The sequence below is a fragment of the Parambassis ranga genome, unplaced genomic scaffold (genome assembly GCF_900634625.1).
Source record: "Parambassis ranga unplaced genomic scaffold, fParRan2.1 scaffold_22_arrow_ctg1, whole genome shotgun sequence".
NCBI lineage: Eukaryota > Metazoa > Chordata > Actinopteri > Ambassidae > Parambassis > Parambassis ranga.
Genome location: NW_021144778.1, coordinates 732529 through 804617, shown reverse-complemented (window position 1 = coordinate 804617; position 72089 = coordinate 732529). Strand labels below are relative to the sequence as shown.

Below are 72089 nucleotides of genomic sequence, written 5' to 3'. Positions count from 1 at the left end.
CCTGGTTCCTCAGTGAGTCTGTGCTGTGTGTAGAAGCAGAGTGTGTGGAAGTGACAGCAGCTTCAACTTTGTGCTTTAAATGTTGATGATGTTTCACTTTCATTTGAATCACTGACTGTGATTTCAGGTCAGAACATGTTTTTGTCTTAGAAGCAGTGAAATGAAGAATGTGAAGCTGAATTTATGATCATGAACTTTGACATGTCCTCACAAATGAAACCCTTACATTAAGAAATGCATGATTCCATGTTGTTATGGCTCTGATATTAAAATGTAGTATTATAATAGGAGTTAATGGACCTAAGTGGAAAACACCATTTAAAACTGCTGCAATACAAACACTAATAACTCCAACTCAATATTTTGGATAAACTTTGACCTGACTGATATAAAATAATGCCTGAGCCTCCCAACTTGTAACATAACTTGTCTCTCTCCCCCCCTCCCTCCCTCTCTATCTCTCTCTCTCTCTCTCTCTCTCCTGTCTCTCCCTCCCTCTCTCTCTCTCCCTCCCTCTCTCTGTCTCCCTCTTGCTCTCTCCTCTCTCTCTCTCTCCCTCCCTCTCTCTCTCTCCCTCTTGCTCTCCTCCTCTCTCTCTCCCTCCCTCTCTTTCTCTCTCTCTTTCCTCTCCCTCTCTCTCTCTCCTGTCTCTCTCTCTCCCTCCCTCTCTCTCTCTCCTGTCTCTCCCTCCCTCTCTCTCTCTCCCTCTTGCTCTCCTCTCTCTCTCTCCCTCCCTCCCTCTCTTTCTCTCTCTCTTTCCTCTCCCTCTCTCTCTCTCCTGTCTCTCCCTCCCTTTCTCTCTCTCTCCTCTCTCTCTCCCTCCCTTTCTCTCTCTCCCTCTCTCTCTCTCCTGTCTCTCCCTCCCTCTCTCTCTCTCCCTCTTGCTCTCCTCTCTCTCTCTCCCTCCCTCTCTCTCTCTCTCCCTCTCCCTCCCTCTCCCTCTCTCCTGTCTCTCCCTCCCTCTCTCTCTCTCCTGTCTCTCCCTCCCTCTCTCTCTCTCTCTCCCTCCCTCTCCAGCCTCATCTCCTCCGTTATCAATTGTCAGGTTTCTTCTGTTTCTCTCTGCTCCTCCTACAACAAAATGACAACAGGCAGAATGACCGTTTGATATAATAACGATAATATTGCTCCTCACGTGAACTATACTTTATACTATACTACAGTAAACAGTCCAGAAACAACATTCAATCAAAACGTTTAGTTTACAGCGCCTCGTATCAACAGGACGTCATGTTTGTAAATATAAAACTCATTTTCTTAATGCTACTAGCATTTTAAAACTCTCCAACTACTGCTCTTTACTTACATTTAAATGTGAATTCTCGCTTGGTATATAAATATATATACACACACACACACTCGCGCTGGCTCCCTCTGGTGGACCATTTGTATATTACTACAGGTTTCATAGTTTTTTTTATGTTATTTATTTTATATGTTTTTTTTTCATACTTCTTGATACCACTTAGTATTTCGTGAGAATTACTTACTCTGATTACTCTTATTACTTACTCTATACTGGCCACTATTTACTTTGACAGCAAGCGAGAATATTTTTACTGACTAATAATTCAAAAGTAACATTTTCACAAAAATATTCTAGAAAGATAAATCACCTTTGAAATCAATCAAAAGACGATGTGGAAAAATTCTATATTTCTGCTGTAGACTGAACACAAGTTGAGTACCTTAGTCCTGACAAGTCTTTCCCAGTGTCCCTGCTGCTGTTTGACTAGTTTGAGAACGGGTTGGTTGGACTTCATTTCCCAGCAGCACTGTTCAGCAACAATATTCTGGTAAAGCTCCAGGTCGGCTCTGTACTGACGACCATTCACTCTGCCACTGCAGAACAAAAAGAGGGCATCAACACACTCCAAGTTTCCTCCATACCAGGTCACTTGTTTGCAATTCTGAAGCATTTAAGGCAATTTACGATTTCAATTTGCAAAAACACAAAAGGGAACATTAATATTCTACATTGTTTCATGATCATCTCTCAAACTCTATAATCTCCCCCTATATCCCTCCTCATTCTTTGTCAGGGTGAACCAATAAACCACTATAATTCCTTGGAAGCTTCCCACAGGTGAGCAACCACAAGGAATCATGTATACTGACAGTCAAGAAATGCACCAACAACCAAGTTACATATTTGCTGCTGATAGAAGGTCTTAGGAATCAGATGGGCAAGCTTTATTCTACTGTTATGTAATGTATACAATGAAAATCTGACACAAATGAGGGCGGGTATATTGAGTCTGTGCAAACAAAGAAGTTTGTTCCCTGACATGAATGAATGTAACTGCAGCAGAGTAAAGATATCTTTGCTAAATTAGTATAATGTTAGGCCAATCAAATTTCATGATAATGTAATCACAAATTAAATGTAGATTTCCTTTAAATCCAATTATGAGACAGCTGTATTATTCAGAAACAACAGAATACAGAACAATCACAGTAGCACCAAAGGAAAGTGACTGAATGAGATGCCCTTTACATTAAACTGTAACCCGGAACTGTGTGACACCGTTTGTTTGTCTAGTTTACAGACTGGCATGCCGAACATGTACCCACTACCACCAGTGTAAAATGCTCTGGACAGAAAGTTCCACTGAATGTTGGATGTGATGAAAGTGAGTGAGCAAACACTGGTGGTCTGGTCCTGACAGACCTGTAGATGACTCTGTCAGAGAAGAAATCACAGCGCTGACTTTCTGGGTTCACCAAGATCACTCTTGCAACTGCACAGTTGACCGTCTGATACCAACGTACATGGGGGTGGTAACTGAAATCCAACAACAAAACACTTAGAACAATGTAACTGTATTATTAAGACCACATATTGTACGACGTCTCGTGCCTTTTTGTTGAGTCGTCTCTTCTGTTAGAGCTGATGACCTGCTGTCTGTAGCTTCCATCTGCCCCTTCAGGTACACCTGTACACATGATTTATGGAGTGTCTCAGCTCATTCATAGTAGCCTATATAAAACATCTTTCTGTGTGCTAGTTTACACCATCTCTTGCCTCTTAGTGTCAATCTGCGATGTTTAGTAAACTGTGGATCTGTATAGAAGTTACAAAAATGCTTTTACCATTTCCAGAGGGGTTTAGAGAGGCAGCCAGGCTAATCACTGGATACACGTCTATCGCATCCCTCTTCCCGTGTATGATAGCCAGCGTTCAATTAAACATTTGTGACAGTGTGTATGTGACAACAACAACATCAAAATGGATATAAACCTTAAGTGGCTACAGAGCAGAATGAAAGGTATTACAGGAGCACAGAAACAAGAGAGCAGAGGCTGTGTGGTTCCCTTACGCTCTTTGCAACAACAACCACCTAATCAAAGGCAATAAGCTCTGACAACACCCAAACAAACTGGGAATAGGGTTATAGAATAATTATTGTATGTTTCCTCACTGTAACGCTGCTGTTAGTAATAACAGTTTCTTTGGCGGACCTTGAAGTTTCTATGCCCTATTACTCAACACTGTGCTCTGTTTGTACAAGGAGCCCTGACAATCAGGCATCTCTGCCACTCCCTACGTATTGATAATAATGCCGCACAAACTTAATCACAGTACTCATTTTGAATGTATACAAGACCTGAAAGAATACAAAGCTCAATCAAAATCAGCAGCACACCATGCCAAACACATACTGGTACTCACACTCAAAACTACACTGAATCTCTGAAACACATGCTTATCTAAAGACACCAACCTCTCCTTCTTAATTATTATTAATTAATATTATGATTAATTTTCTTCTTTTTAATGCGAAAGAAGAAAAGAATTCTAAGAAGAAGAAAAGAAGAAAACAAATCTGTCAGGGCACGGTTACATTTCCATTCAAACAATATAAAAAGCACTACTGTTTCCATTACAGCTGAAGGTTTACAAACCATGTACAGAATCATTGTATCATTTAAAATAACACAACATAACAGTTGTGGCTGTGTTAGTAACTTACTTTGTAGATGACTGGCTCAGAAAATACTGGGGTATCAACACACAGTATCTGTGAAGAGGACACAGAAAATCATCAACACATGCATTGTGTTTACTGTCAGTTGTTGTATATGCTGCTAACACAACCCAATGACTCCATGGGTATTAATAAAGTTAATGTGAACGCACGACACTTTGATCATGTTCAATTTCAAATGACATAAACCAAACAGGCTCTCACACACAAGGAGTTCAGCAGCTCTGGTGCTTTAACACATCTTCATTAAAGTGAACAGCCATGAAGAAAGGCCTCCATGTTCAGTGAAAGGCACTACAAACAGGTTTTATCCTGCTGACTGAGCTACATGCTGTCACTCATTTTGACATCCTACTCGCTATCTCTGGGCTCACAAACGGGAAGTTCTTAGATGACACTTTCTATGTCTCAGAGAAAACTCCTACCTGCTCTCGTACTGTAGAGTTCCTTCTGTTGAATGTGTCACTGTTTGTTTAGCATGTTCCTCCTGATGTTAGCTGTATGACTGCTGCAGCGACCGCTTGTTTTCTTTTAACGGCAGCCGGACACGGATGCGGCGGAGTGTTGTTGGACAGCAGCAGAAGACGCAGCGTAGACCCAGATTAATTAGTCACAGGTTCACTTGCTTCGATTTTCGCATCGATTGATCTAGACGCAAAGGCGTGAAATCAAATATTTGTAAAACTGTTTTATTAATATTTACAAATACACAAATACAGACATAAGACTTCTTACCATAATGTGTTTTTGAGATTGGAGGTTGAATCCTTGTAAGCCGATGTTACCCCACATGGTAAACAGAGTTTGCTCCATCAGCACGCTGTCTCCTTTCCTCCCTGTGGACGTGAACAGCTCCTCCAAGTGTGGCCGAGGAACATGAAGTCATTGCAGCAGCATCGAAACAAGGTCCTGAGCAGCATAACAACAGATAAAGTAAAAATAAAGACGATACAGAACAACCATTAGATATGCAGATATACATGTAAGTCTGTTCCGGTTGGCCAGCAGGTGGTGCAGAGGCACGGTTGGTTTGGTTGGAGTGACAGCTCCCATGCTGCACTTTTCTTCAGTGACACCGTAGTTGCTGAGAGAAGTTTATGCAGGGCGCCATATTGCTTTCAGAAGTTTGATTCCTCTGAAAGGTAAGCAGCACTTTATGATGTGGTTTATTTTATGTGAAGGTAGTGATTGTGCATGGCTCCTTGGGAGCTCACTGTAAAAATGGATATTTATGAGGCTGAGTTCTGTTTCTGACAATTACATTATTTGGTAGTTAACCCTTCATTGTAAGCATACCTATAATTGGCAGCAATTTTTGATTTAGTTTTTATTTTAGTCTTGTGACTAAAATGTCATTTGATTTTAGTCACATTTTAGTCATCAACATTTTTTAACTTTTAGTCTAGTTTTAGTCGACTAAAATTCTATGATATAGGCTATTTGTCATGAAATTAGTTTGACTGTGCAATAAAAACAGGCACAGCTTTAACTTGTGTTATTTGAAACAAACATCTCTTTATTTAATTGCCGTTACCTTTTCACAAAAGAACAAAAGCACCAGTGAACAGTGAGCTGCTCTCCCTGAACGTTCATACACTGTTCAGTCATGACCTTCTTCATGAACAGGCTCTCTCATATTCTAATAGGCTCACCCTTAACCCATCTGCAAACACGTGTTGCCAACAGCCAATAGAAAGGAGACACAACACAAAAACTAATCAAGTTTACTAACATGAATACAAACAACAAACCTAAAATAACATCCCTGAAGCACATACACCCAATACTAACCAGGTCTAAATGCATTCACTAGTTAACTAGTGCAACGTTTTGCCTTACTAGTGCGAGAAATAAAATATTTAATATCAAGAAATGAACTGAACTGGCTTTCCATACAACACTGTCATGAGGTCCACATTGTCCTGTAATGGAATCCAGAGTCTGAGAGTGTATGACTGGCAACAAATAACAATTTCACTTTGTAGATTAAAGCAACATGTGCTGACACCAGAATCAGTCCTGTCAGCTGATATGAACAGGACTTCCTCCTCCTCCTCCTCAGGTTCAGACAATATGAAGTCCTCTATAAAAACACATACATTCATTAAGTATGTGTTCTTTATGTGTATAGGACCACTGTCCTCTGTGGACTAGCAGATGTGAGCATGTGAGGAACTGGAACCACTTCTTCATCTGAACCATGGAGATGCCAATTTATAACACCTGAAACCACCTCCACTGTCTGCACACACAGGAAGTTCACCCTTAAAGAAGCATTCAGCGAATTTCTTATATGTTTGAATGTAGCCAATCAATGCTCTCTGTTTCAGTTAACCTGTCTGCACGGAATTAGTCCCTGAAATGACATGTAGAGCCCAGATAGCTCAGTCGGTAGAGCATCAGACTTTTAATCTGAGGGTCCAGGGTTCAAGTCCCTGTTTGGGCAGAAAGCTTTGTACTTTGTACATTCAGATGTTAACCCTTTAAACCCTAAAAGAAAAAAAAAATCACCTAAAAAGACAATAATAATGTGCATTATGCATGTTCTTGGTGTCTAGGAACATCCAGGGACCTCGGAAAATGCATTTCCAGTGTTTAAAATATTGTGTCTATTAGTATGCCTGAGTGAATTACAATAAACTAAATGAGAAATGTAACATTTCTATCCTCGCCTGAGTTTTTTTCCTGTTTGACAGAAGAAAACAGTATGCTAACAATGATTCTATGTACACAGATGCCATTGATCACATTCAGCTATCCCTTGGCTACAAATATACCAAATTTGATAGAATTTGAACAAAGAGCAAAGTCTTCACAAAGGTTTTAGTAAGGATATCACCAGGCGGACACTCTGGCACAATTTGGCACCACATTGCCAAATAGGTTACTTATCATTTCCAATGGGAAGTGGCTGAAAAATACAACTTACATCCATTTCACTAGTCTATTGCCATCTACTGGAGCTTTTGGGTATGAATTTTACCTTGTACTTCATCAACTTCTACCATTATGCACAGTGTAAAATCAAAAACATCAAAATGTATAATTTTGTCTCCAAATAGAGCAGTTTTTATTATCATAACTAATAACTAATGTAAAATAATGAAAGTCCAACCAAATGTAAAGTAAGAAAAATACAATAACAACAAGGAGAGGTGATGCCTCAGCGTTGAGCCCAGATGGGCCTGGGACCTCGCTGAAGAGGAAAGCCAGGTCCCAGGCCCATCTGGGCTCTTCCCTCTTATTGGCTATGAAAATAATAACACTTATTTTTATCTGTAATTGCATACATATTGAAACATACACATTATGTAAAAAATATGTAAAGACAGTATTGAATAGGATTGAATCATCCTTCATCTCTGCTCAGCTGTTCCCTTAGGGGTTGCCACAGTGAATCATCACCACTATCCTCTGCATCCTCCTCTCTCACCCCAACTACCACCCTGCTGTATACTATACTGTGTATATGTATATATATAATAAATCATTTTTATTAGCAACAAATAGTTTACACTTCAAAATAAATGTACAAAACTTACTCATAAACTGGGTCCATCTTTTCCAACATTCAACTGGCTGGCAACGGGGTCAAACAAATCCGGAAATCCCTGCCATTGAAATTCTGCTCCATGCCCCTCTCGACGCAGTAAGAAGAAGAGATAAGCTAGCTAACAACCTAAAAAAAACCTCTGACACTCACTGAAACTCACTGAAATTCACCAAAAGTCACTGAAGCACACTAAAGCAACTACAACCTCCACAAACACCTACGCGCACTAGCGTTAGTGTTGTTGCATCTAGTCTTTACGCAGGGATTTTATGTCAGCTGGGTATTGTAGTCCATTAGATTTTTTATACCATTCAATTCAGTAGCTTGTCCTCTTTCATTGGACTACAAACATGGCCGTGTCAGAATTTGAAGTAATAGTGCCTGCACGTTTTCAGCCCTTCAGCGGCCCATCGGGTTTAACCACTGCAGTACTGTTAACCTGCTAGCATCTTTGCTTATCTAAACACAGTTTTCATTTCTGTCCAATGCGAGACAATTACCAACCCCTATAAAGGAGAGGTTCTGCTTCTCAATTCAATTCAATTCAGTTTCCACTGACCACTTCCTGTTATGCAACAAATACACTTTATGATTCAATGTTGAGCTAATGCCACAGCCACAAAGTCAATCAAGGATTGTTTTTTGAAGACGTTTCGCCACTTCCCCAAGTGGCTTCTTCAGTTCTGCTACTTTTCTGGTTGGGAATCCGAGTTTTATGTGTTCAGGACCTCTGTGGGTGGATCTTGCAGGAGCTCACATGACTACGATCCCTATAGTTCAGGGTTCGGCAACCCAAAATGTTGAAAGAGCCATATTGGACCAAAAAAACAAAAAACAAATATGTCTGGAGCCACAAAAAATTAAAAGCCTTATATAAGCCTTATAATAAAGGCAACACATGCTGTATGTATCTATATTAGCTATATTAGCCTACTATCAAAATGACTAAGTTGGCTACAAATACATAACCTTCATGATTACATGTTTATTTTCCCTGCAGCACATCAGGGAATGAGGCACCACGTGACTGCTCTGTTGTACGACAACTCCATTACAATATGAATGAATTATGTTTCATTGCTTTGATGAAATTAAAGAAATGCAATGAAGAAATCAGATTTTTGATGTCATTTTTATTTTGAGGATTCGAAAAAACAACAACAAAATGGAACGTGCATAACGTGCCCCTTATCTGGGCAACAAACAGAGTGCAATAAAACGCAGCCTGCATTTATAAAAATAAAACAGCAGCCTTTTGAAAAGGTAAAGTATATAAAATCTAATTCATACAGTTTAAGTTTGATTTCTGTGCAAATACCAAGCAAGTCAGTGCAAGGGTAAAACGAAGCAGCATCCTCTTCTCTTTTGGCACGCAACCAACGCAGCTACCCTCGGACCTGAGCAACAAAACACAATAATATCCCCAAGTGTCATCCCACATATATACTGACGAAAATCAGAAATCACTTTATAGAAACAGCCACTTCGTTACTAAATATGTGCCTATGACAGGATTGTGTTCTTACCCGTTTAATGTGACGTCTGTTTTCGGACATCAATGGTCAGCTTCTCAACATCGGGCATGTAAGATGTAACTTTAATCTTGACGCAGGACTGCAAGCTCTCATCTGTGAGGCGGGTGCAATATTTTGATTTGATTGATTTTTGATTTGATGTAGTTCATGTTTGGAGATGCAATCCACTTCTACTCTGTTTGTTATTTGACAACTTCTCGCTACAGAGCAAACATTCAGGCAATCCTTCCGCATTGGCAATGAATGCAAATGATTCGGTCCTTTGGGATCCATGGCCCATCACACAGCCACCGGTTTGTTTACAACAGCCACCTGCCTGGCATCCCGCCCTGCTGATAGAAACGTGTATCGCAGGCTATGACGCAAATCTTCGTTGACAGAAATGTTGAAATTGAATATTTATTCTAAACATTTTTACAGCATTGGAAAACGTTAAGAATGTTTGTGTCATGTTTGTCCTCCTACAGAAACCATATTAAAACAAACAAATTTCCTTCCCCCATCTTTTTCCATTTTCAAACATTTTTGAAAAAGCTCCAGGGAGCCACTAGGACAGCGCTAAAGAGCTACATGCGGCTCTAGAGCCGCGGGTTACCGACCCCTGCTATAGTTGGTTAATGGCCAGTTAACGACCAGAAACTCTGGGATGAAGGGACAGGGTTGTGATCAGGTGAGAGCTGTTGCCTCACTAGTTGACGGCCCATCGTTAGAGTTTGAGTGGGAGTGAAGTCTGCTAGGAAGAGTTGTAAACAGGTGAGAGCTGATGCCTCAGCCCTCCCCCTCTGTTTAGAGAGGGTTTTTCCAATTTCACATAGACGCTTCTTTGACTCCTCTTTCATACCATCTGTCCTCCCTGTCTAGGATTTGGACATTATTATCCTCAAAGGAATGACCACTGTCTTTGAGGTGGAGGTGAACTGCTGAGTCTTGTCCTGAGGAGGTGGCTCTCCTGTGCTGTGCCATCCTTCTGTGTAGTGGTTGTTTGGTTTCACCAATATAGAGTGGCGAAACGACTAGAATGAAAAGCATTCCAGAATGAAAGAAAGCATTCCCAAATGAAAGGCAGAAATCTAGAATGAGAGGCAGCATTCTGGAATAGACATCCATCCACCCATTCCAGAATGATAGGCAGGATTCCGGAATGGTAGACAAAATTCTGGAATTAAACCCCTAAACCGACAGTGACCTGTGATGTCATCCGATTGGAGCCAGAGACTGACCCTCCTTAAGAGCAACAGTGGCAAGAAAAAACAGGAAGAACCCCTGAAAGTTTTGTCCAACGTCTCAGCTGTTACCTTTAATATTATCGTAACAGATGAAATCATTCAATTGGATTTTGTGGTCTGGGTTAGATCAGTCAGCGTTTTAAATGAAAACTTATTTCTCCTCCAGAGGAGGAACTGTCAGGAGTGGGATTTGAACCCACGCCTCCAGTGGAGACTGCGACCTGAACGCCAGCTGGCGAAGGATCGTCCGTACAATGTTGGAAAATGTTGGACACAAGAGCCAATCACAAGCCTTCAATTGCTGGAGGTGCGCCCAATAAGCTAGCGGATTTCTTCCCCACTGTCCAACATTTCCAACATTTGACCAATCACGGTGGACAAATGTTGGAGCAGAGAATCAGTATGGCGCATACCGGTCGTCATTCATTCTGCACTAGCTAGCGAGAAAAACAGTCAGTACGGTAATTAAACACTTGCTACAGCGCCGTGTGACACTATTTTACGTTTGTGTGTCATGTAAACTCTTGTACTGTGTTCACGTTTTTATAGATTTGTTGAGTTACGGTCGTTACACAAAGTGGATTTTGCTTTTGCCACTCGGTGCTTACTAATGTTATTTAAGGTGCAGTGTTTAAAACCTGAGAATCAAAGTATTTCCACCCACGTTTAAGCACTACCACATAAGTAATGTTTTTATTTAGATTTTATGGTGTATTGCCATATAGAAATGTCTTCCTGTAAATAAACATTGTCCCTTAATGCCTATTACCTATAGAGAAAGGCCGCTCAAGGCGACGGCATTCTTTGTAATATTTTATTTTATATTGTTGTGAGGACAGCGGGGGTCGGGTGATCTATTTTGCCAGCTGACATGCTGTGAGTGAAAGGAGACGAAGGACTGTCATCAGGGGAGGAGAGACGCCAAGGACAGCGGTGGCAGACAGGAGAAGGAAAACGGGAAAACGGGGAGAGTAAGAGGGACCCGTGATGCGAAAAAAAATACGGACAATAACCATTTTTTTATGGACAAGGATCGCCCAGGGAGAGAGAGGATCCCGCGTGGGGTTCACCAGGAGGAGTTTTTTGTTTGTTTGCCTGTTTGCCTGTTACTTTTTGATCGGGACTGAAGGGACATTTATTTGTAAATATGGGTCGGATTACAGCGTTATTTGGGATGTAAGAAAATATGATTTTGAGTTAATAAACCGGAAACAGTCTCATTCAAGTGTCTGTGGTCTGTATTATGCAACAAAGGTAAACACGGGAGAGTCCCTGCTTAATAGTAACACTCCGTTTACTTTAGGCAGACTGTTAAAACGTTTATCCATATGTCCATTTGTAAAAATGATGCCAAAAATGTAGCAGATGCAGATCAACACTAGCATTCCTGTGGTCGCCGGTTCGAATCCAAGCTGTGGTCCAAAGTAAAATCCTAAAAGTGTCAATTTGAGTTTCTGCATCCTGAAATACGTACATAAATTAGATATGTTTCCACAGCTTTCCTTTCTTTTTTCATTTTTCCCTTTTTCCCCTCTTTTTCCTCTTCTTTTCTCTTCTTTTCTTTTCCCCCCTTCTCCCCCCTTCTTCCCCATCTTAGACGGACGAATGTTCCCCAGCTTGAACGCAGCGCCTTGGACCGCTCGGCCATCCTGACATGAAAAGCGTGCTGTCCACAACAAGTTTGGAAAATCTCAAGGATGAACACTTAATAAACAATCTTAAATCTTCACTGACACTGATGTGGACAGACTCAGAGTGTGTCTGTCTATGCTATCTCAACAAGTCTTGAGCCAGAGATGAGATTTTTCATCTGGTCACCACATGATGAATCATTCTGACTATTGTAGTACCTTGAGATCTGCCTTTCCCAGGTGTTTTGTCCTTAAGGTGAAGCAGTCTCTGCCTCAGGGTGAAACTGGGTTTGAAATGTGCTGGGACGTTTTATCCTTTGCCTCCTCATTGCACACCAGTTGCTCTCGGTCCAGCGTTTTTAAAATGATAGTTTTTGGAAGTGTCAGATGGACTGTGCCAGGGTTTGGTCCTCAGACAGTCAATATAAATGGCAGCACTTTTTCATAGAGCCCGTTGTTAACACATCAGACTTGTTAAGTGTAAACGATGGAGGGGCATAAAGTGATCTTGGAGATGAAAAGAACCGTTGTTGGCAGGATTCGAACCTGCGTGGGGAAACCCCAATGGATTTCTAAGTCCATCGCCTTAACCACTCGGCCACAACAACCGGCAAAGGTAACGATGAAGAGTCTGACGACCCAGGTTGGTTCTGTCCATGAGTGCATGGTCTTGTCCAGTTTGTCCTGTCCAGTTTGGTGTTGGTGCTCCTTTACTTGTTTTCCATTTCATTCGCAGGTTTGATTGTTCACACCTGTGATCAGTCATCAGCCAATCCTGCTGCAGCTTCCATCTAGTATACTAAGTCTGTTCCGGTTGGCCAGCAGGTGGCGCAGAGGCACGGTTGGTTTGGTTGGAGTGACAGCTCACATGCTGCACTTTTCTTCAGTGACACCGTAGTTGCTGAGAGAAGTTTGTGCAGGGCGCCATATTGCTTTCAGAAGTTTTCTTCCTCTGAAAGGTAAGCAGCACTTTATGATGTGGTTTATTTTATGTGAAGGTAGTGATTGTGCATGGCTCCTTGGGAGCTCACTGTAAAAATGGATATTTATGAGGCTGAGTTCTGTTTCTGACAATTAAATTATTTGGTAGTTAAAACTTCATTGTAAGCATAACTATAAGTATGTGTAGTCATATCAGTGTTAATTTTGGCAGCAATTTTTGATTTAGTTTTTATTTTAGTCTTGTGACTAAAATGTTATTTGATTTTAGTCACATTTTAGTCATCAACATTTTTTAACTTTTAGTCTGGTTTTAGTCGACTAAAATTCTATGATATAGGCTATTTGTCATGAAATTAGTTTGATTGTGCAATAAAAACAGGCACAGCTTTAACTTGTCTTATTTGAAACAAACATCTCTTTATTTAATATTAATTTACTTAATATTTTGAAGTGTAAAAATGTTTCACCAAAGACGTTGAGTAGAGCCTGCTTATAGTTTTTAGAGTGTATATCAGTTCACTGTGCAGCGTAGTGCTCATGAACAGTGAGCTGCTGACACACACTGACATGTGGAGTTTAGGGAAAACATTGGCCCACTGACCTCTGGACACAGCTGGACACAACCCACAATCCCTGGCTTAGGAGGCCAGTGCCTTATCCATTAGGCCACTGGGGCTGATATGTGTCTCTTCTATGTCCTCCCCTTCCTGGGTGATTCACAGTGTGAGGGGGTGTGGGGGGTCTCTGTCAATCAGAGGTACTGTAACACCGTTGTGATTCGGGAGAAGTAAGAAGAACATTGAACTGCTGTCTGTCTCACTCCGCCCTTACTTCGTTTGCCCCGTGAATTTCAACAATTATTTTTTATGCTTGTTATATTCCTTGGGGACTTTAATCACTGCAATCTGAGCAAGACACTCACAATACACACACACACAATATTTCACTTTGACTTTTTAATACATCTGCAAACATGTCAACAACTGTGTGTTTCTGTCAGTATGGGGAGCTGTGTGGACATTAATGAGGAAAAACGAACTTCAATGATTTTAGCAAATCGCTGCAATATAACATTTAAGGGGGTCTGAATACTTCCTGCACCCACTGCACATTTTTCCATCCATGAGATCGCACGTTTCTCCCTCGTCAACCCTCCTGAACTGCTCAACTTCTTCTACATAATAGCTGTCAAGGAAACAATAGCTTAGCATTATACAGTGAGATTGTGTGGATGTGTTATGTTTTTTTGTCATTGTTAAAAATGACTCTAATTTGTATCACATATTTTGTGTGAAACCATATACCTGCCATTACCAAGAGTCAAGGATGCAGATATGAAGGAGAGCATCAAGTTCTCTCACTATCAGATCATCAATGGGAACCTTGTCCTCCCATAAACTTTAAAAAAAAAACAATGTCATATATAAATATTTTTATATAAATATTTTTTAATTTCACTGCATCAAATTGTTTTTTAAATAACTTCAGACGTAATTAGACATTGAACATTTTTTTTTCTTCTTTTGAAATATTTTTTAACATTTTAAGGCAATCACTGCAGATGACATCATGACGCATTTTGCAGACATGGGTCCCACATTTGGCACACTGGCTCCACACACGTCTGCGCTGGAAGCACAAAGTGCACTGCTTGCGGCTTTTAGATGGCCCTGGCCCTTCTTTTTCTTCCTCTTCTTCTTCTTCTTCTTTTCCTTCTTCCTTCTTCCTGAAGGACCAGGTTTTCTGGCTGTTCCATGCAGGATCGACAGCCACAAAGAGTACAAAAGCATTGAAGCAAGACATGTCCAGCATGTGATATAAAATGCACATTGGCCCTCTCGGTGTCTTGCGCCGGCACGAGTATGTACCACACATCTGAAAAAGAAATGCTCAGATGGTTTGAATACATTTACACACAACCTTCTTATTATGAAAAAGAGTTTTGTACTGAGGAGGACCACTTTTTTGGGACGTCTTGGCTGCAAAAATGACCCTCCCTGTTGTTTCATCCCAGAGGCTCTTCATGGACTCGTGTCTGGACCGGTACATGCCGCCCAGGATCAGCAGCCCCAGGAATTCACGCAGCTCCTCAAGATCCACATCTCTCCATTGTGGCACTGAATGCCTTCAATGCTTTTGCTTTTGAAAGGTCCACAGCTGCGTGGTAGCGCTGCAGTGTCTCTCTGAGTCTTTCTTTGTGTCTTTGCTTCTTTTTAACGTCCCGGGCAGGAGCAGGTGAGTGATCGCAGTTCCGCAGACGTCACAGGTTGAGGAAAAAAAGGGCAATCGGGCAGTTCAACACAAATTTTAGAATTCAAACTTAAATGTTTCTAATCCATCACCAGAACACTGTGAAACACACTGATGACAATTATTTTACACCAACTACTGACTGTTGACTACTATGACTACTGTTAGATTAGGACACCAGTATTACCGTCCAAACAAAAGGTTCGCTGGAGTCAAAGTCCAGAGTGCTAATTATTACACCATGGAACCTGCTTCTCATGGATCTTCTTCTCCTCCTCTACACGGCCGACTGTCAGCAGTTTGACATTGGTAAAGATATGAACAAAGATTTCTTCCAATTGTGTCAACAAAGATTGAACACTTTGCATATCACTGTCCTCCATGTCTAGATAAGGCTTGCTGTCTAGCAGCTGGGAGAAATGTCTTTCTGTGGCTGTGGCATTAGCTCAACATTGAATCATAAAGTGTATTTGTTGCATAACAGGAAGTGGTCTTGTATTAGGGTGTGACCCTCCTGAGAAGCAGAACCTCTCCTTTATAGGGGCTGTCTTGATAACTGCCTCTCATTTCCACCTGTTGTCTGTTCCATTTGCACAACAGCAGCTGAAACTGATCCACAATCAGTGTTGATCCTAACTGGACAGGCTGCTGCTGCTATTTTCTGAAAATGAAACTTTAATGTGATGTTAATGATTAATGATTGTTTAATGTAGTGTAGTGGTTATCATATATCAACAGATATTACATTGATGTTTCATTATATTAGCTCAACATTGGACATAAATGAAAACTGTGTTTGGATAACTACTACTAACTGAGCTACTACTGACTGAGCTATCCGGGCTCTACATGTTGTTACAGAGAATAATTCTGTGCAGACAGGTTAACTGAAACAGAGAGCATTGATTCAGGGTGAACTTCCTGTGTGTGCAGATAGTGGAGGTGGTTTCAGGTGTTATAAATTGGCATCCCCATGGTTCAGATGAAGAAGTGGTTCCAGTTCCTCACATTACAGTTACTGTTGCTGTGGCCTTGATGGTATCAGTCTCTATCAGCATCTGCTAGTCCACAGAGGACAGTGGTCCTATACACATAAAGAATACATACTTAATGAATTTATGTGTTTTTATAGAGGACTTATTATATACATATTGTCCGATCACTATCAATCGATGTATCGATCACTGATCTGGGCAAATTAATTACAGATCGAAAATTGTTGTTATGATTTTGGTTGATTTTCTGTCTGCCCCTCCCCCCCCCCCCCCCCTCCTGCGGCCCTGAAGTATAGCCCAGCAGCTGTGCTCCTATCTGACTCCTGTGCAACTCCTATCTCCCGTCAAGGACAACTGGTGAACTGCCTGTAAACATCTCGGCGGTCTCAGTCATACTATCGCACACACTTCTCATGGAACTGACAATACATTCCCCTCACTACCCCTCCCTTCCTTCTCATCTGCCTCCGTATCTGTTGTTTTCTCCCCCCATCCTCTGTGTCCATGAAAAAATTCCACGTTACCACGTGTACTGTAATCAAGGGTCAATGTCATTATGTGATTATATTGTTTGTATGTACCGCAATCTGCAAATTTATTTTTGAGAGCCAAAAGGGTCGCCCTGGTGCTTTTAGTGCACTCTTGCACTAGACACCACAATAGCTTTAATTTGCACATACAAATACTACTGTTTACTGCTGACTTTTGCACTTCAGCCACTTTACAGTCTGTTTACATTGTTCATGGACATTTGGATAGTTATAACATTTATGACTTGATAACCTGTACATACTTAATATTTTATATTTTATTTGTATCTATTCTCTATTCTATTTTACTGTGTCTTATATTTCAAGCTGCTCACTTAGAGACAAATAACATTTTCTGAATCTGAATCTGAATCTGAACAATATGTGAGAGCCCAGAACTGTGGGTCTTCAGAAACAACACTGACGGCTGTGTGCTGCAGAAGTTCTCTAACAACACTGCGATTGTTGGTTTCATCACTGACAACGACGACGCAGAGTACAGAGGACTGATGCAGAACTCTGTGGACTGGTATCAGCGAAACCACCTCCTGATCAATGCAGGACTTCCTGTGCGTTTTAGAGGATACCTCCAAGAGACTTTTTTTCTCGTCTAGAGGTGATACGTATGTGTACCAATTTTCATGTCTGTAGGTCAAACGGGGACTCAGATCTCATTCCAGGGGGCGCTGCTGAGCCATGTGGCCACGCCCACATATGACGATTTGGGGGTTTTAAAAGGTGCACAGGGGCTGATGTCATGATAGAGTAAGAGGCAGGTAGGATGAACAAATCAAGAAACACAGCAGCTTTCTCTATGGTGGCGAAGGGTCAACTTCATGACGTTGCCCCGCCCACACGGTGTAACATGCATTTATGCTTGCATTTCAGAATCAGAATCAGAAATACTTTATTGATCCCAGGGGGAAATTGCTTTCATTCCAGGTGCTCCATGTATACTCAAAAAACAGGTTAGAAATATAAAAAAAGGTAAAGTAGTAAGCGTAAACTAAAAATAAAACCTAATAAATTCTAAACATTAATAAACATTCAGTTTAAATCCAGGCTCTCGCACGTTTCGTGCTTGGGCCCTAATAAAGTAAAATAAAATCTTAATCACAGCTTCCTTAATACGAGCTGAACTTCATAGCTATAGCTTCATAGCTGTAGTTTCAGCAGCCAGTTTAATACCGTTCATGTCTATATTTGATATAACAGACACGATGACCATCCTTTAATGCTTTTGTTGCTTTATTACTTGAACTTTTGTCGCTGAGCTCCGATGCTTTTTGATGAAGCATTTTAGCAACAGACTGTTGCACTGTGTCCGTCTTTATTGTGATGACAGCTCCTATTTCTTCACACTTTAGATGTTCCTAAAAGTAGAGTGTGCATCACACACTGTACAGTATTTATCAAGTATTATTGTTCCTCCAGTGCACCATTTCTTCTGTATAATTATTATTAGCAGTTATTACTGAAGATCGATGCCCCTACAAATAGTCAAACTTACTGTAAATTCAGTTGTAGGCTGATTCATCACTGTCATTTCTCCATTGTTGTTGATGGATAACCAACTTTAGATATTTTCAACAGTGTTGAACTGTGTGATCGTTGGCTGGAAGCACTGCTTCATGAACCTGTGTTTACTGTTCATTAAGCTTAGAGACGTTTCAGGAGTATGTTTGAGGAGTAAACTGATGCAAGTCCTCACAACAAGTGTATTTCACTGCACAAACACACACTCAGCTGATGTGTCCCAGGAAATGTCTTTTTGTCTGACGTATTAGAAGATTCTAGATTCTAGATTCAACAACTAGACAATTAACCCCTGCTGAGACCCCCACAGGGTTTCTGTGGCTGTATCTCCCTCATTCTTCATCCTATGTGGATGAAACCTTACAGTCATGCTGAACATTTGACTCTGCACAGATTGATATGCTGAAATGCTACAGACACTGCGCCACCTACTGGCCAGAGGACCTGTCTTTTGTTTAGGGGCCTTAAACAATTTCCCTCTGGGATTACTAAAGTACCTAAAATAAAAAAAAAATGTAAAAAAATTTCCCAGAATGCGTAATTTAATCCAAGTCTTCAAAATGGTGGAACAAACATTTCACACATTTCATTTCAGATCCTTTATTGTTCTGGAAAGAAAACCAAAACAAAGTCCTGACGTCCCATTATAAATATCATGGCAGCTGTTCATCCCTCTCCTGACGGTTCTCTTCCACCTCCAGCTTGTCCACACTTTCCGAGCTTTCCGAGCACATGTGACACGCGTGGTAGATAGGTCGCTAATTCCAGACAGCTATAGCGCACAGTAGTCTTTTATTCATTTACATTTCAGTTTCAGCTGCTGACACATGAAGATCAGAGGGCACACATGGCTCGTTGGTCTAGGGGTATGATTCTCGCTTAGGGTGCGAGAGGTCCCGGGTTCAAATCCCGGACGAGCCCTGATGTTTAACTGTATTCCTTGTAGTTGACTCTTTTCAGTTCCTCTCTAACTACCACACAGCTTTACAAAGCTAACAAAGTTCTATTCAGACTCATCCCAATCCAGAGCAGTTGTTCCACAGTAACACCTGCAGGAGGACGTCATCACCCAGTATGTGACCTGCACTGTGAGCTGTAAGGTCTTATACAGACAGGTGTGTGTCTGTCCTCATCAAGTCCAATCAGTATCATCAAAGACAGCTGGACTCAGATGAAGGTGTAGAACCATCTGAAGGACGATCAGAAGAAATGGACGCACCTGAGTTCAATATATGAGAGTCACAGCAAAGGCTCTGATACTTAGGACCATGTCATATTTCACTTTGGCTTTTTAATACATCTGCAAACATGTCAACAACTCTGTGTGTTTCTGTCAGTATGGGGAGCTGTGTGGACATTAATGAGGAAAAATGAACTTCAATGATTTTAGCAAATGGCTGCAATATAACAAAGTGAAACATTTAAGGGGGTCTGAATACTTCCTGCACCCACTGTACACATAACAAATGAATGTGACTGAAACAACAGCTCTGTGTGTAATATAAATATACAAACTAATGTGATTTGATCAGAACATTTTAAAAGACAGTGATGATCTGTTCTTATTGTCTAAACAGGAACAGTTGAAGCACAGCTTGCAGCCCCTGTATCTCAGGCTTCTCAGCTTCTCTTCAGATGTTTGGACGTTTCTGCTGGAACGTCTCATTTAATGACTCACATTTAGAACTTCTGACTTTATGTGGAGGAGGGATTGATTTTGGAATGAGGAGGCTGCAGCCTGCGATTCCACCACTAGATGTAAGCATTGCACAGCATTGGTGGTTCAGTTCAGATTGAGAGAATGCAAAGAGTGTGCAAAGCTGTCATCAAAGCAAAAGCTGGCTGCTTGGAAGAATGTCAAACATCAAACATATTCTGCTTGGTTTAACACTGTTTGTTCACTGCGTCATTCCACATGTGTTCCTTCATAGCTCTGATGTCTTCAGGATGAACCTACAATGTAGAAAGTCATAAAAACAAAGACAAACCACTGAGTGACTTTTGACTGGTACATTTAAAATGTCATCATATGTCCAAACCAGCAGGGGGAGCACTGATCATAAACTCTCTGTCTCACATGTTATTGTCATGTGTTTTTTTGGACGATGATGCTGACTGTTGTTTTCTTGCTTCTTTCTGTAAACAGCTTGTAAACAGCAGCTTCCCTGAGGGGAAACTCAGCTAATAAATGATGCTGTAACCTCTGGGACCTGATCTGCTGGGTGGGAGTCCACTACATCAGTGGTCCCCAACCACCGGGCCGGGGACCGGTACCGGTCCGTGGGTCATTTGGAACCAGGCCGCACAGAAAGACTGAGCAAAACATATATTATTCATTATCTGAGTCTGAAAGCTGTTTCATTTATAAATCGATCAGATTCATCCGCCTGTGCCTTTAAGCACCTGTCCAGACGCTTGTCTCGGTCACGGGATACGGCACCCCAAAATTAAGCCCACAAGCTAGCACAAATGAATAAAAAACAAACGTCTTTGGAGAGCTTCTTCGGAAAGGGGAAAAGGCCTAACGAGGAGACAGGAGAAGAGGAGCCTACCCCTTCAAAGAAAAAGAAACCCGCATTTAAAAGACTATATCAGGAGTCCTATTTAAAATACGGATTTATTGCAACAGGTGATTCTCACACACCAAGTCCGCTCTGAGTGATGTGGCGACAGACTCGCAAATGAGGCAACGAAGCCTTCAAAACTGCGAGACCGAGCACCCTGCATTAAAAGACAAGCCATGGAAGAAAACATGAACAAGAACGACTGAAGCAATTAATGACGGCCAAAACTAAATTACGGAGTGGACTGGACATAAGAAACACACTTCGGGTGTCATGTCTCCCATTATCCCCAGATGGGACCGCCTCATTGCTGAGAAAGCTCAAAGGCTCCCACTAATTAAGCATAAGAGTAAGTTGTCTCTTTATGCACTTTTTTTTCTGTGCCGGTCCGTGAAAGTATTGTTTTACATGATACCGGTCCGTGGTGCAAAAAAGGTTGGGGACCGCTGCACTACATCATCCATCCATCCTCATCCATCTAGCTACACCCTCCCTCATAGCTGGAGGATGCGGGCATCGATCCCGCTACCTTTCGCATGCTAAGCGAGGGCTCTACCATTTGAGCTAATCCCCCTTGTATAAAGGGTCAATTGCAAGTCAATCAGGACTCACTGCACTACATGAAGTGTACTAGTGAAGTATTGGAAGCATCAGACTTTTGATCTGAGGGTCCAGGGTTCAAGTCCCTGTTTGGGCAGAACACTTTATACTCCCTCTTGCTTGTACTCCCCTTCCCTCTCTGTTAATGTGCTTGGACAGAGCTCTGTGAACAGCCAGCCTCTTTGTGTCTTGCCCTCCTTGTGCAAGGTGTCAATGGTCGTCTTTTGGGCAACTGTCAAGTCAGCAGTCTTCCCCGTGGTTGTGCAGCCTACAGAACTAGACTGAGACCATTTAAAGGCCTTTGCAGGTGTTTTGAGTTCATTATCTGGTTAGAGTGGCTCCAGGTGTCTTCAATGTTGAACTGAATGTGGGTTTTCCATTAATGCCTACAGCTGGACCAATGCACAGACTGTGGACTCCTCCATAGACTGATCTGTGTAGATAGGACACCAGTATTAAGCTGGATCCATACTCCGCGAGACAAAGACATTTTCCCCCCCTGCAGACGTTACGCCCACAAAATGACGTCATTTTTTGTCTCTGACCGCCCGCTGATCCGCACTCCTGTGCACAGGGTCCGGGCCGAACTTTGTCTTTCAAGGCTGTGCGGCGACCATGCTGTGATTGGTCGGAATTTATTGTGGGCGTGATGTGGGCGTGATGAATGTGGAGAAGCGCATGAGGCTCTCCAGGTATATAGGTTGGTGTATAAACAGCAGTGATTCAACAGATAAAAAAAAAATACAACGATGGATGTTTTTGAGGAGCAGCTTGCTGAGGCAGTGAGGAGATACAAGCATCTCTACAACACATCGCTGAGGACCTATAAAGACACGCAGATGGCCAACAACTCCTGGAAGGAGATAGCAGCGGTACTTTGCAAGGAAGAGAGTGTGTGTCGCAAAAAGTGGCGCCACCTGCACGACAGATTTGCAAAGGCAAAACGCCGTGTGCACAATTGCAAAAGTGGTGATCCCGGTGGGCAGAAATTCCCTGTAGTATACACGGCGCTACAGTGGCTCGAACCTCACGTGAAACACCGGGAAACATCAACCAACTTGGACCTGGATACACTAGACGAGGTAAGCGTTACTTTTAAACATGTGTGTGATGTAAAATTAATATCAGTTGTGTGTCTTGGGTTGTAACACCGGTGTTATTAATTTGCTTCTCAGCAATCTGTAGCGGACCCGGAAGAGGGGGGATCATGCACCACAGATGTATGCAGCATAGCAGAGCTGGAGTACACAGTACTGGATGCTGCGCCGCCTGTGGCATCCACTCCGCTGCATGGGCGCACAGTTCCTCTGCCCGCAACTCCACCATCTCCACGGCGAACAGGGAGGAAGCGAATGCGAGGCAATCAGACATGTCTGGATTTCGAAGGTGCTCTTGCAATCCTTGACAAACGAAGGGCAGAACGGGAAGAATTGATGCAGGCAGGACGGAGGGACGCCGTACAGCAGCTGATGGACCCCTGTGCAAGATATATGCTTCATGTTACCGATTTCATGAGGGCACTACCACCACAGGCGCTCAGAAACTTCAAGTGGCAGTTGCAGAACCTCATGCACAAGACTGAGCAAGAGGTCGAACAAGGCAATCTTGAAGGTTATTCAAGGTTATCTTGAATGTGTCCCTGTATACCCCCCCCCCCCTTTTTTAATCAATAAAGCGTGTGTTTTCAGTACCAAAGTGCATCTTTGCATTTTATAAGACCATACTGGTTTCGCATGATGAGCAATACAAAAGAAAGGCAAGTAAAGGGTGATTTGTCACCAATAACTCCAGACAGCCATTCACACATATCAGATGGTGACTGTTATTACCATTCTATATACTCCTACATACCCGGGCACAAGCACTGAATCTTTGCTATTGTTACTTTTAATGTCGCATCTTCACAGCTCATCACCGGACAGTTTTAAATATTGCAGGCACATTGGAACGCAGTAGATGTGCAAATGCGGTCATAAAGGCAAGCACAAACACTGAATCTTTGCTATTGTTACTTTTAATGTCGCATCTTCACAGCTCATCACCGGACAGTTTGAAATATTGCAGGCACATTGGAACGCAGTAGATGTGCAAATGCGGTCATAAAGGCAAGCACAAACACTGAATCTTTGCTATTGTTACTTTTAATCGCGCATCTCATGCTGTTGCAGGCACCCTCTCTGTATAATGCCCTCTTGCCACGGCACAAGTCCTTGTGGGGTGTTAAAAAACTCAGTAAAGTCTTTCCTTATAGTTTGGGCAGCCCGGGATGCTCTGGCTCCTGACAGTCTCCCTGTGTCCTGGAGATTGCAGTCTGCTTCCACCTGTCTCCTCCACTCTCCCCGCAGCATCCCCCCATTAGCAGAAGTCGAGTCGGCAAAGTTTTCCGGGAGGTATCTCACTGCTGGATCATTTGCTGCGTCTGTGCAGGAAAGGTAGTTGTGGAGGGCAATACTGGCCTAGACAATATCCACGGCCTTATCAGGCCTGCATTCCATCGGCCGACCAAGAATTCGCCATCTTGCTGTAAGGATGCCAAATGCGTTTTCAATAACTCGCCGGGCACGGCAGTGGCGGTAATTGTAGATCCGCTCCTTCATCGTGAGGTTGCGATCTAAGCAGATACACAAAAATTATTACTATTATTATTGTTTACCGTCACTATCAAGTTTCATTTACTGCATACAGAGACACTTACCTGGAAATGGACGCGAGAGGTTCACAAGCAGGGGGAATGCAGCATCTCCCACAAACACATGTGGAGTCTTGATGGTCGTGCCGGGAAGACAAGCAGGTGGTGGTAAAGGAAGCTGGCCATTCTTGAGAGCGGACCCAAAGTTGCTCTTATCAAAAACTCCTCCATCGCTCTCTTTGCCATAGGCACCCACGTCGACCATGGTAAATCTATGTCGCGCGTCACACACAGCCAACAAAACAATGGAGTGCTGACCTTTGTAATTAAAGTAGTCACTTCCTGCTCTTGGAGGTGCTTTGATTTTCACATGTTTTCCATCTATAGCCCCAACACAATTTGGAAAATTCCACAGCCTCCAAAAGTCCACAGCTATGTCGGCCATCTGTGTCAGTGATGGAAAGGCCACAAACTCGTTGTGCAGGGCAAGCCAGATGGCCTTGGACACTTCGGAAACAATATTACAAACTGTTGTCAGTCCCAATTTGTAGCTGGCGGCGACACTGGCCTGTGAGCTCCCAGAAGCTAATATGCGCAGTGTGACTGCCAATCTCTCCTGGATAGAGATGGGAATGCTGTGTGTGGGTGCATGCTGGATGAACGGCGTGATCCGACGGACAAGGTCGTCAAAACGTCCGGCCGACATCCTGAAATAGCTAAAGTGCCTCTTGTCATCCATCTGCCGCATCTGTTGCACCAGGACTCTGTACTCTCCCTGCTCGACTCTTGTTGCATTGAGTGGCCGGACGTGCCACCTACGTTGCCTTTTTCTCGCAAACTCTGTGCATAGCAGCAACAACTCCTCTTCTTCTTCATCCTCTTTATGCATGTTCGTCTCCTCGTCCATCTGCATTAACAAAGCTGCAAAATCCATAATGTCAACTGCTGTATCTTCCTCTGTTCCTCTGTTTGCAAACACTGGAGGTGGGCTGTGTGTGATGTTGTTCCTGTTTGGTGTCTGGTGACGTGCGCTGCAGTGGGCGGGCCGTATGAGGAGTTCTGCAGACACACGTCTCGCGGAGTATGGTACCTCAGTGCGGAAAAGACTTTTTTTTTGTGTCTCTTACCACCCGTGGAGTGCGCTCTCCGCCCTTTGTCTCGCGGAGTATGGATCCAGCTTTACTGTCCAAACTGTCTTAAGTTGGAATGTTTATGACACCATCAACTGATGATGCTGTGTCAGGACGTTGACCTTAAAAACTGAAACGACGAGGATGGGATTCGAACCCACGCGTGCAGAGCACAATGGATTAGCAGTCCATCGCCTTAACCACTCGGCCACCTCGTCTGTCTGATTAACACGTGTTCACGGCTTCGAGCGAAAATACGCTGCAAAACTTGAACAAGGTCACAGCTTTTGCCTTAAACATAAGCATCTTGACAAACTTTGACAAACATTGAAGGCCAGTTTTTGGAGTAGTTGTTTGGTTTCTCCATTGTACAGATCAGAGCATGCCTCACTGCACTGGACTGCATATATCCAGGGGTGGACTGCATGTGTCCAGGGGTGGACTGCATGTGTCCAGGGGTGGACTGCACATATCCAGGGGAAGCACTGCATATATCCAAGGGTGGCAGTAACTGATTACAAATACTCAAGTTACTGTAATTAAGTAGTTTTTCTGGGTACTTGTACTTTATTTTTAAGCCAGTACTTTTACTTGTACTTAAGCACAAATGTAACAAAATAATGTACTTCGCTATTTTTAACATCACAATTTGTTACTGAGTACACTTATTATTTTGAATAATGACCGGCCTTTTCTTAACCAATAAAGATACCAGTTACAAACTGACCAACATGGCCGACATTTGACTGACTGACAGACAGTCCGTCCTATGACAGCCAGGTGCACAGTCACTGAAGGGGACATCTGATTGGACCCTTGGACCTGATATAAAAACCGTGTGGCGCGAACGACGGTCAGACCCTCCTTCATCAGCTTATGAGAGGTAAGACGCGGTTTGCTCCTCCTGCTTGTTGTTAGCTTCCTAGCTTAACATGTTCATGCTGATAATGTTGCTACATGTTTAAAAACGTGTCATACATTGGTGTTATTGTGCAGTGTGGAGATAATGTGGATGTGCTGTGTGTATTTGTCCAATAACCTGCTCTGCTGTGAGTCTAATGGTTGGCCTGTTTAACATGTGCTGCTGTTTCAAATGTGCTGAGCTCTGTTGATGGAATGTTCTGGAAGAAATGTCTCTTAAAGCTCTTCTCATGGTGCTGGCTGCTTTTTGGAGGTTATGGTGTGTTTTACAAACGGTCTGTGCCGTGCTGGTTTGGTACAGACAGGCGTGGCTGCTAGCTTGAGGCTGTTAGCCTGCGGCTGCTAGTACTGTGGCTTATGGTAATCAGGTGCTAAATGGAGCAGGGCTCATTCATTTTAACAGTGAACTGAGAATATAAGCATTGCTTAATATTGCTGAAGCTCTGTAATGATGTGGCAGTTTCATGCTGTCTTCTCTCTGCATATTGCTAATATTAAATTAAATTAATTAAACTTAACTACTTCAATAATTAATGATTTAAATTAATTAGTGTATTTTGCTGCATGTGAAAGGCTAACAGGGTCAGTGAGTCCTAATCATGTGTGGTTTCATATTAATGTGCTGCTTTGGTGCTATAATGCTCTCAATGAATGAAGTTGTGTGGGACAGTGTAAAAGCATCAGTGCAGCTGTGACTGGGTAAATGACTGTGGTCTGCCATGTTTGGTTACTGTGGTTAGTGCAGTGTGTTGTGACTGAAAGTGTAATAAGGAGAGGCCATAGATGATGAGTGCTGTGTTAAAGCACACTGTCATCACCTTGGTAGCATTAATATGTGGGACAGCCTTTTTACTAATTGACAGATGTAGTTCTTGTGTGTGTTGTGTGTTGTTCTGCTGCTTCTGATGCAAATGTGTGCTTCACTCTTTCATCACTGGCAGTTTATACGATTTAAATCAGGTTGACAGACTGGTGTTTATAGTAAGTGTGTAATGTGGCTGAGGGACAGACTAAAGCTGTGAGAATGCACCTGCTGCTTGTTCTTGGTTTGTGCTGACTTTGCCTCTATGCTGCTTCAGACTTGTTTTGTGTTATGCTGTTCATTACATTAAGCAGTGAGGCTGTCTACAGAAGACGTGATCTGAACTTTGTCAGTCATGGCCTCTGGCAGCCATTTTGTCTTGTGCTCCCATGTCAGCCATTTTGTTTCTGTTAGGTGTTTATCAGGCTTACAAAGTGGCTGACAGATGACTGTGGATAATCAGCTACCTCTCTGTAGTAGTAACATGGATGCTAATGTGTGGGTTAGCCTTTTTTAGCTCATTGACATGTGGTTGTAGATCGCAGGGACCTTTCTGTGTTTGTGGGTAATTACCAGAAGTCCTGGATTAGTAATGAACTTTAAATAACAAGTACAGCTCCCAGTCTGCTAACAGGGTCACTCACACACCATCAGTGTGACCTATATGCATCATGGTGATGGTTGTTTCTTGGCCTGTGTTTATTTTGCAGCCATGCTGATTCATATTTGTTACTTTTTGTATGCTATGCTGTTGTAAATTGAGCTGCCTGACACCTATGCACAGCACCGATGATCCTGAACTTGTATTAATCACATACTCAGCTGCTTGTGCTTCCATGTCAGCCATCTTGTTTCTGATAGAAGGTTTTCAGGCTTACAAAATGGCTGACAGATGTCTGTGGATAATCAGTCCCTCTTTACTTAGTAATATTGATGCTAGTGTGTGGGTTAGCCTATTTTTATTTATATTGATTGGCAAACTAGGAGCTGTACTATGTCAAAGATCTGTGCTATGCACATACACAGAGATTCATACGAGATCAATGTCAGGCAGATAGTTTAATAGATAGTTAAAAGTTTATTTTTGGTCTAAAGCTTTCACAGGGGCGCTACATAATACACCCTCTGTATTCCCTGTAGTATTGTGCAGTGATGGCTGCACAAAAGAGATGCAGCTTTAGGCCACATGGTCTGTGGGCGACTTCTGCAAAGGAGGGATCTGTGTGCTCCATGGGTGCTGGACTAAGTGTGTAAATGATTGATTCTCTAACTTGGCCCAAAGCATATCCATCACTGTGTTGCAGTGATAATACACTGACTTCCAACAAAAAAACAGTAATTTAACTATTACTGCCTGCTGAATGTTGACCATTATGCTAATAATATATGAGCTAATAAAGTATTTGCATGGTTAAGATCCAGTTAATCCAGAATCAGTCTGAATGTAACCTGAGCCGTCGAAGACTAATTGCTTCGTTCTCAGTGATCTGCTCTACACTGGCTATAAACAACAATAACCTGCATGTCCTGTTGGAGCTCCTGGATCGTTTGTTATCCTTCAGCTTCACTTCAGCAGCTCTCAGCTGCTCCTCCAGCTTCAACTTCTCCTGATAGTCCGGACCTAAAACGAAAACAAATTACATTGTGGCCAATTAAAGCTGCCACCATCATTTAACAATCAATCAATCAACAAGTATACAGTTGAAGAGGGCTGTGGCTGGTTTACATACTGGATTCTTCAGCTTTGTTGAAAGATTTGCGGTATACAGAGTTAGAGTTGCTGAACAGCTGGTTGGTGTTCTCCAGAGCTCTCTTTTCCTGCTCCAGCTTGTGGATTTTAGCATCCAGCTCATCACCCTTCTGCTTAAGTTCCCCTTTCTCTTGTGCAACCTGGTGAAAAGCACACACAGATGATGCAAAAGTCTGGAACCATGGTGTGTGCTTCAGTAGACTATGTGTGAAGAGCTCCGACCTTAGTGATGTAGTAAGCCTGTGAGTGCTCCCCCTCCGCCTCAGGACCTGCCTTGGTCAGGGTCACAACCTCAAAATGTTTCTTAATGGTTTCAGTCTTGGACAGTTTCTCATTGAGTTCAGCACTGAGACACAATGATTGACATTGAGTGATGTGACAAACCTTTGAGAACTGAGTGATTTGTTTTTTTTTTACCTGAGTCTCTGCCTCTCCTGTTCACCGAGCTTCAGCTGCTGGCTGAGCATTTCTTTGTACACCTTGATCTCATCCTCCCTCTCTGTCATAGCTTTCTGCAGGTTCAGCTTCCTCTTCTCCAAAGACAGCACGCCGTCTGCCTTGTTGTACAGCAGATCCCTCATACGCTCCACCTCTAGCTTCATAAACTTGTGCTCCACCATGCTGTCCTGATAGGGAACCCATGAGTTTAAAATCACAGTGCATACAGCCTTTCTGTCAGGTCCATTCTTAGCTTTGAGGAAAATCTACTTCAACCTTCAGTTTCTCCTCCAGCGCAGCATTGTGGATCTTGGCTTCCTTCAGTCTAAAATACACAGAAACATAAAACATTGTGTAGTACATTACCACAGCTCCAGTCAATACACACACAGAGCCCTGCTGTGATACACTGACTTGTCATTGTAGTCCTGGATGTCCTTCTTCATCGTGGATATGTGGGACGTCAGCATCTTCACATCAGAGGTTGTTCTCTCTAGGTTGCCTTTGCAGCTTTTCAGCTGCGGGACACACGAGAGTCAGTTCACTTATAATAATATCAATATGAAGGCAGTTTATTATTAGTCCACATTCAGCACCTCATCCTGCAGCCTGCCACAGTCACTCTCCTGCTCCTTCAGCTCCTGCTGCAGTTTTACTGCCTGTTTGTTGGCCACCGCTGACTTCCTCTCGGTTTCTTTCCTGTTGTTCCTCTGGATCTCCATCAGGTGCTTCTTCTCTGCAATGGCGGCCCTGTTTTCCCTCAGCTTCTGGTTGGCTTTTGCAAGTTGCTGCAATAATAATTTAAAAGAAAAGACTCCTGTGTGAATTCACTCTAGAATGAATGACCAGTAGATGTTTAATGTCCCATGCTTTACCAGTGCACACTGCTGCATCTCAGCATCTTGTTGCTTCATGTACTTGATAGTGTTTTCCCACAGGTGGGTAAGCTGCTGTGTCTCCAGGTGAGCCTGCTGCAGATTCTCTGTCACCTTATCCAATGCAAGCTGGTACGACAGCAGAGGGATTTTAATGGGAAACCACAACTGCCTACACATACTGTTAGTAATAACACCATGGATGTGCTGTGTTTTTACACATTACCTGGGCTAATTTTGTCTCAGTCTTTTTCGAGTGCTTTGAGCTTTTCATTGGCCTCCACAGACTTCTTCTCTAACGCCAGAATGAGCGACTGCACCAGGGGAGGTTAGACAGCTGTTAGCTGATGATAACTCAAAGCTGTAAGTGCTGCAGAAGAGAGATGTTTTCATCTCTTTACCTTGATCCTCTGCTCATCTTGCTGAGCGTATTTGTTGATGGCCATCGTGTCCTCATATTTGCCTGCTGACTCCTCCAAAATGCAATCCATTGTCTGCTGGTCCCAGTTCATCTGCTGCCTGAACTCCTCCAGCTTCTGTTTGGCCTTGAAAATGTTGTTCTGGGGATACAGATACATGTTATTGTGGCATCACAATCTATAGCTGCTTCTCTTTTCTATTTTTTATTTATGAAAGGCTCGGACCTCCAGCGTGTTTTTCCTCTCTCCTAAGGAGCTTCTTAGCCGTGTCCTGAGTCAGACGGCTAGTTTCTCTCTCCGCGAGGGCTGTCAGGTGTTTCTCTAACTCTATCTCTCTCTCCTTTGCCTCACACAGAGCCTAGACAACACAAATAACACACACTGCATAACCCACCACAAAACAAACATATCACAACTCATAGATACTGACCTCAGTGTTTTCCAGCTCTTCTTTAATATTCTTTAGGTAATTGGCCATGTTCTTCTTTTGTTCCTTGTTTTTCTCCAGTTTGTCTTCCAGTTGTGTCCGCTCTATCTCTTTTCTACAAATCTGTTGACATCATCATGACACAGCACACAGTGAATCAAAATTCAGATACCGAAAACCGATGTGCAATAACATTAAGAAAACACAATCTAAAGTGTAAAGTGAGGACCTTTTGTCCATACATACATATCTGACACAAGAAAAAAAGATTCAAATGTTACATTTTATTTGGAAATTTCAGCTGCTCTTAAATATTTAAAATAATGAATTGAACAGTGACCCTGGTGTCACTGCAGGAGGACCGTGTGCACAACCTGCACTCAGTCAAAACAAACCTCATCAACGGTTTGTGTTACAACATTATTCTTCAGTGAGTAATTTTAAACGACCCACATGATGACACCCAAAAACAAACAGAGAAAAGGAAGCTAAACACGTCTGTGCCATTAAACATGTTAATAATAAGTTTCCTCACCTCCTCCAGTAAGGCTTTGTTTTCAGCGTTGAGCTCGGGGACAGCATAACGGCTACCCCACCCCACTTCAGCCAAAACTGGGTCGAGAACATCAGACATAGATTCCATTTTAACACCGCGCCTGACAAATGCTATGGAAAGCAACAACACAGTAATTCTCAGCAATATCTCTTGACTCCGGCTTTATACAGCGTCTCTCTGCCAGTTGCTAGGGCTCAGGTCTGTTGTCAGTCGCCCCTAGCAAACCCCCCGTTCGGCATGTCGCCACAAGGAGGCAGCGCAAGACCAGAAGTAATGCTTCCGGTCAGCTTGTAAAATACATTTAAGAAGTAATTTCATAGCGTGTCATATAACTTTGTTTTCTGCAGTTCAGGCTGTGGCAGATGAGATCAGTTGTTTTTCTGCTCTCTGGAGCTCCGCTTGGTATGAGATGGTCATAAATTCAGACTAAGGACAGCAGCACCTCTGACCTGATAAAAGCCAGATTCTATTCTATTCTAATGTCAGTATTGGAATGGCAATGTAATTTACATCTTTTATCCACTGTACTGTAGGCTATGTAGATTTAATGATATATATTCTGAAAAAATAGATGGAATTTGACACAGTTTGTTTCAGTGTGCTGGGTGTAATACTTTATCATGTGCTGCTTTTAGGTGGAGAAGGTGTCCAAAGCTTGCGGGTCGTTGTGCATGTGGGTCATAGCTATGGATCTTTACTCCAAAGAAAAAGAAAACGTGGTTAAAGCACAGGTCAGTCATAAAGAGTGCAGTTTATTATTACTGATACACATGCACATTTGCAATATTTCTTCACAGTCTGCTGTCTGTTCCTTTGTCACTTTGGCTATTCATCTGCCATGCACCGCTCTGTGTGACTGGTCTGCATACTCTTCTCCCGCTACCCTTACCTATGCAGGCAGAGCTGGATACAACCAAGAAAACACTAAGGGACAAGCAACAACAACTTAAGGAGATGGAGGATCAGATGAAGGACCTACAGGACCAGTTGGACAGCAGCATAAATGAGAAGGAAGATTTGGGTGAGGGCCATGTTTTAATGCTGTTACGTTGATATGATAAACCATACCTGGATGCAGTTCTAAAATCAGTTGATGCTTTAAAAATAGAACTTGTCTAAACTCTGTTCATTAAAATGTCTTTTTTTCCTTCCTCATAGTTAGCAAAATGGCTCTGACACAGGCTCGACTGGACAGAGCAGGGAAACTGACTTCTGCTCTGGGGGACAGCAGATACGCTGGGGAAAAAATGTTGCAAATCTTGAGCAGGACATCAACAGTGTTGTGGGAAATGTATGCATTGCAGCTGCCTGCATTGCCTACTATGGAGCCTTCACTTCCCACCATAGACAGCTGGTAGGTACAGTGTGATGGGATGGTTTAAAACCTTTAGGGCCTCTGTGATAAAGTGTGCAGCTGGTATGGCCAATGTGAGCCTGGTCTAGAGTTTTTTTTTTTTAGAAACATATTGTGAAAAAGCAGTAACAGCTAATACCATATACCCTGTTTACTCTTGTTCCCCAGTGGATTAAGCAGTGTCAGAAGCTAAACATACCCATCAGTTCCCCCTTCAGCCTGATCGACTTTCTGAGTGATCCATATGACATCCTCCAGTGGAACACTGAAGGGTTGCCCTGTGACACTGTATCTACAGAGAATGCAATCCTGGTAACCAAAGACCGTCGCTGGCCTCTTATGATCGACCCACAGGATCAGGTGGCGTAAATTAATTCAGAGGACATATGTATTCTATGAAAATAGAACCTCCTTTCAGACACAGTCAGAGACAAAGTCACAGACTGGCCTCCGCCCCAGCATACCTAACGCAACAATACCAAGCTTCCCTTCATACAGTAGAAAGGACACCAACCAGCTCGTTCAGCATTGCAAATTTGCACTAAATTAAGATATTTTCACTGCTTCTTTATTGTGTTTCCATGTCTGATCATGTTTCCTTGAATGCTGTAGGTAATACACTTGGCATCAGCAAGTGTGCACCAGAGACAGTTAGGTCACTATGGAGTCTTGGAATTCACATTCAACAAACCTTTGCTCACAAAATCCCAAACGGCTATCAACTATAATAGGTATTTATGTGCTTTCCAAGAAGCACACGTTTGGAATAAAAACAGTATCGCACACAAGAACCTTTGTGAATCCTTCTGCCATTGAAGCTACATATTGGGCAGTATAATGAACGCCTGGCATCAAACCATGTTTCTGCAGACATTAAATCACCTGCCAGCTACACCTGTGTGCAATGCCCTTTTGTTCAACACCAGCCAGGAGAGCAGAAGGACCCTGTGAATGCAAGGGTTTACTCCAGTGTTTATTCAAATCAGGGGTTGCATGGTGACTGTAACGGCCGAATAAGTCTGAGGAGCGTTTTTGTTAGACAGAAAAAACAAAGGCACTGATGATGCAGAGTGACATGACAGTTAAATCTTCATAAATTAATGAGTGTTTCATTAGAATTGTAGTGTGTGTGATCCTGGCTTCGATGAATGTAAAATGTGTCTTTTGGCATGTACATTTTTTTCTGTTTTCCAGAAATGTATTAAAGTTACAATCATCAATTTCACTGTGACTGAGTCTGGCCTGGAGGACCAACTGCTCAGGTAGACACAAGACAGATATTGAATTCTAACCAAACTTTAAGACTCACATTCACAACTTTACCCTTTTCCTTCTCTTTTCCCCCCTTTCTTCTCCTTTCTCTACCTCCAAAACCCTTGAAAATTACAATTACCCTGCAACTTGTTTCTCTCTTTAAAGTGATGTGGTGCGTCTTGAGAGTCCACATCTTGAGGAACAGAGCAATAAGCTGATTGTTCGCATCAACGCTGACCGCAATCAGCTGAAAGATATCGAGGACCGCATTGTTGAGCTTCTCTCTAACTCTAAGGGGAATATACTTGACAATGAGGAGCTCGTTCAGACTCTCCAGGAGTCAAAGGTGGGGATCTGGCAGAGATCATACGTGTCATCATTTTCAACTTTCTGATCGTTTTCCTAATTGTAATTGAAACTTTTTGTTGTTCTTGTTCTAGTTGTCATGCTCCTCTTTCACTTCTTTTTTCTGTTTTTTCTCCACTATCTCCAGGTGACATCAGAGGCCATAAAGCATCACCTGAAGGAGGCAGAGGGGGACTCCTTCCTTGTGTATCTTGGGGAGTCCACACAGGCGTGGAGTGGCTTCCCCAGGATACAGTCGGAAGTAGAGCTTGCGGTTGATGATTTGGTCTCAGTTCAAGAATGATTGCTGCTGGGAGTTTGAGCAGACAGCTGTTTACAGGGTCTAAGTTGGAATAAAGATTAATCCTGTAAATGCAAACATCCAATCTACTGAAGTTCAAAGATGTGGGCTCGTCCGGGATTTGAACACAGGACCTGTGAGGAACTGGAACCACTTCTTCATCTGAACCATGGGGATGCCAATTTATAACACCTGAAACCACCTCCACTGTCTGCACACACAGGAAGTTCACCCTGAATCAATGCTCTCTGTTTCAGTTAACCTGTCTGCACAGAATTATTCTCTGTAACAACATGTAGAGCCCGGATAGCTCAGGCTAATTTTCATATCTGTCCAATGAGAGACAATTATCAGAGGAGAGGTTCTGCTTCTCAGGAGGGTCACACCCTAATACAAGACCACTTCCTGTTATGCAACAAATAAACTTTATGATTCAATGTTGGGCTAATGCCACAGCCACAAAAAGACATTTCTCCCAGCTGCTAGACAGCAAGCCTTATCTAGACATGGAGGACAGCCTCCTCATGGAGGACAGTGATATGCAAAGTGTTCAGTCTTTGTCAAACGGCCGGGTAGAGGAGGAGAAGAAGACCCATGAGAAGCAGGTTCCATGGTGTAATGGTTAGCACTCTGGACTTTGACTCCAGTGATCTGAGTTCAAATCTCAGTGGAACCTTTAGTTTAGTTTGGACAGTAATACTGGTGTCCTTTCTGCTTTCTCTAAAAATTCAGGGCTCACTTTGCAGATTTCCAGTCAGCATGTTGTAACTGAATAACTATCAGAGTGTATCAGAAGGAGAAGTTACATAAAGATAGAATTTAAATCTCTCTCCTAAATGACACCTTAATCTGGGATTAATAATGAGTATAAAAGTAGCTGAAGACATAATTTAGTATTATAACACATACCTCCTTTATAGGGCTGTCTTGATAACTGCCTCTCATTTCCACCTGTTGTCTGTTCCATTTGCACAACAGCAGCTGAAACTGATCCACAATCAGTGTTGATCCTAACTGGACAGGCTGGTTTCACACAAGTGTGACTGACTTTTTGGGGCAATATTATAACAAATACTTATGAGACATTATATAAAAAGAAAGGTCAGTGCATCATGACTTTAGCTCCATTCAAAGCTTTAGGAGGCTTCATGGCCTCCATCACTCCATAAGACTGTTCCATCTGTTCTGCATCTCTGATATGTGCTGGGACGTGGTGGCTTGGATGTTTCACTGCAGCTCATCTAGTAATAATGTGTAACACATATATGAACATCAAGCTAATCATGTCATGCTAAACCGAGTCCTTGGAAGAGCAGAAGCTGTGAACAGACCTCATGGAGCAATGGTAGCACGTCTGAGTCCAGATCAGAAGGTTGCATGTTCAAATCATGTCAGGGTCACTGGTTTTATGTAATTTAGTCCTCTTTCTGTTCACACCAGGTCCACTAGAGCTCTCAGACTCCTCCACTGCACTGAAGTCTGGGTAGTTTTCACTTGAAGCAGAATGTCGGCTTTCTCCTGTGTTTTCTGGTTAAATTACTGCACATTCAGGGAAAACAGAGTTAGAGTTAAATAGAGCAAAAAATCCTGAGTCATCGATCTGCATTCGTTTAGAGGGCCGAAAGGGAGCAAGTGTGAAAACACCCTAAATTTTAATCTTAAGTGGGACCAACACTCCCCCGAGTAGCTTCTTCAGTTCTGCAGTGACAATTCCTTCCTTCCTGATGTGATGTTGCTCCTTCTTCTTCTCCTCTGAGCTGGTCGGTACAGTTTGAGCTCTGTGCTGCAGCCATTGCGACAGCCATCGCACCTCAGAGTGATCCAGCAGTGCCTCATGTTCAGCAGCATACAGTGAGCAGCTTTAATCTCTGGATTGACAGACTTTATCTGCACAGTAACTTGCAGAACAGAAAGTCTTCCAAAATATCTCCTTTCCAGGGATAGCACACCAAAACTATCAACTGAGCAGCACTGGAGATGCTCTGCTCTGTTGATTCATCCAACTGAAAGGAACATTTCTTACATGATCGCAGTCTATCCAGCAGCTGTGCCTGAATGTCAGCTGAGAGATCTTCTGTTCTCCTCCTCACCATGTCATTTGAAAAAGGTACAACTTTCAGTTTATTAGCTGCCTCTGTGCCAAGCAAAAGCTCACACCAGTCAGATCTCTGTCCACCTGTACGGTCACAAATCCGGGGGCAGAGACGCTGTTTTCCGGGATGTCTGGGTGCAGTCCTTTTTTTCTAGCTCTGGACAGGAGCTGTATCCACCCTGAAGGACGGCGCCACAGGAAGTTAAAAGGCACTTTGACTCTGGTGGGACTCGAACCCACAACCTTTAAATCACTTCTCCTGTGTTTATCTAGAAGTCCAATGCGCTATCCATTGTGCCACAGAGCCACAAAGCAGTTCATTTGTTTGTCCTAGAATGAAAGGCAGAAATCCGGAATAAGCAGCAGCATTCCAGAATAGTCAACAGAATTCCGGAATTATACGTAGAATTCAGGAGTAACAGTCAGTATTCTGGCAAGTCAGCAGTCCAGAAGGGAAGGCAACATCAGCAGTGGCTCAGTGGTAGAGCAGGGTTGTGTGTCCTTGACCCACATTGCCTCCAGTGCTGGTCATTGTATGACACTGCTTGGCAGCAGCCTTAAGCAATTTCCCTTTTTTTACACTTACACAAGTTTTTAGTTACATGTTATATATGGAGTGAAGAGTAACGCAATTTCAATTCTCTGTATGTCCAGCACATATAGCAGATTTGACAATAAAGCTGACTTTGAATTAAAACAAGTGAGTTGTAAAAAAAAATTCACCCCCCATACAATTGACACTAGAAGAGAACCTATCATTTGAGACCAGAATGTTTTTTTGTACCAGGCTGTAAACATGTTCATTTCTGCTGTGAAGTTGGACATTTTAACATGGGAGTCTATGGGTAATAACACACGTGAATTACAATTTTTCACACATGTCGTAAACATTCCAGACTAGTGGTTAAGACCTTCAAAACTCAGTGTGTAACATTGTTGGTAAAAACTGTTTGCTTTGGCATGTTTGTAGAGAAGATTGAAGTAAGGCGTCTGGACTTGTAGAGTTTTCCTGAAGAGGTTTCGCTGCTCATCCAAGCAGCTTCATCAGTTGTTGATCTGTTGGTGGGGAAACATGGTTTATATGTGGTTGCAGACCTCAGTGGGTGGTCTGGATAAAACTCACAAACAATAGCACTAAATGTTTCCATAGTTACCTGTGATGGCTGCCTGTGCCAGGTGTGTCTAATGACTGGCTAACGACTATGAGACTGCTGGTAGACAGCCCATTGTTCTTGCTGTTAGCATGTGACTTGGAGTGAAACTTCCTGGGAATGGATGAAATAACTGCTTTGTATGTGGTAGAAAGATGAGGCCACCACCTCGAGAAGGTTTTACCAGCTTAACATAGATGGCTTCCTTGACTTCCTCTCTGTCTAAAATGTGAACATTGTTGTCCTCAAAGGAGTGTCCTTTGTCTTTGAGGTGGAGGTGAACAGCTGAGTCTTGTCCTGAGGAGGTGGCTCTCCTGTGCTGAGCCATTCTTCTGTGGAGTGGTTGTTTAGTTTCTCCAATGTACAGATCAGAGCATTCCTCACTGCACTGGACTGCATATATGATATTGCTGTGTTTCTCCCTGGGAGTTTTATCCTTTGGGTGTACCAGTTTCTGTCTCAGGATTGTCCTGCAGTGGAGACTGCAACCTTAACACAGCGCCTTGGACGAAAAGCAGACTTGCAGAATGAAAGGCAGCATTTCGGAATGAAAAGCATTCCAGAATGAAATTCAAATTTCCGGAATGAAAGGCAGTAATCCAGAATAAGTGGCAGCATTCCAGAATAGACATCAGTATTCTGGAATGATAGGCAGAATTCCCGAATAACACTGTATAGTGGAACAGAAGTCAGCAAGACATCATTCTGGAATGAAAAGCATCCCAGAATGGAAGAAAGCATTCCCAAATGAAAGGCAGAAATCTAGAATGAGAGCATCCTGGAATAGACATCCATCCACCCACTCCAGAATGATAGGCAGGATCCTGGAATGGTAGACAAAATTCTGGGATTAAACCCCTAACCCAACAGCGGCCTGTGATGTCATGGAAGCGTGCGTTCCAAAATGGAAGGCAACATTCCAGGACAAAAGTCAGCTAACAGAATGAAAAGCAGATTTGCGGAATGAAAGACACCATTCCAGAATGAAAAGCAGTCCATAATGAAAGACAAAATTTTGGAATGAAATGCAGAAATCCAGAATAAACAGTAGCATTCCAGTATAGACATCAGTATTCCGGAATGATAGGCAGAATTCCCGAATAACATCATAACATCATTTAATCAATAGGGCTCGACCGATTAGCTCGATCCCCATACGGCCAATCTGTGTTTTCATTGTTGAAGCGTGGACATGCCTGTTTCACTTACTGTGTGCTGGTTGGTACATTGGACTCAAGGATTGGTTTTTGAAGACACTCCTCCAAGTGGTGTCTTCAGTTCTGCTACTATTCTGGTTGGGAATCTGAGTTTTATGTGTTCAGGATCTCTGTGGGTGGATCTTGCAGGAAATCAGGCTTTTAATCTGAGGGCCCAGGGTTCAAGTCCCTCTTCAGGAGCAACACTATATATTCCTAACCAGAAATCTTTGTACATATCTTAACCAATGTCAAACTAAGAAAAACATGTGCTTTGTGTTGTTCTTCCACCAACTGAAACATGAAAAGCAAGAAGTCACATGTGGCTCGTTGGTCTAGGGGTATGATTCTCGCTTTGGGTGCGAGAGGTCCCGGGTTCAAATCCCGGACGAGCCCTGATGTGTAACTTTATTTCATTGGAGACAACTCCTTGTTGTTGACTCTTTACAGTTCCTCTCTAAACTACCACACAGCTTTACAAAGCTAACAAAGTTCTATTCTATTCAGACTCATCCCAATCCAGAGCAGTTGTTCCACAGTAACACCTGCAGGAGGACGTCATCACCCAGTATGTGACCTGCTCTGTGAGCTGTAAGGTCTTATACAGACAGGTGTGTGTCTGTCCTCATCAAGTCCAATCAGTATCATCAAAGACAGCTGGACTCAGATGAAGGTTAGAACCATCTGAAGGACGATCAGAAGAAATGGACACACCTGAGTTCAATATATGAGAGTCACAGCAAAGGCTCTGATACTTAGGACCATGTCATATTTCACTTTGTCTTTTTAATACATCTGCAAACATGTCAACAACTCTGTGTGTTTCTGTCAGTATGGGGAGCTGTGTGGACATTAATGAGGAAAAATGAACTTCAATGATTTTAGCAAATGGCTGCAATATAACAAAGTGAAACATTTAAGGGGGTCTGAATACTTCCTGCACCCACTGTACACATAACAAATGAATGTGACTGAAACAACAGCTCTGTGTGTAATATAAATATACAAACTAATGTGATTTGATCAGAACATTTTAAAAGACAGTGATGATCTGTTCTTATTGTCTAAACAGGAACAGTTGAAGCACAGCTTGCAGCCCCTGTATCTCAGGCTTCTCAGCTTCTCTTCAGATGTTTGGACGTTTCTGCTGGAACCTCTCATTTAATGACTCACATTTAGAACTTCTGACTTTATGGGGAGGAGGGATTGATTTTGGAACGAGGAGGCTGCAGCCTGCGATTCCACCACTAGATGTCAGCATTGCACAGCATTGGTGGTTCAGTTCAGATTGAGAGAATGCAAAGAGTGTGCAAAGCTGTCATCAAAGCAAAAGCTGGCTGCTTGGAAGAATGTCAAACATCAAACATATTCTGCTTGGTTTAACACTGTTTGTTCACTACATCATTCCACATGTGTTCCTTCATAGCTCTGATGTCTTCAGGATGAAGCTACAATGTAGAAAGTCATAAAAACAAAGACAAACCACTGAGTGACTTTTGACTGGTACATTTAAAATGTCATCATATGTCCTAACCAGCAGGGGGAGCACTGATCATAAACTCTCTGTTATTGTCATGTGTTTTTATGGACGATGATGCTGACTGTTGTTTTCTTGCTTCTCTCTGTAAACCAGCTACACCAGTATTACTGTCTTAAGTTGGAATGTTTATGACACCATCAAGTGATGATCCTGTGTCAGGACCTTAAAATCTGTCTGATTAATATGTGTTCACAGCTTCGAGCGAAAATACGCTGCAAAACTTGAAAGAGGTCACAGCTTTTGCCTTAGACATAAGCATCTTGACAAACTTTGACAAACATTGAAGGCCAGTTTTTGGAGTAGTTGTTTGGTTTCTCCATTGTACAGATCAGAGCATGCCTCACTGCACTGGACTGCATATATCCAGGGGTGGACTGCATGTTTCCAGGGGTGGACTGCATGTGTCCAGGGGTGGACTGCAAATATCCAAGGGTGGCAGTAACTGATTACAAATACTCAAGTTACTGTAATTAAGTAGTTTTTCTGGGTACTTGTACTTTATTCTTAAGCCAGCACTTTTACTTGTACTTAAGTACAAATGTAACAAAATAATGTACTTTTACTATTTACTTACTGTCAGCCATTTTGTGTCTGTTAAAACAGTGGGTGTTGTGGCTAACAAAATCTAAACCGGTAGATAATTAGCTGCCCCTTTGTAATAATATTGACACTTTTTCTGCTAATTGCATTATGTAATTGTTGATCACAATGAGAGGGTAACAGGAGTACAGGATTACTAATGAATTTTGAGTTCATTCGGATTTACAGCTGTATCATTCTGCACCAGATGAAGCACATGATCTGAATCAGGTTGTGTCAGAGAAAGGCTGAAACCCTGCAGCACCTGTTTCTGACTGCTCTGAGCACGCTGCCTTCTTCTCCAGTCTGCTCTCCAGTGATGTTGCTCCTTCTTCTTTCCCTCTGATTGAGCTCTGTGCTGCAGCCATTGCGACAGCCATCGCACCTCAGAGTGATCCAGCAGTGCCTCATGTTCAGCAGCATACAGTGAGCTTTAATCTCTGGATTGACAGACTTTATCTGCGCAATAACTTGCAGAACAGAAAGTCTTCCAAAATATCTCACCAGTCAGATCTCTGTCCACCTGTACGGTCACAAAGCCAGGGGCAGTGACGCTGTTTTCCGGGATGTCTGAGTGCAGTCCTTTTTTTCTAGCTCTCAGGACAGGAGCTGTATCCACCCTGAAGGACGGCGCCACAGGAAGTTAAAAGGCACTATGACTCTGGTGGGACTCGAACCCACAACCTTTGAATCACTTCTCCTGTGTTTAACTAGAAGTCCAATGCGCAGTGGGATAGCAGGGTTGTCCAATAACCGGAAGGTTGGTGGTTCGATCCCAACTCCTCCCTAGTCACTGTTGTGTGTTCTTGGGCAAGACACTTCACCCTAGCCTGTGGCGCGCCTTGCTAGTCATTGTATGACACTGCTTGTGCAGCAGCCGTAACGAATTTCCCTCTGGGATTAATACAGTATCTAAAATAAATAAATAAAAAAAATTTACTGCTGTGAGAGCCGACAGAGACACGAACACTTGTGGGAAGAGCAGAGGTGGGGGGCTCAGTGTACTGTGTTGTTGTCAGGACTTGGAACTGTTAGCCTGCGGCCATATTACTTGCCGAGGGAGCTAAGTCATGTGATCGTGCTCTGTGTTTACGCCCCACCGAGCGCGGACGCATCAGCTGCCTGTGAGAAGATACACACAGTAACAGCAAGGCTGCAGACAAAGCACCCCGAGGCGTTTATGGTCCTGGTTCACCTGCAGCCACAGTACACCCCCCTGGTCAAAAGGATGTCTAAAACCACACGTTCAATCAGGAAGTGGTCAGCTGAGGCAGAGGATGGTCTGAGGGACTGCTTTGACACCACTGACTGGGATGTAATGCTAAAAACACATGTTGAGGACATAGGGAGCAGACTCACTGCACTCAAAAAACTGATTCAAGCCCCTCTTAGAGGTGAAACATTATTATTTTGTTTGTCTTATGAAAATGTTATTAATTCCAACAATACCCAAATATGTTTAGCAGATGTAACATAAATATATATTTGCTTTGACTCCCGTGGCCCTCTCAAACCGAATGAGTTCAACTAGCAGAGCAAGAGCATGCGTAGGAGATCAGCCTCTGTCCTACCCGCCATCTGCCTCTGCTTGAAACTACTGTTGGTAAGTTTTCTGTCTTCTATTTAGTAAGTTTATTATCTTTATGTGAAACAATGTGCATGCCTTAAGATAAATGGACCTTGAGTTTAGGAAGAAGTGTCAGTCATTGTTCATGTTGGGGTAGACAGGCTACAAACAGCTAAGATTAGTTAGCATTTGTTGTAGCTAACGTCTATGGTCGCGTCATATAGCTGTCAGAGGTAAGTGGTGAACACGGTTAGTACTTGGAGTTTTCTACACAGGCACGTTGAATTCATCCTTAACACACTGAGAGCACAGCTCGCCGCCAGCTAAAGCAATCCAAAAGTGCTTGGCTTTACTTTTGTAGTGTAGCTGGCAGGCTAACGTTAGCCCAGAGCTAACGCTCTGTGTTAGCCTAAGCAGCACTTGTATGCAGGGGTACAGCCAGTGCTTAAGTGTAGTTAATGTGAAACAATACAGTCGCGATTTATTGAAGTGAAGCAGTCGGCATATTTTCACGATATATTTTATTTTTTATATTGTTTTTGTCTGCTGGTGGGTGCCTGCTCCCCTGCGTGTGTGTCTGTGCTGCTGGGTGTGCATCGGGCTGGAACTGTGCCGTACGTGACAGACAGCAGGGGAGACCTGTAAACGTGCTGAAATGACTTTGTTTAGTAAAAGGAAAAGGTATAAACGTGTTCTATTGTAAGGGGACCACCTGCATGCAGATGTACTTTAATACGTGGATTAGGCTACTACTAAATCCATAGGCGTCGCTACCATTATATCAGAGGGGGACGTGCCCCCCCCCACATTTTAAAACGGCCCGTTTGGACCCCCCCACATTTAGTGAGTAGGAAACTCCACCTAATGCTGTCTCGATTGCTCGTGAAAAACTCTGTTCCACTAAGTTCGTAAGAGAATAACCTCACCACTGAAATCCACTCCATGTTTTCCTGGTTACCACAGCGCTGCAATACCGTTACTATAGTAACGGACCTAACAAAGCCAGTGGCTTTCTTCGAGCGAGCGTAAAACACCGTAAAGAGAACCGTCAGTGCTGGTCGAAGCTGGAGGAGGTAACGTCAGTGTCATCCCACAAAGTCCAGCTCATGCTGAAGCCTGACTGTTTGTCACATGGCCCCAGGTGACGTTAGGTTGATGTTAAAGAAACTTAGAAAAGTTGGGAGGAAGCTGCTGTTTACTTCCAGTTACAGTAGATGGTATTATTTGTCTGATGACATGTTGTTGCCTTTTCTGCTGCCTCCCCACACACAATGGACATGAGGAGATTCTAACAAAGACACGGAGAGTTAGAGTTGTTTTCAGCATTAACCCATGTTGTAATGAGGCCATGTTAGCTCCTGTTAGCCTGCTAGCTTCAGCCTTGCCGAGCCAGTGCACAGCCACCTGCTCCTATTCTTATCAGCAAGAATAAAACACATGTGATGGACCGTCAGGACACAGTGGAGCATTATATGAACAGGGAAACACTGATGTAGCACATGAGGCAGGGCATCATTATAAACACATCCACAAGGTTTGTTGTGAATTCAGCAGTTTTATAAGCAAATAAAAATAAGGACATGCATCTTTTTGTAAGTTAGTATTTTTAGTGTTTCAGTATTATCTGCATTAAGCAGTTTGGTTCATTTTTCTATGGGATTTGCCAGTTTTTTGTCTCTGTAAATGAGAGAAGGCCTCAGATATGGAGGCTGTTAGTGTAGCAGCACCAGTATGTTTGACAAAACTGTTGTTTCACTTGTAATTAGTTTGTCACCGAGTTTTTGTTGAATCTGTCTCTGAAATAGTCATTAAGTGTTTACTTCTGTAGGTAAAATAGTTTAACAACCTGTTAAAATCCACAGGAAATCTCAACTACTTCATATTATTACTATATATACTGATTAGGGTTGGGCGATATTGGCAAAAAAATTAATCACGATTAATTGTGGCATTTAGCCGATAACGATTAATTTGACGATTAATTGATGACAGTTGCACTTACATGTTTTTGACTCTAAATTGGCACAGTGTTCTAGCATGATACCGACAAATCATCAGTCAAGTTAACTACTTCATTCTAACAGGCTAAGCTGGTGATTAGGCACCAACCAGCCATGGAAATATGTATTGATAATATTGAGGCACAAACTGCTTCAAAATAATAATGAAGCAAACATTTAAAGTAACTTTGTCCTTCAAATGTTTTTATCTTAAGGTCACAAAGCATGTCAACATTAAAATTAAACAGACAAATAGACAAACAAAGTTCAGAAAAGTCACATCAGTGATTATTAAAGTTAAAACATGTGTCTGCGCAAATGAACCTGTGACTGGAATATGTCCCACACTAGTGCATGTTTTCACTCAGACTGTAGAACAGCAGCAGAAAAAGCAAACAAATAAACAAACCGGACAATTTCACATTTAAATGTGTGTCTGTGCAAATCAACCTACGTTACGTTCTTCCAGCGCTTCGTTTGGTCGTAAGCAGCACAATGACTAAACGTACCGCGGATTCTCGGCTGAGTGGAAGTCTTTCCAATATCTGCTGGAGGAGACTTCGCTGTTGTAATGTTTCCTATCTTGCTGTGGAGTCCGTAAATAAAGATCGGAGTTTATTCATTTGATACGAGCAAAAATTCAATTAATTATTAATTAATTGGTAATTAATTAATTAATGTAAAATGAAAACTCACATTTCTTTATAGCCATTCAATTCTGTGTGAGAGTAACTACAACTAACAATACTGTTTTGTGCTACTACTGTTTTCAAGGTGAATGATGACTTCTTGCAGATCACCACAAAGCCGCTGCATTGAAGTTCATGGCCCAGCTGAGTTGACATTCCTTATTATTGCCGAGGGGATCACTGGCTTAAAATGTCTACATGCAGCCTCTACTTTCACTCCTGCCTTACAGCCCCTGTACTTCTTCCTCAGCTCTCCCTGGACATTGGTCCTCAGCGCAGTGCAGTTCTAGAATGATTGCTTCTAAGAGTTTGAGCAGACAGCTGTTTACAGGGACTAAGTTGGAATATGAACTTATGTGCTGTAAATGTAAACATGAAGCAGCCATCCTATCTACTGAAGTTCAAAGATGAGGGCTCGTCCGGGATTTGAACCCAGGACCTCTCGCACCCAAAGCGAGAATCATACCCCTAGACCAACGAGCCATGTGTGACAGCTTTTTTTTCATGTTTCAGTCAGTGGAAGAACAACACAAAGCACATGTTCTTCTTAGTTTGACATTGGTAAAGTTATGAACAAAGATGTCTTTTAGGAATATAAAGCCGCTGCATTGAAGTTCATGGCCCAGCTGAACCACTTCTCAAAGAAGCTTCTGTAAGTTTCCCAGAACAAAGGAGGAACTTCAATATTAATGAAAGATTCACATGTTTATGTGATGCTCAGGATCAACATGAGTGTTGTGTGTTTGTGTTTTTTAACCCTATAGGAGGGCAGCTTACACGTTCTGAAGACAGGAGCCCAGCGATGTGGGGGTTTCATCCAACTTAATTTGATATATTGAAATGCAAAGGTTTATGTCCTGGAGGAATGTTATGCACCTTACTGTTTCTATTTCTGCTGCATTTATTGGATGGAAAATTCAATTTAATTGAGTTCAGCTGATACATGACCTCATCAGGTGACTGCTGCTATGACTTAAGATAAGATAAGAGATAAGATAAGATAAAACTTTATTAATCCCGAAGGAAATTCTTGTGCCAGAGGTATCAAGTTACATTAAATGCAGTTAAGTACAGAGTATAAGTGTCACTATAATCCAAAATAAGAGTACAGTACGCAGTATGAGCACAATATATGATACATGGATACAAATATGGAGATGTAAGGTGCTAAGTAAACATAAATATAGACCAGTGGAGGGAATGACAGTGATGCCTGACATGATTATCTAGCGCTTCTCCCTACAGAAAGGGGAGGAGTTATACAGTCTGATGGCCACTGGCAGGAAGGACCTCCTGTGGCGTTCTGTGCTGCTCCTCGGTAGTCTCAGTCTACCGCTGAATGTGCTCCTGTAGGACAGCAGTGTGTCGTGCAGGGGGTGAGACGTGTTGTTACGAATACTGAGGAGTTTCCTCAGTATCCTCCTCTCTGTCACCTCCACCACAGACTCCAGCTCCACTCCCAGCACCGAGCCAGCCTTCCTAATGAGCTTGTTGAGTCTGTTGGTGTCGGCCGTCTTCATCCTGCTGCCCCAGCACACTACAGCGTAGAAGATGACGCTGGAGACCACCGAGTGGTAAAACATCTGCAGCATGGTCTGGCAGACGTTAAAGGACCTGAATCTCCTCAGTAGATACAGGCGACTCTGTCCCTTCCTGTATATTGCCTCTGCGTTTGTGGACCAGTCCAGTTTGTGGTCAATGTGGACACCCAGGTATTTGTAGCTGTCCACAATGTCCACGTTGGTACCCTTGATGCTGACCGGGTTTGGGAGTGTCTGGTGCTTCCTGAAGTCCACCACCAGCTCTCTTGTCTTTGTGACATTCAGTTGCAGGTGGTTCTGTCTGCACCACTCCACAAAGCTGTCCACCACACTCATATACTCCGCCTCCCGACCTCTGCTGGTACAGCCCACAATGGCAGAATCATCCGAGAACTTCTGCAGGTGGCAGGACTGTGAGCAGTGTCTGAAGTCCGATGTATAGAGTGTGAACAGGAATGGAGACAGTACCGTGCCCTGGGGTGCCCCCGTGCTGCTCACTATCGTGTCCGAGACGGTGTTCCTCAGCCTCACAAATTGTGGTCGACCTGTAAGATAGTTAGTGATCCAGGTGACCAGTGGGGTCTCTACCTGCATGTCCAGGAGCTTCATATTCAAAAGGGCAGGCTGCACGGTGTTAAACGCACTGGAAAAATCAAAGAACATGATTCTAACAGTGTTACCTGCCTCCTCCAAGTAGGTGTGTGCTCTGTGCAGCAGGTAGATGATGGCGTCCTCCACTCCAATACGGGGCTGGTAAGCAAACTGCAGGGGGTCCAGCGATGGCTCCACAACAGCACGCAGGTGTTTCAGGACCAGCCTCTCCAGAGACTTCATCACATGTGAAGTCAGAGCAACTGGTCTGTAGTCGCTGTGTGTGCTTGGATGTTTGGTCTTGGGCACAGGAACAAGGCATGTTGTCTTCCACAGGGCAGGGACAGTCATCAGGCTCAGACTCAGGGAGAAGATGTGCTGGAAGACCCCACACAGCTGTGTGGCGCAGTCCCTGAGTACTCTGGGGCTGAGTCCGTCCGGTCCTGCAGCTTTTCCCGGTCGTAGTCGACTGAACTCCCTCCTCACATCTTCTGTGGTGATGGCAACTGTGGACACAGAAGAGCAGAGAGAGAGATCTGATGGGGGAGGGTGGGGGGTTGTTAATGGAAGGTGGGGTAAGGGGGCAGGGTGATGTTATTGATGGGGAGGTGAAACTGGTTAGTATGGTTAGGGGGAGGGGGAGGAGGAGGAGGTACATTGTTGTTATAGACAGGTGTTAATGGTGCATCACAGGGAGGGGGAGGGGGAGGGGGAGGGTGGTCAGGGAGTGGACTATCAAACCTGTTGAAAAACAGGTTCAGCTGGTTGGCCTCCTGCAGATCTCCATCCATCAGCTGGTCGGAGATCCTATTGTGGCCGGTGATGGTTCGCATGCCACTCCAAACCTCCCTCAAGTTGTTCCGGGCAAGTTGGCTCTCCAGCTTCCTCCTGTAGCTCTCCTTGCCCTCTCTGATCTTCTCCCTCACCTCTGCCTGGGCCCTCCTCATCTCCTCTCTGTCTCCACTCAAGAAGGCTGTCTTCTTTCTGTTGAGTGATGCCTTGATGTCCTTTGTCACCCATGGTTTATTGTTTGGAAAGCAGCGTATTGACCTGGTGGGGATTAGAGAATCTGTACAAAAATTAACATATTCTGTGATACAGTCTGTGAGTGTGTCTACATCCTCACCGTGGGTGTCACAGAACACATCCCAGTCAGTCACCTCAAAACATCCCTGCAGGGTCTCCAGGGCTTCCGGTGTCCACCTCCGTACAGTTTTGGTGGTCACCGGCTGCCGCTGTACTGCTGGTATATACTGGGGTTTGAGGTGGACTAGGCTATGGTCTGATCTGCCCAAGGGAGGGAGAGCTATGGAGCTGTATGCCTCTTTAACATTAGCATACAGTAAATCTAGAGTTTTATTTTCTCTTGTTTTACAGTCCACAAACTGCTTGAAAGTGGGCAGAGTTGATTTCAGATTAAGTCCCAGAGGTTACAGCATCATTTATTAGCTGAGTTTCCCCTCAGGGAAGCTGCTGTTTACAAGCTGTTTACAGAGAGAAGCAAGAAAACAACAGTCAGCATCATCTTCCATAAAAACACATGACAATAACATGTGAGACAGAGAGTTTATGATCAGTGCTCCCCCTGCTGGTTAGGACATATGATGACATTTTAAAGGTACCAGTCAAAAGTCACTCAGTGGTTTGTCTTTGTTTTTATGACTTTCTACATTGTAGATTCATCCTGAAGACATCAGAGCTATGAAGGAACACATGTGGAATGATGTAGTGAACAAACAGTGTTAAACCAAGCAGAATATGTTTGATGTTTGACATTCTTCCAAGCAGCCAGCTTTTGCTTTGATGACAGCTTTGCACACTCTTTGCATTCTCTCAATCTGAACTGAACCACCAATGCTGTGCAATGCTGACATCTAGTGGTGAAATCACAGGCTGCAGCCTCCTCATTCCAAAATCAATCCCTCCTCCACATAAAGTCAAAAGTTCTAAATGTGAGTCATTAAATGAGAGGTTCCAGCAGAAACGTCCAAACATCTGAAGAGAAGCTGAGAAGCCTGAGATACAGGGGCTGCAAGCTGAGCTTCAACTGTTCCTGTTTAGACAATAAGAACAGATCATCAATGTCTTTTAATGTGTACAGTGGGTGCAGGAAGTATTCAGACCCCCTTAAATGTTTCACTTTGTTATATTGCAGCCATTTGCTAAAATCATTGAAGTTCATTTTTCCTCATTAATGTCCACACAGCTCCCCATACTGACAGAAACACACAGAGTTGTTGACATGTTTGCAGATGTATTAAAAAGACAAAGTGAAATATGACATGGTCCTAAGTATCAGAGCCTTTGCTGTGACTCATATATTGAACTCAGGTGCGTCCATTTCTTCTGATCGTCCTTCAGATGGTTCTACACCTTCATCTGAGTCCAGCTGTCTTTGATGATACTGATTTGACTTGATGAGGACAGACACACACCTGTCTGTATAAGACCTTACAGCTCACAGTGCAGGTCACATACTGGGTGATGACGTCCTCCTGCAGGTGTTACTGTGGAACAACTGCTCTGGATTGGGATGAGTCTGAATAGAACTTTGTTAGCTTTGTAAAGCTGTGTGGTAGTTAGAGAGGAACTGAAAAGAGTCAACAACAAGGAGTTGGTCTCCAATGGAATACAGTTAAACATCAGGGCTCGTCCAGGATTGGAACCCGGGACCTCTCGCACATGAAGCGAGAATCATACCCCTAGACCAACGAGCCATATGTGAGCCGACAGTGAAGAGAGGAGAGCTTTAAATGTACTGCTACAACCTGATTGGCTGCATGAGCAGCGAGGCAGCGACTGATTGGTGGAGGAGCTGACTAGAGAGCGTGTCAGTGCATCAGTCATGTGACTTATCAGCTCTGCTCTTTCTGCCTTTTCCTCTGAATCTTTTCATCTCATCAGTGTTCCGCCCTCATACGTCCTGCATCAACATGAAGCTGCTGTTTATTCATGCATTTCTAACACACAGCTGACAGGTCCGTCACTCACCTGCAGTAAGGTATTGGATCTGGACTGGAAGCTGAGTGAGGAGAGAAGCATTCTGAAGGCTTCCAGTGACTGACGTGTGGATGTTGAATCTGTCTGAGTCCAGTGTTCAGCTCAGTCCAGCTGCTGCACACAGTGAGGAGCTGTGACTGCATCCAGCTCAGTCCTGCTATGAACTGTGAGTCTGAACTTTGGGGTCGACCCTGCAGGATCCTGCAAAGGCCCAACAGCCTGTTGTACTGATGCACAGGAAGCCTTTCCACAGTTGAAGCAGGCAGTGTGTGTGTCTGAAGCAGCGTATTGTGTGTATGTGTGTGTGTCTGTGTGTTAGTGTGTGTCAGTGTCTATATTGTGGCCCTGTGTTGGCCTCTCAGGGAGTGTTGTGTTGTTGCTGCTGTCTCTGCCCTGTGTGTGCAGGAGGTTGCTGGGTGGAGCTGATCCTGAGCTTATGCAGCTCTCCTGTGCTGACGAGCTGGAGACGGTTTAAGAGTTCCCAGTCTGCCCAGTCTACTAGGAGGGCTGCTCTCTCTCCAGCCTGCTGCAGGCATGGCGGTGTATTTTGTTTGCACATTTCCTTGTTAGTCAATTGTTGGTGTACAACTACTGTTCTTTCTTCAATAAAATGGTCAAACGGTTAAGGTTGTGTTTGTCCTCCCCAATGTGTCACACTTTCTGAGCCGGTGTGACAATAAATGTGTGTGCATGTCTGTAAGAGTGTGTGTATGATTGTGTGTGTGTGTGTGTGTGTGTGTGTGTGTGTGTGTGTGTGTGTGTGTGTGTGTGTGTGTGGTCAGCCTTCATCCTTCCTGTCAGCAGAGCAAAGCTGTATCAGTGTCTCATCCAGGTCTCAGCTCCTCAGGCTTTCTTCAGAAGAGCTGTCACTGTTGGAGTATCTGTTGCACAAGTGCTGCACATATCTGATCTAAGTTCTTTCTGAATCCTCACATCTAAAGTTACAGAGAACTTTTACAAACTCCCTTCTTGTTGGCTGCTACAAGCCGACAGCCTCCACACATCAGAGGCCTGCACACCATGAGCTTCCTGCACTTCCTGCTGTTGATGACAGCTCTCTCTCAGATTGGGAGATTAGACTGATGTGACTGTGACATCATGACGTCACTATTCAGAGCCTGCTGTTTAACATGGTGCTCACAGAGAGACAGAAACAGCAGCAGCACTCTGTGAGCCAGGTCCACTCTACTTGGAGGAAGTAAAACGTCTGAGATACCATAGTTTGAAAGAAATGTCTCTAGACAAGAGGCAGATTTTGATAACCAGGCCTAACCGATGACCGATCCATCCCTGGGTCCAGACACAGATTCAAATCTCCCCCCATAATGAGCAGGTGTGAATTTAAACACGGGATCAATTTAATGATGCGGGAGAAAAACTGTGGGTCATCAAAATGTGGAGCATATATATATATTAGCTAAAATAACGTTGAGATTAAAGAGTTTGCCAGTCACAATAACATAACGGTGGCCCACTGCTGGCGACCTCAAGACTTTCTACTGCAGGTTTGAGAGGGACCACTTCACACCCCTAACCTGTACCACAATGACCCCACTCGGCAGCACCCCTATCAGGGACCACCATCCCATCACAACCACCAACACAATGAACCCTGCAGCATCTCCATCATAATGACCACCAGAACGACTCCACTCAGCAGCAGCAACCCCAACAGCCCCACAGCCATCAGTGCCTCCTCAGTGGTTTCTATGGTAACCAAACAGAATCCCATTTAAAAGGTTACAATTCCACCACTGTTTCTTCGGTGACCAATGAATATACAAAACCATAATTCATTCACTGAAGTGAGAACAGGAAGGCCTTTCTGTGATCTGAATTTTATCTGAATCATGGTGAAATGATGATCCTGGAAACTAAACAAACAGCCAAAATAAAGTGTCCAGAGAAAGTCCAACATAATAATCCAAAATACAGGCTGCTATGTCAAAAACATTCTCACATGATATGTTCAGCAAAACACTGCAAAAAGATCATCAAGAACAAAGAACAGGGGGCCAAAAGGAACAAACTCAGCAGAGGCTGCAGGAGGACTTCTCTGGCCTCCAGAGCTCAGCTCTGGTCCTCTGGTTCCAGCCTTGGTCCTCCACTCACTGTGATCCTTTGTTGTACCAGGTGTAGTTTTGGTGGCTACACATGTGTTCAGAAACTGTTCTGTTGTAGCAGCTGAGCTTTACTCCAATCCACTGTCACCACAAACACTTCCCCCTCTCTGTTCTTCTTCTTCCTCTGCCTCTTCTTCGTCTTCTGTGGTGTTTTCTGGCAGCTGACATCCACACAGTGACATTTCTGCCTCCTCCTGTCTTCAGTCAGACTGTTTCTCTCACAGTCTGTAGAGAGAAGCTGACATTGTTGGCACTGATTAACCTCAACCACACACACCTGTGTGAGCCGCACCATCATTCTAACAGTTCCATTGTTACACTGAGTGACAGCAAAGCAGTGAGCCCCCTGCTGGTGATCAGCTGCATGTACCAGAAGCAGACAGAGATTTCTGATATGATGTTAAAGGTGTCACAGAGGAGGATCCGACTGTCTGACCTCTGATTCTTCTGTCAGCATCAGACACATCACAGTTTGATCAGTTTTCAGATCACACACAGCAGCATCAGTAACACTGAGCAGACATTACACACTCCATCAAACACACACACACACTGCTCACTTATAACAGGGATAATAAGTAAAGTTCTTTACAATAAATTCACATTCACATTTTATTTTCACTTCACACATGGCACAGTATATATGGCAGAGAGTTAAAGGTGGAATATGTAGTCAGAGTTAATACCAAATATTGACACTAGGTGGCAGCACTTCAGCCTCCATCCACTGCTGCACTACCAGCACCACTCTCAGTGCTTTTTGTTTCCATTGACTGTACAACATGATTCAATCCATGTTATTTATATGACAAACTATGTGTAGTGTTTCTATGTGTGTAGCTGACATGTTGCTCAGCTTCCATTGGACACATACACTAGATGGAAGCTGCAGCAGGATTGGCTGATGACTGATCACAGGTGTGAACAATCAGCCGGTGACGAGTGGAGCAGGAGCAGCTGCCCATGCTGCAGAGACACAAACAGCAGCAGCACTCTGTGACCCATGTCCACTCTGTGTGTCCTCCAGACAGTCTGGAAACGAGAGGAGACAGAACATTATCATACATGTTGCATAAGTAAAGTCACATGACATGCACCACTGTAAATAAAGGAAATCACATATTTTTAAGACACTTAGAGCATAGAGCCCAAGAAATAATATAATCTAAAGCTCACAAGACACAAGACGAACAGAACAGAACAGAACAAATACTTTATTTATCCCAAACTGGGAAATGTTTTCTATTGCAGCAGCAATGTACAGGGTCAGTATCATCCTATCTGCTGGTAAAAGTATTTCTCCCCGTCGGGGAATCGAACCCCGGTCTTCCGCGTGACAGGCGGAGATACTATCCACTATACTAACGAGGAATGCTGACAACCACCATCTGTCATAGCAGCAGCCACCTGGTGTGGTCATGTGTCAGCTGGGGTGTGACGGAGTGGCTACGTCAGTAACTGTGGGCAGACTGCAGGTGTGTGTGCACCCAGACACACACAGGTCCCAGCTGAGAGCAGCCGGACCTTCCTGTCCTCCTGTCCATCGCTGTCCAAGGTGAACCGACACCACCAGACCACAGGGCCATTATTTATTTAGCAGGAAAGAAGAAGATGCTCTGCAGCATTCAGGTGTGTTAACACAGTGCAGAGAGAGGAAGACATGAACAATGGTGTCAGAGCAGCAGCTGTTGCTGCATCAACCTGGAAATCAAACTGTTTATATATATGCACAAACTGTACGTTCATAAGTCACATGACATGCACACTGTAAATAAAAAGGAAACCACATATTTTTAAGACTCTTAGAACACAGACAGAAGTATGAATTATATATGGTTACAATCAAAAATAATTGAATGCAAATAAATGATTTTGTGAAATTTAAAACCTAAAAAAAACAAAAATTTAAAAAAAAAAAAACACCAGAATCAGCAAATCACATGTTTGCATTACAGTGGTCCCTCCTATAACCAGTTCACCTCTCACCTTGTTTTTCTCTTACAGCTCATTGAGTTCTGGTCCGGATAGTCCGTAGACCAGTGTCAGTCCATCTCCAGAATGCAGAATGCTGCTGAAAACAGGTTTGATCTTTGGTTTCATTCTGTAATACTGGACTTATTTCCTACGAAGGTTTGAACTCTGACAGTGTTTAAACAGGGAGAACGGAGTTTAAAGTGTGCAGTGAGGGGTTCACAGCCTTAAAGCATCTAGAATAATCAAACATGGAGCTGATTACTTCCAGAGCTCCGCTGTCATGGCTCTGCAGGAGGCCAGCACCTGGTCGGCCTGTTCGAGGACACCAACCTGTGCGCCATCCACGCCAAGAGGCTCACCATCACGCCCAAAGACATCCAGCTGGCCCGCTGCATCCACGGAGAGAGAGCTTGAAGTGTCCGCGGCTCCTCAAACCACAGCGGCTCTTTAAGAGCCACCTCAGTGTCCTCTAAAGAGCGGCTCCTCATCCTCTGCCTCTGCTGCTCATCACTCTGTCTGATGCACAGAATAATCAGTCTCTTCTGAAATAAATATCATCTTTTATCTTTTGTAAGATGCAGTGTAATAATACACATGTTGAACTCTTCAAGATGAATAATGGTCCGTCTCAGGGACATTTATTTATTGGTTGGTTCAAGGATGTAATATCAAACTGACACCGAGGAATATTTAACAGGAAACTATAATAAATGTTTTACAATAAATACATAATATCATTTATAAATAGCTTTAATAAGTATAGGTTTATTATGTGTAAAAGCATGATGACCTATGGAATGATAACACTAAAAAACTCTGCTTCTCCAGGAACGGTACAGGCGGTGACTCCTGCAGTCCGCCATCAGACTCATCTTCACTGTGATCTGCTTGTAAATGTCTAACACAGCAACATTTAAACTTTGCCTTGTTGGTCCTATCATGAGCTACATATTTACAATAAATGTGTTTAGTGTTGGTGGAAGCAACAATACTCCAGATGACCAGAACATGTTTTAAAATGACATTAACAGTGAGAACTGTAGGTAGAAAATAATCATTTGTACACATAAAATATTTTGTAGAAAAATCTCTGAATGTGCTTTTACTCAGTCTGCAAATGCAGCTGTCACCTTAAGAAGAGTTTAACAGCAACTCACTGTACACACCTGAACACAGATCTTGCAGTGTGAGCAGGTTTTGGATGCACTTAACCCTCAGGTCACTGTGGACTTCTTTGTCCAGTGGGTATTTTTGCCTCTTTACCCGGCACCATTGTATCTGTGTTGGTGCATATGGCACAGTTTGTGTAACAGAGACTCTCTCTAGACACATTGTCCAGTGTTATATGGTTTTGCAGTGTTTCCACTTGAAAGGATGACTCTTTGTGACTGAAGGTCAGCTGGACTCCACTCAGTCATCGCTTTATTTCTGCTTTGCTTTATTGAATCTTGTAGTGTCAGAATCAGGTTCAGATCAGATCAGATCAGGTGAAAAACCTCAAAAAAACACACAAACAAATGTTCAGAATTGAAAGATGAAAGTGACAGTGCATATTTTAGCAGCTAGCTTAGCACACTATGCAGGTAAGTGCACTTTAAATGAAGGACTGTATTTGAACAGACAGTTTGTGTAACCAGTTCTAACAGTATAAAAGTGAATTACAGTATAATAATGATGAAATCTGGACCAGAATCAGAAGAAACCAAATTGGACAGGAGCCACTGTGCTGAGCAGCAATAATGAGGCAGACACAAGAGGAACAGTTGAGTAGCCACTCTTATATTATTACAAATGACAAGATCATTTGTCTGGTTTGTACAAAAATATCAAATAACTCAAAGAGTTAGGAAAAGAAAAAGAAATAGTGTGCACACTATAAAAATGACAGATTTCCCGTTGGGGCCCTTAAACCAAAATCACAATGGTCTCAGGTATATGGGTTGTAGAGTTACGGCAGTTCACCTTGTTCCAAGGATGCTTGTTCTGTGATGTAAGTGTGAATGGGTGTGTATACGTGGATATCTACTCGGTGCTGGAATCTCTTCAGGGGACTTGGCTCGCCATCGGTTTCAGCACAGATGTTGGTCCTGGACAACATCCGTCCTCAAAAAAACCCTGACCTACAGACCAGGTCAGAAAATGACATTCAACACCATGAATTCTCAGATGCATCATTCAGGACATCAAATGTCAGAAACATAAGTCTTTCCATGTAACTCTGACATTAATCTTAATCTCTATTCAAATCTCTAATCTAACTTTCAGTTGTACAACATTCAGTACATCTAAGTATATCATTTCTGAGAACTTGGCATTAAAGTGCTCAAACATTCACTACTGTTCATGTGAGCAGTGTTTCAATAACACTTATGGTCTTATGGTCTTTTTATACCTGCTACATCTGCCACTAATGTCCCTGAACATGTTTGGATTCCACAGCTTTAGTTTGAAGCAGTGTTTTACTAATAATTTATGCTTTTACCACATGTTTGAAATCGATCTTATCAAAATAAGATTGATCAGAATAAGTGCCGACGTCACAGGTTGAGGAGAAAAAGGGCAATCGGGCAGTTCAACACAAATTTTAGAATTCAAATGTAAATGTTTCTGATCCATCACCAGAACACTGGGAAACACATTTACTACCCTTTGTGTCATCAGGGACAAAAATGTCCGCTTCTAAAAACTGCTCTAAAAACTGAACAGATTCATATTTTTCTGCATCAATATATGGAACAACTTCAGGACTGCTCAGAACTACCAAACATGACATCATTGGAGGAGTTTAACGCTTTAAATGCCAGGTAGATTGCATGATGCAAATATTTCATGTAAACATGCACAAAACAAGTTATTTTACAAGTTGGGAGGCTCAGGCATTATTTTATATCTGTCATGTCAAAGTTTATCCAAAATATTGAGTTGGAGTTATTAGTGTTTGTATTGCAGCAGTTTTAAATGGTGTTTTCCACTTAGGTCCATTAACTCCTATTATAATACTACATTTTAATATCAGAGCCATAACAACATGGAATCATGCATTTCTTAATGTAAGGGTTTCATTTGTGAGGACATGTCAAAGTTCATGATCATAAATTCAGCTTCACATTCTTCATTTCACTGCTTCTAAGACAAAAACATGTTCTGACCTGAAATCACAGTCAGTGATTCAAATGAAAGTGAAACATCATCAACATTTAAAGCACAAAGTTGAAGCTGCTGTCACTTCCACACACTCTGCTTCTACACACAGCACAGACTCACTGAGGAACCAGAACCCAACCAGAACCCAGCATGTAGAGGCTGAGTGAATGTGGTGCTGAAGGTGTGGAGGTGGATCAGTGTGTCAGAGGAGACTCTGTAGAAGGACAGAGTGCCAGCAGGACAGTCCACATACACTGCTGCTCTGTGAGAGACAGAGGAGGAGGAGATGGATGTTCCTCTGTTATTGTGACAGACAGAGTAACCAAGACCATCAGAGCAGATCAGACTCCAGGACTGATTGTTTCCTCCAAACCTGCAGTCAGCACTGTCTCCTTTCCTTCTGATTCTTCTGTAACTCACTGATATATTAACCCCTCCTCTCCACTCGACCTCCCAGTAACAGCGACCAGTCAGAACATTTCTACACAGCAGCTGAGGCCACCTGTCAAATCTGTCTGGATGATCAGGATATGGCTGCTCCTCCTCCCACACATGTGTCACCTTCCTGTTGTTGTCAGACAGTTTGAGCTTTGTGTGCACTGAGTTTGTGTCGACTTCAAGTTGACAGAAATCTGATGGAGAGAAAAAGACACAGCTGCAGTTTATCATCTGACACATCTGATGGCTTCATTCTGTCTTTACTGACTGATGTGTTGTTCATTCATACAAAGTTTATCATCAGACTTTTTGTCACTAATGTTTGAATGAACAAACACACAACTATCAGCTTTGTGTTCAAACACAAACTGGATATTTGCAGCAATGTGAGTAAAGACAGACGACACATTTAGAACATGAGAAGAACAGCAGCATCAACTGTATCATTGGATAAAGAGCATCATCCAAAAGCTCCTTCATCAGAGTCTGGAGGAGGATCTGGACTGAAAGACCAGACTCAGACCTCCTGATCTATCCTGATATTGTTCCACTGTTACTATTGTAAATACTTATTCCGCTTCTGTATTATTCTCCTTCTTCTGGACACATTTTCAGCAGAACTAGTCCCACAGCTTTAATGTGAGCGACCTGAAACTTTTACAGGACGTCCGGCTGTACCGGGACACCTGTGCTGTGACTTTTCTTTCCGTTCCGACGTACGGTTTTCACGTAAATCGCAAAAAACCAGTGGGCGAACGACATAGACGGTGAATGGGGAGAGAGAGAGAAAAAGGCAAAAGTCACAAAACCAGGAAGCCGAGGGAGCCGTTTCCATGGTAACCTCCACAGGTGCTCTGACTGACTTCTCTGATTACATCATCAAAGATGGCCGCTCCCATTAACAATGCATTGGGTTCATTCAAACCAATGTAACTTCACTGTATTGATCCATACAGAGGCAGACACACACACACACACACACACAACCATACAGGAACATACACAACTACACACACACACACACGCACGCACACACACACACACACACACACAGATTTTCAAAATAAAAGCCTCCAAATCATTACAGACCTTACTAGGCCTGGTAAACTACACACAAGCCACCCAGAAATATGCAGACACACACTATACACACCTGCAAACACAGAGACACACAAACAGGGATTTTCAAAATAAAAGACCCTGCACAATAACAGGATATGGCTGACGTGTAGATTTTCAAAATAAAACACTTAACATGTTTTAACATGCATTAGGGAGTGTCCCCAACCCCCCCCCCCCCCCCCCCCACACACACACACACACACACTTACACAGACACACACTGATTTTCAAAATAAAAGCCTCTAATTCATTACACAGCTAACTAGCGCTAGCCACCCCTACAAATTATACATCAAATCGACCGGCTCGGTCAGGACTACTACCCTCTGAGGTTTGGTAGCGATCAGATAAACGGTGTTTGAAAAAATCCAGAAAAACTGCGATCGACCCTCCCCACAGGCATCAAATCACTGTCAAAACTTTGAAGGCATGGCGTTTGGGCATGCTTTCACACAGAACCTTCATTCAAAATGTAAAATGTACACTCAACAAAAATATAAACGCAACACTTTTGTTTTTGCTCCCATGTTTCATGAGATGGACTTGAAGATCTAAACTTCATTCCAGATACACAATATTACCATTCCTCTCAAACATTGTTCACAAATCTGTCTAAATGTGTGATAGTGAGCACTTCTGCTTTGCTGAGATAATCCATCCCACCTCACAGGTGTGCCACATCAAGATGCTGATCTGACATCATGATTAGTGCACAGGTGTACCTCAAACTGCCCACAATAAAAGGCCACCCTGAAATGTGCAGTTTTGTCTCACAGCAAAATGCCACAGATGCCACAAGCATTGAGGGAGCATGCAATTGGCATGCTGACAGCAGGAATGTCAACCAGATCTGTTGCTCGTGCATTGAATGTTCATTTCTCCACCATAAGCCGTCTCCAAAGGCGTTTCAGAGAATATGGCAGTACATCCAACCGGCCTCACAACCGCAGACCACGAGTAACCACACCAGCCCAGGACCTCCACATCCAGCAGGTTCACCTCCGAGATCGTCTGAAACCAGCCGTCTCAGGGAAGCTCAACTGCATGCTCGTCGTCCTCATCGGGGTCTTAACCTGACTCCAGATCGTCGCCGTAACAGACTTGAGTGGGCAAATGCTCACATTCGATGGCGTCTAGCACGTTGGAGAGGTGTTCTCTTCACGGATGAATCTCGGTTTACATTGTTCAGGGCAGATGGCAGACAGCGTGTGTGGCGTCGTGTGGGTGAGCGCTTTGCTGATGTCAATGTTGTGGATCGAGTGGCCCATGGTGGTGGTGGGGTCATGGTATGGGCAGGCATCTGTTATGGACGAAGAACACAGGTGCATTTTATTGATGGCATTTTGAATGCACAGAGATACCGTGATGAGATCCTGAGGCCCATTGTTGTGCCATACATCCATGAACATCACCTCATGTTTCAGCAAGATAATGCACGGCCCCATGTTGCAAGGATCTGTACACAATTCTTGGAAGCTGAAAATGTCCCAGTTCTTGCATGGCCAGCATACTCACCGGACATGTCACCCATTGAACATGTTTGGGATGTGCTTGACCGGCGTATACGACAGCGTGCACCAGTTCCCACTAATATCCAGCAACTTCGCACAGCCATTGAAGAGGAGTGGACCAACATTCCACAGGCCACAATAGACAATCTGATAAACTCTATGCGAAGAAGATGTGTTGCACTGCATGAGGCAAATGGTGGTCACACCAGATTCTGACTGGTTCTGAGTCCCCAGACTGCCAATAAAGCAGAAACAAAATGCACATTTCAGGGTGGCCTTTTATTGTGGGCAGTTTAAGGTACACCTGTGCACTAATCATGATGTCAGATCAGCATCTTGATGTGGCACACCTGTGAGGTGGGATGGATTATCTCAGCAAAGCAGAAGTGCTCACTATCACACATTTAGACAGATTTGTGAACAATGTTTGAGAGGAATGGTAATATTGTGTATCTGGAATGAAGTTTAGATCTTCAAGTCCATCTCATGAAACATGGGAGCAAAAACAAAAGTGTTGCGTTTATATTTTTGTTGAGTGTACTTCTGTGATTGATAGATATGCACTCAGAAACCTGACAGTGCCAGAAAAGCTGTTTTGTGATAACTGCACGGACACTTATATTAATGATATCTAGAATAAACACCAAGCATTCAAATGGAGCGACGTATCACACATGCCACAAAGATTCAATGTAGAGTTTGTTATTTGAGGTGCTTGCAGTCTGTCCTCAGTTCATTTTGTGCTCTCTGTAATTATTTTGTTCTTTTTAATACAGTGTGATAGTATCACTCAGCTGCCTCTGCACACAATAGGTTCAAATAATACAAGAGGGGGTACATTTAATGGGGACCTGACACAGTAAGATAAACAGTCAATAATGGAGTATATATTTTTTCAATGAATAAATTAAATTCATACAAATTAAAAATCTATTTTGTAATCATATATTCATAGCTCATTTAGATTCAATTCAGAATTCTGACTTTAAATTCTGACAATTTAGACAATTTCTTTCCCCAAAATCCTTAATCTAAACTCAGATTTCTGATTTTTGAGATTTATCCTGCTCCTGCAAAGTCTGAGGGAGAAATCCAATAAATATGCTGTTTAAAGTTCAACAAATGAGGCACATAAATAGGACTCCTGCTCTACTGAATCACCTCCATCTCTACCACTTCTTCAGCCTGTCTCCTCTGACTGGATGCAGAAAAGAGGAGATAACTGATTTGTGGATTCCTGGCGTTGAAGAAAGGATTGATACACGAGGGAATTTGGACAATATTTGGACATTTCCTTCAGAAAATACTTATAACAATAACTCTTATTGTTCAGACTCATTATGTCCAATGTATGTGCAATATTGAATGTCCGTTCAACATGAATCAATCATAAATCAACATCAATACATTTCAGTCCATCTCAAAATAAAATACATTTCCAAAAATGTCTTTTCTTGCTCTTTATACTCAAAATGTATGGACTGTTGTAATATTAAGCTATTCAAAATGTTTTTACAAATTTCTACTAACAGTCTTTAATATAAACTGTCCTTCGATGAGCATAACTCATTCACTGTAATCACCATACTGCAAAGACCCATCAAACCAAGGTTAACAACTCTTTACTTAACTCTGTCTTACTCATATTCAATCCTAAACATTTTATTCACAACTCATTTGGCGAAACAACTCATAACCAAGTGGGAGCAAACTTATACGGAGCTCACTTGCACACACTGCGCGGAGGGATATGTGTGTGCCAAGCTAACAAAGTATCTCAGGCTCAGCCTGCTCGTCACGGAGCACAGCAACTAATTAAACCCATGTTTCTACAGAGCTATTTGGCCAACATAACTCACTCAACTCTTAAACACATTTTCACATCGTGTTATCCTTATTCTGTGTCATTTTACACATCACTAACCTGAAATTCAGGAAAGAAATGATGAGGCATCGCGACAGCGCGTCAGTTCACAGTGCGCTCTCTGCAGTAATGAGGAAAATCCACCTGTAGCACAGAGAAACCCAGCCCTCGACGCTGCCCCCTGCTGTTACAGCCTTACAAAACACACACTTTACGTTTCTCAAGTATATACCTATTCCAAAAACAAACAATACATTACAAAGGTTATTCCCAAAACACAAATGTGACACTTTTGTGGCCGTCACAAATGCCATGGCAGATAAAATCACAGTCATTTACTTTTTCTAGGACTGTGTAAGGGCCAGTGTAACAAGCCTGCAGAACTGACCCTGGATACATGCTTGTACATAAAGTCTGCACTATATGCTTGAAAGGGAGTGGAAGGAAGTAGAACTGATCTGACTCCAGCCGTCTCCATCATTCATAGAACATAACCTGTAGCTGCTTCCTGTCATACTGTAAGCACATACATAACAACAGCACAGGATGAATCTATGCATAGAAACAGAGAATCACACAATATACTATAATCATCCATAATTTAATATAACTGATTATTAGTATTAACCCTTTGACTCCACATACAGACACACAGACTCTTCCTGGTGCTTCTCACCATCAGGACTTTAAAGTTGCCATAACCTCTCAGACTGTTAGACTTCTCTCTCAGAGTGAAGAGTTTCTGGATGGTACCAGGTAAGAAGTTATTATATGCTTTAAACAGGATCTGTGCTGTGCAGAATGTAGCAAGAAGGACCTAATACTGACCCCTGGTGGACAGCACAAGCAATGCTAAGACACCTAGAAGCAAACTGCCATCTGCACATATTGTACTCTATCAGTTAAACCACTTTGACCCAGTTCCAGGCAGATTTCTTTATTGTGCAGCTCATTTGAGATTTCTTCTGCTGCATCAGTTGTTGCCATTGAGGTTGATCTTTTCAGTCTAGATCCATGTTGGCTTTCATTTAATAACTGATGTTCTTCAATAAATGTTTCTAAGCGATCATTAAACAGTGTTTCAAGGACTTTAGAGAAGTGAGGCAGCAGTGAGGCTGGTCTGTAGTGTGTGAAGTTGTTAGGAATAAAACCCAAAATATCAGCTGTTCATCACTCAAGTGCTTTTATTCCTGCAGGAAGGAGCAGGTCCTGTTTTTATCTGATGTCTTGATGTGTGGCTCACCTGAACATCTGATAAGAGACTAAAACTATCAGGAGGACGCTGCCAAACCACCACAGACAGTCAGTCCTGCAACAACAAGTGTTTGTCCTCACAAGTGTGTGAACTGCAGGAGAAGCACGCTCGTGATAAGCACTGCAAAACATGCCCCATGATCTGCATGAGCCTCTGACTTCTTTGACCGGGCCAGTGGTTTGCACTTTTGTCCACTAGGTGGAGCCACATGCTCAGACAGGCTCAGCTCTGCCTCCTTTCCCATCCACACAGCATGCTTTAAAAACATATGTATGTGTATAAATATGTATGAGTAGTAGTTTATAACACAACATGTGTGGGTGTGTGATGACACAGTTTTCAGTCTGGTTAGTAAAAAGTCATTAATAAGTCCAATTAGTCCAAACCCTCATCTCTCCTGTTCTCCAGCCTTCCTCACCACACACACACACAACAAACTGTGGTGACAGGATAATACCAGATATCATGGCACTATTCTTCATAAGAATTCTTTTCTTTTCTATTAGCAGTGATCAGTCTCATCTGAAGCTCCTCCTTCATGGTGTGGTTACAAACCACAGCACTCAGCAGTCTTATCTGAGGGCAGCAGGGGCTGATGGGAGTTTTGAGCAGCTCGTCCTCGTTTGGCCTCAGCTGCATCAGAGCGTCACTTCTCTGTGAGTTCACCAGAGGAAACATGCTTCTCCTGCCGGCTGCTGCTCTCTGCTGGCTGTGTTCAGGTGAGTGTTTCCAGCCAATCAGGCGCCGACGAGCCGCACCTGTAACAAACACTGACCTCCACCTGTCTCTGCAGCGCTGGTTTCCATGGCAGCAGATCTGACCCAGGACGATGCCTCGCTGACCAGGAGAGTCGGTGGACATGTGTCCTTCAGCTGTGGAGGGCTTCAACAGTGTAGTGACAGCTTTGTATTCTGGTACCAGAAGAAAGACCAGGACACATTCAGACTGATTCTCTATATTGATAATGATAATGGTGACATCTATGGAGGTTACAGTCATCCTCAGAAAGATGATTTCTCAGCTGTACAAGCACAGAAGGGCTGGAGCTGGAGCTCAAGGCAGTTAAAGAGGATCATTCAGCCACCTACTGCTCCTGTTGGTGGAGTGGAAGGTCCCACAGTGAGAGATTATGGGAGCAGCCTGAACAAAAACCAGCAGAGAACAGAAAACCACATCAGCTTCATGTTTCACCTCCATCTCAGACTCAAACACTCAAAGAGCTCTGAAGCATCGAAAGCTGCACAAATGCATGTTTGATCCCAACAAAGGAAGGAATGAGTCCATGTGACCAGAGGGGGCGCTGACTGGGAGTCTTCCAGTCGGAGCTTCACATGTTAACAGAGGACGTTTAGAACCAGCAGGAAAAAGCTGGTGATGAGGACGCTGTGGTGCTTTTTACAAACATGGAGATTTTCAGTGTCTCTGTTTTACACAGACGTTCCTGCAACATGGAATTCTGACAGAATCCTGCCTCCTGATTTGGATGCTTCACTCAGCAGGTTTTTGTATGAGCCTGTTTCACTGTGTGAGGATCTTTGGTCCTGGAACTAAACTGATAGTAACAGGTAAGAACTAACATTTGTTTTTACTGTTGGAATGTTGAAGCTGTTTAAAGTCACTTTCTTCATGGACTGTTTCTACTGAATCAAAATTATACAATATACACTCAGCAAAAATATAAACGCAACACTTTTGTTTTTGCTCCCATGTTTCATGAGATGGACTTGAAGATCTAAACTTCATTCCAGATACACAATATTACCATTCCTCTCAAACATTGTTCACAAATCTGTCTAAATGTGTGATAGTGAGCACTTCTGCTTTGCTGAGATAATCCATCCCACCTCACAGGTGTGCCACATCAAGATGCTGATCTGACATCATGATTAGTGCACAGGTGTACCTTAAACTGCCCACAATAAAAGGCCACCCTGAAATGTGCATTTTGTTTCTGCTTTATTGGCGGTCTGGGGACTCAGAACCAGTCAGTATCTGGTGTGACCACCATTTGCCTCATGCAGTGCAACACATCTTCTTCGCATAGAGTTTATCAGATTGTCTATTGTGGCCTGTGGAATGTTGGTCCACTCCTCTTCAATGGCTGTGCGAAGTTGCTGGATATTAGTGGGAACTGGTGCACGCTGTCGTATACGCCGGTCAAGCACATCCCAAACATGTTCAATGGGTGACATGTCCGGTGAGTATGCTGGCCATGCAAGAACTGGGACATTTTCAGCTTCCAAGAATTGTGTACAGATCCTTGCAACATGGGGCCGTGCATTATCTTGCTGAAACATGAGGTGATGTTCATGGATGTATGGCACAACAATGGGCCTCAGGATCTCATCACGGTATCTCTGTGCATTCAAAATGCCATCAATAAAATGCACCTGTGTTCTTCGTCCATAACAGATGCCTGCCCATACCATGACCCCACCACCACCATGGGCCACTCGATCCACAACATTGACATCAGCAAAGCGCTCACCCACACGACGCCACACACGCTGTCTGCCATCTGCCCTGAACAATGTAAACCGAGATTCATCCGTGAAGAGAACACCTCTCCAACGTGCTAGACGCCATCGAATGTGAGCATTTGCCCACTCAAGTCTGTTACGGCGACGATCTGGAGTCAGGTTAAGACCCCGATGAGGACGACGAGCATGCAGTTGAGCTTCCCTGAGACGGTTTCTGACAGTTTGTGCAGAAATTGTTTGGTTATGCAAACCAATTGTTTCAGCAGCTGTCTGAGTGGCTGGTCTCAGACGATCTCGGAGGTGAACCTGCTGGATGTGGAGGTCCTGGGCTGGTGTGGTTACTCGTGGTCTGCAGTTGTGAGGCCGGTTGGATGTACTGCCATATTCTCTGAAACGCCTTTGGAGACGGCTTATGGTGGAGAAATGAACATTCAATGCACGAGCAACAGATCTGGTTGACATTCCTGCTGTCAGCATGCCAATTGCACGCTCCCTCAATGCTTGTGGCATCTGTGGCATTTTGCTGTGAGACAAAACTGCACATTTCAGGGTGGCCTTTTATTGTGGGCAGTTTGAGGTACACCTGTGCACTAATCATGATGTCAGATCAGCATCTTGATGTGGCACACCTGTGAGGTGGGATGGATTATCTCAGCAAAGCAGAAGTGCTCACTATCACACATTTAGACAGATTTGTGAACAATGTTTGAGAGGAATGGTAATATTGTGTATCTGGAATGAAGTTTAGATCTTCAAGTCCATCTCATGAAACATGGGAGCAAAAACAAAAGTGTTGCGTTTATATTTTTGTTGAGTGTAGATAAACATTAGACCTCTGACATATTGAGTCCCCATGTCTGTGCCACTTTTTGTTTTGACAGGCAAGCCACTTAAGCTGACCTAACCCCCCTCATAGGAAATAATGGGAAACTGGTGAGATCCCTGACAAAACCCAGCTAACTTTGGAAGCCTATCAGTCTGGCATGCCTCTACACAGAATATTCATTTCAACTGCAAACTGCTCATAAGGAGTTGGACTTTATCATATTGAGGCCTCATGTTCATGTCTTTTACCAAACTTCATAAAATAGCAGCCAAAGTCACATCCACATCTTTAGGATTCCTCCATTCAGAATGAATGGAGAAGCTTGGGGCCTATTAAACCTTATATAAAACCAATCAGAAACACTGTAAAAGCATGAAATGTCATCAGTGGCATCTTTCACATCTGCCGGTGATCAGGAATGAGGTTTGGTGGTATATAATGGGGCGGACCGGCAGCAGAGTGTGGGTGAGCGCGCATTGGCCCACTCAAAATTTCTTGTGAGATTTTCTAGGTTATATATACAATAGTTATTTCTATTTTCCTTCCTGTTTGGTTCTTCTGTCCTTATGTTCCTTTCTTTGGTTGGGATTGTTGGTGCATTATCATTGAGGGTTTTTCCTGTAGAACAGACCAAAAGTCCAGTTCATATGTTCACTGGGCCGAAGCCTCTGGCATAAAATCAATAATGTCATAATATGCCACCAGTACTGTTGTCCACAGGATGAAATCACACGTTTAAAAATGATTATTATTTATATATATTTAACATTTCACCACAAGATGGCAGCAAACATGGTCAAACTCTCACCACCCTGTGTTGCCAGTGATCTGTGTTTTTTTTATTGCCCATTTCTAAAATGGCAAGTGTGAGTAAGAAAAGGAAGGTTGACAGCGAAGGCCGAAGTTTCAGGACAAGTGGAAATGGAAGAAGAATGTGAGGGCAAGACATCTTGCACATTGAAACCTGTGTTGGAGCCAGACCTGCCCCCTTTACTGCAGCTGAGAGCCCAGTCTCTTCCTTCTCATCAGAGGTCCCTCGTTAATCGCAGGGTTACGTTCCAAAAATAACCCGCAAAAGGTGAAATCCGTGAAGTGATGGGCTTTATTTTTTACAGTTATTCTAGATGCTTTAATGCTTTAAGGCATTTGTTAAACAATCAAATCTTTTTTCCACCCAAAAAGCTATAGAAAGAAGGGAAGAAACGGTGCAGGGAAACATGGCGGATAAAGTGTTTGTCACGACCTGGTATTTTTGGTTTTGTTTTCCTTGTTTTGGGTTTTTTAGTTTAATCTGTGTCTAGTTATTGTTATTTTCCTGTTCTAGTGTTTTGTTTAGTTCTTGTGTCTTGTGCTTCCTGTTTTGTGTTTTACTTCCTGTGTTTTCCCTCCTTGTTGATCACCTGCCCCGCCCTCATGTGTGTCACCTGTGTATCGTATTGTTGATGCTTTGTTTTTTGTTCTCGCCTTTTTTCGCCATGTGCCGGGTTTTCTTAATCTAGTTTTGCCACGCAAGTTAGTTATGTTGGACTCTTCTCTTTGACCACACTGAGAGAGATTTTTGGTTTTTGCATTGTTTTGCCCTCCTGGCCTTAAATAAAAGACTCTTGAACTTTAAACCGATCTGCGTTCTGCACCTGTGTCCGCTCCTCTGACAAGCCCTGACAGTGTTTTGTTAAAATTGATTACAAAACTTTAAATAGAGACCCCGTGTGAAACTTATTTTGGTGGTAACTCGTTTTCTTAAACAGTGGCGTTTCTCGCCCTAACCCTAACCCTAATAATGCTGCTCACAGCTCAGTGTCTCAGTGTCTTCACTCTTCAGTCCATCAGTCCAGTCTGACCCTTTGGATGAGATTCTTTGTGTCTGAGTCCTGCCTGCTTTTGGACTGTGGAGCTGTTTCTTCCTGTGTTTGGACCTTTTCAACCCTTTGTGGTCTCTTATTGGATTTTGTCTTTTGTCTGCTTTGGTTGTCTCTGTTATGTCCCAGGCTGAGGGGAAACCCACACACAGCATGTCTGCACCTCCCCACTCGTCCCCACTCTCAGATCGGCAGCTACACAGGCTGGTTTCAGTGTTAGGCTGCAGTTCATGAACTCAGAGCTGAGCAGTGCCCAAACAAACACAGAGACACTACAACACACTAAAGCTCCCTAACAAGAGAAAAAAGGAAAACCAATGACAAAGCTGGAACCTAAAACTCCTGCTGGGGAGTAATAAACTCCAGTAAACACCAAAGAAATCCAACCGCCGAGGCTGCGCTACAACAGCTCTGATGGACTGATAGAACACTGACTCATGCACAACAACATGAGGAAAGACTGAGTCAAACTTACACCTCCTTGGAACAGGTTTTAACCTCTGCTCTCCACCATGCTCCACCCTGCAGGAAGAAACACAGTCAGAATGATTTTCTAACCAACATGAGTCCAAACTGCTGATCAACATGAAGCAGAGTTCCTCAGTTTGTCAGAGACACACAAACAGACTGAAACTCATCTGTGTCGACTCCAGAAGAGTCTCTCCTGATCTGCTCTGTGTTTATTCATGTCCTCCATTCTGTGAAATATTGCTCTCTGTCAGTGCTTTACTGTAAAATCCTCTTCATGCAGCAACAGTGTAGGTTTGATCTCAGCATTGTGCATTTATCCAAAGCAGCAAACAAGCCACACTGTCTCTGACTGTTTGTTCCTTTCACTCTATATGCAAACACAAGCCTGGTTCACATGTGTCATGGATGGAAGAGTTTCTGACACACTTCAAATAAATACATTCACTCATGTCTGTGTGTAGTTTTTACAGTGATAATATTGTAGTGTCTCCCTGCTCTCTGTCTCTGACTGAAGGAACTCCTCCTTCTACCATTGTGTTGTTGTCTCCTCTGAAGCTTCACATATGGATTGTTTCAGGAACATTTGTTTGTGGAAATAATTCAGTGGTTCTTACAGCTGAGGACATTAATAAGTAGGGCATCATTTTGTATTTGATCTGCACTAAGTGTAGCTGAAAATCAGTCTGTTTGTATTTTGACATGAAGAACGTGTATAAAGAAAAGTGAAGTTAACATGATGGACACTTAACGATGGAGGAAGATGAACATCAGGGATCAGTGATTATTTCTTCTCTGCAGTTTCAGTCCATCCATCAACAGCTGTGGATATATGAGCTAAACTGACAGACTGAGGAGGACTCATGCTCTGTGGTCTCTGTGTACCTGAGAGTCTTCAGACTACAATCTGGACTGTTGAGTAAAGCAGACAGCAGCTTCACTCCTGAGTCTCCTGGATGATTGTAGCTCAGGTCCAGCTCTCTCAGATAGGAGGGGTTGAAGGTCAGAGCCGAGGACAGAGAAGCACAGCCCTCCTGTGTGATCAGACAACCTGACAGACTGGAGGAACAAAACATGTCATGAACTCAAGAAGAAAGAAGGAAAATCCAACAGATCTTCAACATGAACATGAAGCAGAATTTAACTGATAATCAAAAAGCTGGATCCTGACCTGAGAGTCTCCAGTCTGCAGTCTGGACTCTTCAGTCCACGAGACAGCTGCTTCACTCCTGAATCCTGCAGGTCATTATTATCCAGATCCAGCTCTCTCAGACTAGAGGACTGGGAGCTGAGGACTGAGGACAGAGCTTCACAGCTTCTCTCTGAGAGGTTACAGCTGCTCAGTCTGAGAAAAAAAAGATTGAACACAAAGTCAATGTTTTGTTGTTCATATAAAAATCAACCATGTTTGAAATGGTTCATAAATCCACCTACAGAACTTTGTTGGAGGCTTTGACCACTGGCAGCAGCCTCAGAAGAGCCTCCTCTGAAGCAGAGTATTTCTTCAGGTCAAACACCACCAGATCTTCTTCTGATGACAGTAAGATGAAGACCAGAGCTGACCACTGAGCAGGAGACAGTTTTTCTGTGGAGAGACGTCCTGATCTCAGGGCCTGTTGGATCTCCTCCACTAGAGAACGATCATTCAGTTCATTCAGACAGTGGAACAGATTGATGCTTCTCTCTGCAGACACATTCTCACTGATCTTCTCCTTGATGTACTGGACTGTTTCCTGATTGGTCTGTGAGCTACTTCCTGTCTGTGTCAGCAGGCCCCGTAGAAGAGTCTGATTGGTCTCCTGTGAAAGACCCAGGAGGAAGCGGAGGAACAAGTCCAGGTGTCCATTTGGACTCTGTAAGGACTTGTCCACAGCACTCTGGTGGAGGTGTTTTAGTTCAGGTTTGTGTCTTTTGTCTCTAAAGCCTTTAGACCACAGAGGTGTTCTTTTTTGTTTTTCCAGCAGGTTGACAGCAGAGCTGATGAAGGTCAGATGGACATGAAGAGCAGCCAGAAACTCCTGAACACTCAGATGGATGAAGCAGAACACCTTGTCCTGGTACAGGCCTCTCTCCTCTTTAAAGACCTGTGTGAACACTCCTGAGTACACTGAGGCTGCTCTGATATCGATGCCACACTCTGTCAGGTCTGACTCATAGAAGATCAGGTTTCCTTTCTGCAGCTGATCAAAAGCCAGTTTTCCCAGAGACTGGATCATCTTCCTGTTGTTTTTGTTCCACTGTGGATCTGTTTCAGCTCCTCCGTCATACTTGATCTTCTTCACTTTGGTCTGAACCACCAGGAAGTGGATGTACATCTCAGTTAGGGTCTTGGGCAGCTCTGCTCCCTCTCTGGTTTCCAACATGTCCTCCAGAACTGTAGCAGTGATCCAGCAGAAGACTGGGATGTGGCACATGATGCGGAGGCTTCGTGATGTCTTGATGTGGGAGATGATCCTGCTGGCCTGCTCCTCCTCTCTGAACCTCTTCCTGAAGTACTCCTCCTTCTGTGGGTCGGTGAACCCTCTGA

At 43.2% G+C, this 72089-nt stretch overlaps 1 protein-coding gene and 9 non-coding genes across 10 annotated transcripts; 4 read left to right on the top strand and 6 right to left on the bottom strand.

Moving 5' to 3' along the window:
• The first annotated feature begins 6362 nt into the window (after nt 1-6362).
• trnak-uuu (transfer RNA lysine (anticodon UUU)) lies at nt 6363-6435 on the top strand. Its single transcript has one exon. It is a non-coding gene; the product is annotated as a tRNA-Lys (tRNA).
• Nucleotides 6436-12459: 6024 nt separating this feature from the next.
• Nucleotides 12460-12542, bottom strand: trnal-uag (transfer RNA leucine (anticodon UAG)). The gene has a single exon. It is a non-coding gene; the product is annotated as a tRNA-Leu (tRNA).
• Nucleotides 12543-19036: 6494 nt separating this feature from the next.
• trnap-agg (transfer RNA proline (anticodon AGG)) lies at nt 19037-19108 on the top strand. The gene has a single exon. It is a non-coding gene; the product is annotated as a tRNA-Pro (tRNA).
• Nucleotides 19109-25246: 6138 nt separating this feature from the next.
• trnas-gcu (transfer RNA serine (anticodon GCU)) lies at nt 25247-25328 on the bottom strand. The gene has a single exon. It is a non-coding gene; the product is annotated as a tRNA-Ser (tRNA).
• Nucleotides 25329-29270: 3942 nt separating this feature from the next.
• On the bottom strand, nt 29271-29949 carry LOC114430288 (coiled-coil domain-containing protein 39-like). The gene is made up of 4 exons (XM_028398596.1): nt 29897-29949; nt 29618-29809; nt 29436-29539; nt 29271-29346 (listed from the first exon to the last, which is right to left on the bottom strand). The coding sequence occupies exons 1-4, from the start codon at nt 29933-29935 to the stop codon at nt 29271-29273; spliced, it is 411 nt and encodes a 136-aa protein (XP_028254397.1). The 5' UTR covers nt 29936-29949.
• A 5207-nt stretch (nt 29950-35156) lies between these two features.
• trnaq-uug (transfer RNA glutamine (anticodon UUG)) lies at nt 35157-35228 on the top strand. The gene has a single exon. It is a non-coding gene; the product is annotated as a tRNA-Gln (tRNA).
• Nucleotides 35229-36859: 1631 nt separating this feature from the next.
• trnar-ucu (transfer RNA arginine (anticodon UCU)) lies at nt 36860-36951 on the bottom strand. Its single transcript is given in 2 exon segments — nt 36860-36895; nt 36915-36951. It is a non-coding gene; the product is annotated as a tRNA-Arg (tRNA).
• Nucleotides 36952-39315: 2364 nt separating this feature from the next.
• trnap-ugg (transfer RNA proline (anticodon UGG)) lies at nt 39316-39387 on the top strand. The gene has a single exon. It is a non-coding gene; the product is annotated as a tRNA-Pro (tRNA).
• Nucleotides 39388-45777: 6390 nt separating this feature from the next.
• On the bottom strand, nt 45778-45849 carry trnap-ugg (transfer RNA proline (anticodon UGG)). Its single transcript has one exon. It is a non-coding gene; the product is annotated as a tRNA-Pro (tRNA).
• Nucleotides 45850-53920: 8071 nt separating this feature from the next.
• Nucleotides 53921-53992, bottom strand: trnad-guc (transfer RNA aspartic acid (anticodon GUC)). The gene has a single exon. It is a non-coding gene; the product is annotated as a tRNA-Asp (tRNA).
• Between the last annotated feature and the right edge of the window lie 18097 nt (nt 53993-72089).

Coding starts and splice junctions, on each gene's coding strand:
- LOC114430288 (XM_028398596.1), bottom strand. CDS start 29,935: ATGAAGCAACAAGATGCTGAGATGCAGCAGTGTGCACTG. Junction 29,540..29,617: donor GTGGCAGGCTGCAGGATGAG/GTGCTGAATGTG, acceptor TGTGTCCCGCAG/CTGAAAAGCTGCAAAGGCAA. Junction 29,347..29,435: donor ATCCAGGACTACAATGACAA/GTCAGTGTATCA, acceptor TGTGTATTTTAG/ACTGAAGGAAGCCAAGATCC.